The 72,089-nt window shown below is 42.1% G+C and overlaps 2 protein-coding genes across 4 annotated transcripts; one reads left to right on the forward strand and one right to left on the reverse strand.

Annotated features, from left to right (window-relative positions):
• Positions 1-10,216: 10,216 nt before the first annotated feature.
• Positions 10,217-21,051, reverse strand: atp5f1d (ATP synthase F1 subunit delta). The gene is made up of 5 exons (XM_028587566.1): positions 20,803-21,051; positions 19,772-19,925; positions 18,958-19,046; positions 12,227-12,356; positions 10,217-10,353 (listed from the first exon to the last, which is right to left on the reverse strand). The coding sequence occupies exons 1-4, from the start codon at positions 20,917-20,919 to the stop codon at positions 12,234-12,236; spliced, it is 483 nt and encodes a 160-aa protein (XP_028443367.1). The 5' UTR covers positions 20,920-21,051; the 3' UTR covers positions 10,217-10,353; positions 12,227-12,233.
• On the forward strand, positions 20,899-41,854 carry cbarpb (CACN subunit beta associated regulatory protein b). Of its 3 annotated transcripts, none has more exons than XM_028587565.1 (11): positions 20,899-21,107; positions 23,454-23,647; positions 24,581-24,653; positions 27,235-27,383; positions 29,715-29,776; positions 31,559-31,721; positions 32,194-32,365; positions 33,044-33,196; positions 34,192-34,432; positions 35,045-35,234; positions 36,368-41,854. In XM_028587565.1, the coding sequence occupies exons 3-11, from the start codon at positions 24,606-24,608 to the stop codon at positions 37,911-37,913; spliced, it is 2,724 nt and encodes a 907-aa protein (XP_028443366.1). In that variant the 5' UTR covers positions 20,899-21,107; positions 23,454-23,647; positions 24,581-24,605; the 3' UTR covers positions 37,914-41,854. The 3 variants fall into 3 exon arrangements, with proteins under 3 accessions (XP_028443366.1, XP_028443364.1, XP_028443365.1); XM_028587563.1 differs by lacking the exon at positions 20,899-21,107 and adding an exon at positions 21,615-22,018; XM_028587564.1 differs by lacking the exon at positions 20,899-21,107 and adding an exon at positions 21,615-22,014.
• The last annotated feature ends 30,235 nt before the right edge of the window (positions 41,855-72,089 follow it).

The raw sequence follows: 72,089 nt of genomic DNA on the forward strand, positions 1-72,089 counted from the left end.
AAAACTACATATAAGACAGTATACAGCGTGACATGACAACATGGTTTTCGAAGGTGTTGTACTGTATTTTGCTTCCCAAATGTCTTCTTATAAGTGACAGTAAGTATAATATATACGATAACAAAGCACTTTGGTCACATATGATTTGAAAAAAAAGTTGTGGGTTTAGCGTTTACTGTGATGGATTACCAAGAATGGATATTTCTGAGGAAATTGTTTTATATACTATATGGAAATGAGTGATGGTGAATTTCTCATTGAACAGCAGTAGCTCAGTCCGTAGGGAGAGAAAATTGTGAATTTCCTCTGCGGGATGAATAAAGGCATTCTTCTTCTTCGTAAATATTCAGCTATTCAGTTATTTGTGTATGACTCAACAGAGCTTTTTCTTTACATAATGCCAATAGATGGTTACCATCAGACAGTTTCATCACTGTGCTGTATATGAAGGAAGTTTGTTACCAAATTCCCTTTTGCTGTAGTGACATCCTAATGGACCCAATTATGTTTACGTTGCATCTGCTTTCTGGAAATGTGACATCATCACTTGGATTTTAAGAAATTCTGTCAGTTGGGAAGTTTCAATAACAGCCCAGGTAGCAGAACAGATACGATGACACAAATGTTGCAACAGCTCAGAGAACAAAAAGGCAACTCGTCTCAGTTCCTCTTTTGACATGTTTTGATAAAGCATGTACACACACACACACACACACACACACACACACAGTCACTCCCAACTACCTACCTCATGCCCCCTCTGGCATCACTCATGCTCTGTTGCTCTGTGAGCTGTCATCCACACACACTATAACAGGGCCCTCACCTGTGCTAACCATGCAATTAACAGGGCAACTAATAACTGACTGCACTTTCATGATGGGAGTGTTCATGTGGGAATGTGTCAGTACGTGCCCAGGCAGATTCAGGAGATGTTTTGGAAACGGGGCAGAGCAGCTTAACCCAGCTAAAGGCAGTCTACAGGAAAATGAGTGTGAAAGAGTCCCAGCTGGCAGAAAACCTGGGCCTGGTGAACATATCACAAAGGACTGAGTGATCTGAACAGAGGAGGAGACAGGAAAGAGTTAGCGATCTCTGGGACAGGAAAATTGCGATCATCCAAGAAATGACTAACCCCGCAAAAGGACATCAGAGCCAGAGATGGGGACTCTAGCTCAGAGACTTGACTTGGACTCTAACTCAGAGACTTGACTTGGACTTTAGCTTAGGGTGACCAGACGTCCCGGTTTGACCGGGACAGTCCCGATTTGACCGGGACAGTCCCGATTTTGAATTGCTTGTCCCGAGTCCCGACAAAAGCCTGTCGGGGCGCTAAAATGTCCGGGTTTACACCAGGAGCGACGTCAGCCGATTTTGCCGTGTCTTCAGCCCCGAATGTTTTGAGTGTAGCCCCGAATGTAACTTTGTCCAGTTTATTTTTCCGAAGCGAATAGAACGGGCAGATACGTGCGGGGTCCGACCATGCTGTATTTGTTGCTATCACCTAGCAACCGTCTCTCCGTGAGTAAAGCTGTGAAAGCCGGGTGAAGTTTTCGGAGGAATCATAGCCAAATCAGTCTAATACATTGATGCTATCAACACAAAGTTTAGGAGTGCAATATTAATGATTTAGTTCGAAGTTCCCGTGACGTGACGTTTCCAGTCTATGGTTCAGACTCAACCACACGGAGCTCTGAAGCAGACCTGTGGGTCTCTTAGTGTCCACTCTCTGTAAAATGCAGGGCAGCTTCAGGTTTATGGATGCGCTCAGCTGTGGACATGCTGCGGCAGATGTGTTGCGTTTGTGCTCCGTGTATTTCTGTAGTTTCGGGTTTCCACCTCCGACGTAGCGTGGCATATAGCCACTTCCCTAGTTAAACTAGCTATTTGTGTCATTCAGAGACCAGAGACCCAAACGGGGCTCTGTGTCTGTCTGAGACCTACCGTATCAGCAGAGCAATCACGTAATGCACAGCAGACTATGGTGCAGGTATAGATTATTTTCTGAAATATAGCTTGTGACTTTATTCTTGTACTTTATTCCTATTATCACTTTATTTTTCTCAAAATATCACGACTCCTCCAAATCACAGAGAACACAGATATACTGTATTTTGAATGTGCACAATGTTTTGGACAAGAGCAGAAATCTTGCTCAAACATCTGAAATATTATAGTCCAGGGGTTTATTAATAAATTAAAATGAATGAATGTATCATTGAGGTGAATAATTGTCATATGCACATTAAGGAGGTTACTTCCCCAACAAAAGAAGCAAAACAGGAGGTAAGAGTAAATTATGCCTATAGGCTACATGTGTGTTGACTCAGATATAATTAGAAAAGTCCATCTAAAGGAGAATAAATAGTTGAAAGCAATACAGAATGCCTGACAGCCTTACTGCAATATATTCCATTATGTTTTTTATATTTGGATTGTAATCTGTTTCTCTTTAAATAAAGATATTTGCAGCATACATTGATTCAGAAAAATGTAGAAATAGGTGCATAAAAATTCACCAGAATGCAGGAAATTAAGTGTTTAATGCTCAAAATTTTCAATAAATCATGTTATTGGAATAAATAACACTTCAAAAAATATTTTTGGGAAAAAACTCAACATAAATCTCACACTAAACTGAAAAAGGTTGTTACTGCAATTTTGTTAATTTCACAGGAAAAAACACTTATTATTAGACGAGGAGCCTAGGATCAAAATAATGAAGTTACTGTCTGTGTCTGTGTCTGACCTGGGCTGGCACATGTTAACGTTAAAAAGCGTGTGCATGCACAAACACACTACATTCACACGCAAAGTGTCCCGGTTTTAGTTCCAGGAAATCTGGTCACCCTACTCTAGCTCAGAGACTTGACTTGGACTTGTGAGCATCTCTGAGCAATCAGACGTCATCTGCCGTGAGGGATCAGCCTTTGGTCCCATGTTTGGGAAGAGTCAAATGTCTGCGCCAGGATTAGTGGCATTCAGCTGGTGCTACTGTTAGCTCCCTGCCTTGCAAGGGTTGTATCGCGACTCTAATTGACTCTAAATGAATTGTTACGCAGGTGGCAAGTGTACCACCTGTCTGTCATGGTGGTGATCAATCATCATTAGGTTGTCAGATTATGTACAGCAGCTTTTTCACAACCTTTTTTGTCACGTACCCTTGCAGCCCTGTCTACTTCTACCCGTTTATAGAGTGCTATAGGAATGACGCAAAATTAGTTAGCATTTTTTGACCTCCTGTTCCTTTAGTCTCAAAGTCAATGGGTTTTTTGTTAGATGCCTGAAATATCTGTGGCCCACAATTTCAACTGTTTCAGTTGCAAGTTGCAGTCACAAGACATAACAAGTCAGCCAATTACGTAATAGTCCAACAGCAAGATTAATCCTTTTACGTCCTTTGCCTCTGCCATGATGGCCGTAGCAGCTGCCTAACTCAGTTCCGTTGCCTGGCTCTGGTTCTGGCACCGGCCCTCCCAAAGAGTAATCCCATACGCCCCGGGCTTGAAAACCTTCTCCTCCCAGCAGCCCAAAGCTCCTGTGATAGCAGTGTAAGCATCAACACTTCCCAGGTGCTACCAGCTCCCAGTCCTGACAGCACGGCTAACTGAGCTAACTAGCTAACGGCTGCTACAGTTAGCGGTCAGCCTTACTTTAGCAACAAGTAAAGCTTAATGTCCATAAGCTGTAACTCGCAGAGTGAAAATGACAGAGGCATCATTCTCCCCATTACAAGTCAGCGTAGCATCACAATGATTTTGAAGCTGTTATTTTAAGGTAAATAATTATGCAATGTTGCTTTAAAGCATGCAGCTTAGCATCAAGTGCTATTTTCCGATATGTTTTTTGAGAAGGAGAAATGTAAAGCCAGACTGAAGTGAGCCTCTTCATCTGCCTCATGACTAAACATAGATCTATGCACACTGTCAGCAGGGGCATGAAAGGCCAAGCTGCTCTCATCACATTTCCTTGAAAAGCACCAGTATGCATGTGTGTGGCTAGACCATGACACTCCTTTTAATATCTCAAGTTTCTGTCTGCACCATCTTTGTCTCAAAAACATTGCTTTGCACCCTCACACAAACCAGCACCCTGCTGATGCACTCCTCCGAACCCTCTAGCATGTGACACCTCCAGTTGGAATGCCAAACAGTCCAAATGCCCATTGTCAGCAGCTTCGGGGAAAGATATATTTTACACATCTGTCCCGGCCAAAGTCAGCCCCACGTCATATTTTCTCATTTACACACAACAACAACAACAACCTTCACTCTTTATTCAGTCTTTCTTTAAGGGAAGATTTAATTCTGCTAGCAGTGCTATTGCTTCCTTTAGTTTTCATTGATCAAAAATTAGAGATTGAACTGACAATAAAAAGGAGGAGTGGATGTCTTTCTTTGGTAATGTGTAATTAAGTAAAGATCATCAAAGCATTGCTAAACTAGAAACAGACCGGGGATATAGAATAACTCAAAGCATGATTCAAGCAAATCAGCTGCTGTTTCTTTTTTATACTGCTTATGTAAATCTAGGACATGGAAGAAGAATGTGTCTTCAATATCTCTCAATTACACAAACAAGAACAGCTTCATGTTTTATGGCTTCATACATGTATATTTATATTATATAGTTGTTTTTTGAATGTTATTTTGGTGTAGAAACAATTTAGGTGGTACACATGGTAATTAAAGCCTATAGATGAGTATAGTGGTAGTTTATTTTATTTTTTTATACCAGCATGTTTTTAAATGAACTGCTCATTTCTGTGTGAATATGCATGGGCACACACACACACACACACACACACACACACACACACACACACACACACACACACACACACACACACACACACACACGAGGACGGAAAAGCACTCTTCTCTCCCACAAAAACACTCGCTGCAATGATTACCTGCCTTGCCACTCAGGGGCCATTTGCTGTTACCACAAAGCTGATTATCTCACCTCTACAGCAGGCTGTGTTTGCGGCTTTGCGATTTTCTCCCAAATGCCCACACTGCTATTTGTAGAAATGTTACCTAGCTGGCACAAGCTGAAATATGTTTGTGTTTGTGTGGATGTTTGCGTCTGGGCGAGTATTTGCGGCGGTGCCTGGCTCTGTGTGTGTGTGTGTGTGTGTGTGTGTGTGTGTGTGTGTGTGTGTGTGTGTGTTGTGGCGGGTGGGTGGGTGGGTGTTTGTGTGGAATGGAAGGCTGTAAGGATGGAGCGATGGATGACACAAACAGGGCAGAGTGGTGGGAGGCTGGTGTCAGGGCCCTACTCCTACTACCAGGCTGGATGCAGTATCTGACAGCTGACTGAGAGTCTGCAGGCCCCCTCTTTACACAAACCCACCGAAAGGTCAGCACTTCAATCAGCTCCTGTTCTCTGGATGCCTCTCTTTCTCCCTTACCGCTGCAGAGCCTCAATTCGGCCCCCTTGATGCACACTTAGCCGTGCTTGACCATAGCGCGCAGGTGGAAATGTAGTTTTCACACAGAGAGAAGCAGCCCCAAAATGATGTTGGTACTATGTGATGATCCACAGTACATTAAAGTTGCAAGGCAGATGATGATGATGATGCGCGCTGGATAATATATGTAATTTTGCTGCACTTTGGTGTGTGGAAAATTGCCATCCCCCAAAGTCATAGCTGGCTCATTGCTCTACGCATTTAAATGTTTCCAGATCTTTAATTTCCTCTTAGTTCCGTCTTAGGTCTCTAATTTGCCTTCACACTTCATCAGTCACTACAGCATCACCTGCCACACGGAAATATTATTGAACATGACAAGACTAGCCAGGCGTCAATACAGCAGCACAGACAATTAAAAAAAGCAGGACAAACAACATGCTCAGAGCATTGCAAGAGTTGTTTTTGTTGTTTTTATGATCGGCATATGATAACATGGCGTTACTTCCTGTAAATGAGTAATGCAACGTGTGATCTGATACCTTTTGTTTAAATCGAAAGTATTCTCGATGTTTTTTGACGAGTCAGGCGCCCGGTAAATGTGTGCGTCAACTGTCACGTCACCGTTTCATGCATAACTCCCTTATTATTCACCTATTACACAGTTTTCTTTTCTTTTCTTCTTTTTTGGGATAATCATGCCTGATTAATGATCAGGTCGCTCAATGCTGTCAGCTGCATGAATTATCATTAACATGAGGAGTGAAATGTCAACGGGGGTCCACGTGAAGTGTCCCAGGATTTCATGAGGCTAATAAGTGCGTTGGTATAAAAGAGGTGAAGAGGATTTTGGTTTTGAGTATCTACTGAGAGACTCTCACGGGTGTTTCAAGTCTGAGGAGGTTAAAGTCACTCCATATCCCGATCCATACGGCCGGTGACTAAGCCTGTATCGAGACGCTCTGAAGGCAGGACGTGCATACAGGAAAATATCACGCTGTCTCACAGCCAGTGTGTGTCATGTTTGAGCCTCTGCCAATACATAAAGAAAATGTTGTGCCTGGATTCTTTCCATTGGCTTTATGATTCATTTTATTGCCCACCGCTCGACTGTGAGCTCTTAACCGTTACAGCGACAGACGCCTGGGCACAAGCCTAGCTATCCCCTGCTGACTTTATGAAGGAAGAAGCTCAAATCTATTAGCAATACTTCATTTTTTTTAAAGATTATTTTTTTGGACATTTGTAGGCCTTTATTGACAGGACAGCTGAAGATATGAAAGGGGAGAGGGGGGCGGGGGGGGGGATGACATACAGCAAAGGGCCGCAGGTCGGAGTCGAAGCTGGGCCCGCTGCGTCAAAGAGTAAACCTCTATATATGGGCCCCTGCTCTACCAACTGAGTTATCAGTTGGGGTGCCCTTTTATTTTATTTTTTTTATAAATATTTAGTTGATAAAATAATGAGAGAAAATAGTGACAAAAAGCCTCCCAGATTTCCCAGAGCTCAATGTGCACCTCCAGATAGCTTATTTGACCGGTGCTGAAACGATAAGCCCATTAATCAATTAGTCAAATGTCGTGGATGAAGTCATTTAGTCATTTATCAAGAAACTTAAAGGTCTTTTATATAGACCTTAGTGGTCCCCTAATACTGTATCTGAAGTCTCTTTCCCGAAATTCAGCCTTGGTGCAGAATTACAGCCACTAGAGCCAGTCCCACAATGAGCTTTCCTTAGGATGTGCCATTTCTGTGTCTGTAGGTATTGAGGAGGAGAGGTGGAGGGTGGGGGTGTGGCCTTGACCAACTGCCACTTTGCTCGTTTGAAAGCCATGATGTCTCTCTCTCATGGGTGGGCCAAATTCTCTGGGTGGGCAAAGCAGAGAAAGGGGAGGTAACCTTTCCCCTTATGACCTCATAAGGAGCAAGATTCCAGATCGGCCCTTCTGAGCTTTCATTTTCTCAAAGGCAGAGCAGGATACCCAAGGCTCGGTCTACACCTATCACCATTTCTAGCTACTGGGGGACCAGAGGCAGGCTGGGGGAACTCATATTAATGTTAAAAAACCTCATAAAGTGACATTTTCATGCCATGGGACTACAGATAGAGTTTAAGAGTCTACAGATGCAACTATACCAGGCTGTACTTTGGCGCAGCGGTGCTAAATGCTAACATGCTCACAATGGCAGTGTTATGGTGCTGATGTACAGCAGGTATGGTTTACCACGTTAACCATCTGCAGCATGGGTGACTGCTAACATTTGCTAATGAGCACTAAACACAAAGTACAGCTGAGGCTGTTGGGAACGTCATTTTTTTGCATGCAATTGCTCATAAAACACAATCTTTAAAATAGTTGAGAGATGAATTGACATCGATCGTGTTGCAACACTAGTTTTGTGTGACCGGCCATCAAAAAGCCCCAGATATAGTTTACAGAGTCAGAGATGAAACAGCGAAAAGCAGCTCGATGAATGGCATGAATAGTAAATGAAATACTGTAATTGCTGAGGATTCTCTTTGATGTTGATCGATGAACCGTTTCCAACCGAAACCACTACATGTTTCAAACATTAAATAGTTCAGCTGCTGGTGACACCAAATGCATTTATTGTTGTGGCCTCTTTTAAAGACAGAAGAATAGACTGCGCCACTATCATTTCACAACTGACATCATCTTAAATGATGATGATTCACACACGGGCTGGTCTTTATTGCTGCTACGCTTGACTCCGTAAATATAGCCCAATGGAGCTCTCACAAAGCTGGGAGCTGCTTTGCGTTAAGAGTACCACTCAAAGATGACACCATGGATTGTCATAGCGCGCATCATGTTTTTCACTCCCGGGGTGCAATCTTTTAATTACAGTACATGGCCATCCATGGGAGATAGACAGGTGACTTATTATCGCGGGCCTCATCTGCCCTGATACACCCACGAGTGGCTCTTGAGTAAGGGCTCTCACTGAATACTCACGGTCCTTTAATGTACAGCACTCCATCGCTTCTATATCGCTGTACAGCACTCCAGCACTCGGGTCAGACAGTTCGTTGGAGACATTTACTTCATTAGGCAGCTTGATAGTTCCTGGTGGAAACAGCTGGGAGGAAATGCAAAACCCTGATGAATTCAGTGACTCATCTCTGACTCATTCCTTGTCACTAAAAATGCCTGCTATGACAGTTTTAAGTCCGCCAAAAAACTAAATGTGGATGCGCCACGGGCCTAACAGACTTGCTCCTTATTGACAGTATCTTCTTTTCCAGAAAGGTTGGAGCGTCCTGACCTTGCATTCTCTTGTTTTAGCTACACGACCGGGATACAGGCTGGGAGAACAGAGCGGAAGCGTGGAAAAGCAGGTTCATTTCTTTTCTTTTTTTTTGGCCTCGCGTTGAAAGTGCGGGAGCAGAAAAAGAGAATGGGATAGAGCTATGTTTCAACATCCCCTATCATAAATCTGGATTAAAGAAGTGGTGGTTTTGACAGGACCGTTTCATCTCGTCTGTCTGAAGCGTTACTCACAAGTCTTCAGGCCCCTCGAGGGCTGACTGATGAGTGCGTGTGTGTGTTGTGTGTTGTGTGTGTGTGTGCGCGCAGCTGGGACAAGAAGGGTTTGATGAAAGAGACCGTTTGAAAAGGAGAACAGAGAGCAGGATGTGTGAGAGGTGTTGAGTAGCTTTTTTTTATATATATTAATGGATGCTGGCCTCAGAAATCAAAGTCTGCAAGTCTACACAGCACGTGCCTTAATCAGCGGAAAGAGATTTCAACAGTTCTAAAACACACCGTTATTAGTCTTCACTGATTACATTTGCTTTTTGTACTGGGAACTGTACTCTAAGAATTGTCCTGTTTTGAAGCGAGAAGTCCCGAATACTGCTTTAAAACAAACAAACCAGTAGCAGTCATGACAGCATTTCCGTGTAAACCCCGATACCTCCGCTGTACTCACATTTGTTTAAAAGGCCCTCAAGAGTTTTGACATTCAAAATAAACCGGTTGCGGTTTCTGCTCTGAAAGCCTCGAGTCGGCACGTGAATGAGGTCACCGCCTCCTGGAGTGCGTCTCAGCTGAAAAACCTGTGGTTATGAAACAAGAGAACGGCCCCGCTTTCCACAGGATGGCCAGCGAAGGACTTTTCCTGGCTTTGTCGCCGCAGCCTGACATAACAAAGGAGCGCTGCCAACACATTTAAAATCAAGGCAGTGACTAAGGGTTCCAAATAACTCAAATTCACCAGTGGGCTTGCAACAGTAAAGGGTGACTAAGCTTCCACCAGATACAAAAGCTGATGCACAGCAATGTAATGGCAATATTAAAAATGTTTTTTTCGACAATTGCAATTCCCCTTTGAGGGAAATCGCATTCATCAGTGGTTATATGACGAATACCATGACAGTTCCTTCACTGAAACTGGGGTTTGACGAGAAGTATAGAAATCTGATATCTAAAATGCTCTTGTACAAGATAGGCGAGGATATCTGCTGCCACCATGTGGCAGAAACATCCACTACACAGCAAACAAACTGGCACATTTGGGCTGACTTTTCCACCCGACATGACAAGTCTGCTCAATGAGGAAAACAGCCTCCTGATGAAAGTGCGTGACTGCTGTAAGTCATGCTAGTTAGCTTTACTTTTGTGCAACACATTTTTTTTTTCCCCCTCCGTTTACAGTAGGTGAATTATAAAACTCTGGGAGTTTAGACTTTGTCGTCTTTGTGCATCAAAAAACGTATGATCGTCATTGAAGAGCAGAGAGATGGCAAGATTTAAAGAAAACACCACAACCTCCAGCAAGCAGGTATTTCCTAATAAATTTATTTTGTCATTTTATCCACTGTACAAAGCAAGCATGGAATCTTCTGGACACTGACGTGACGGAGCTGGAAACACAGATTGACCGTTCATTTCCATCAAAGAAACACAAGAGATTACCTAGAGGAGAGGAAAGAAACACAGCAACTCAAGTTTCAGGAATACAATACATAGCAATGAAAAGGACTTATCTTGTCAATACTTAAAAGGAACACGCCGACTTATTGGGAATTTAGCTTATTCACCGTAACCCCCAGAGTTAGACAAGTCAATACATACCCTTCTCATCTCCGTGCGTGCTGTAAGGCTGTCTGACTGCTCCAGCAGCATCAGCCCATCAAAGAACATGCAGGTGACTGGTTCCAGTAATCCTACTGCTCCCAATAAGTGACAAAATAACGGCAACATGTTCCTATTTACATGTTGTGATTTGTAGAGTCACAGCGTGTACTTGGGCGGAGTGATATGCTCGCAGCAAGCCTGTCTGAGAATATAGTTCCCGGTTTGTTTACTGTTAGAAGATGGCTGTGTCTCATGTTAAGTTGTTTTTTGGTACATGTTGGCGTTATTTTGTCACAATTGGGAGCAGTAGGCTAGTTGGAACCAGTTACCTGCAGGATCTGTGCTAGGCTAAGCTAATGCTGGAACCGTCAGACAGCGTTACAGCACGCACGGAGATGAGAAGGGTATGTATCGACTTGTCTTACTCTGGGGGTTATGGTGAATAAGCTAAATTCCCAATAAGTCGGCGTGTTCCTTTAACACTTTCTAATCCTATTAACAACTGTCAGACTGATCTCATGAATTGGCTTATGTAGGACACGCCAATTAACGTCTTGTTATCAAGACGCATACTCGCTTTAGCGTGTTTATCAACGCCGTTTAGCCTCCATTGACTTACATTACCTTGCGAATGCGTTATGAATTGACGCCGTAGTGAGTCGTATGAAAGGACGAAAATCCGCCTAGGGAGTTTGGTCGGGGTGGAGGATGGGTAAAAACACAGGGATCGTGTCCCGCACGCGACGGTTCCTTTCCACGTTCTTTTGTTTTCCTAAACCCAACTGGTTCTTCTTTTCCTAAACCCTGTCTATGCGTGTGACGTTTACCTAACCCCAACCGTATCCTCGCGATAACACGCCCCGTGGCTTTAGAAAGTGCCATGTGGGGTGTAGGTTTACGCGGTGACGTTGCAGACCGCCGTCTGCTGTATACAGCGGAGACATACACGCGGATGGCTCAAAATGCGTACAAATAACACGCCACTTGGCTTTAGGAAAGTGGCGTGTACGTTTACGCAAAGTCAACATATCACGTTGCAACTGTGAATACATGCATACATTATCCTGTTGGACTACTCTAAATGACATCTCTGTAAGGCCGGTTACACACTGCCTGCGTGGCGTCTGCTTGGCGTTTCTGTTGCGTGGCGGCTGCGTGGATTTTTTTCTGTCTTTACACAGCAGAAACATGTCTGACGCGGTGCTGCTGCTGCTGCTGCTGCTGCTGCTAGCCTTGTCTGGACACATGGAGGTTTCCCATTGATAAAATGAAATACCATGTTAAACATAAATATATACTGATTTGATTACAGCAAAGACAACGTTGGCAGTATTGACGGCAAAATAGGCTACAGAATATTACGTTCTGTATTGACAGGTACAGTATTAGAACATTTTATTACATATCTGCATTTATATCAAAACCTAGAGACTTTCAAACATGTCATTTATTAATATGTATTTGTGTCTAAATGACATCTTTTCCTATTCTATTTTGCCTGGAAACGTGTGAAAAATAGGCGTTGGTTCCATTTCTAGCAGGCACGCGTTTTTTTGAGACGCGCGTGTCACGCAGGCAGTGTGTAAGCTCTAACCTGTTAACATGGGGAGCCGAAATATAAAACGCCACGCAGCTGACACGCTCGCGTGACGCATCCAGTGCGTAACCGGCCTAACAATCGGATCATGGTGCGGCAGCTGAGAGGTCGTACCACAGGTCTACTCCAGAGCCTTGACGATGGCCTCGTTGGCCTCTATGCTGATCTGAACTTCTGCCCTCGCCGCCTCGTCAGACGTGGCGGCCAAGTCAGACTGGGCCTTCTCCAGGTTGGCCTTGGCGGCCTAAAAATAGACGGAAAAGTGCAACAATGAGAAGCAGAACAGGAAAGTAAATGATAAAGCCTACAATTCAGGTTAGTTTTGTTGCAACGTTACATCCATCCTCGTCATGTTACAGTACTAGAGAAGCCTCAACCAGGCCGGTGATCCGGTTACTCCGCAAAATCATAGGCAGGAAAACAGCCTGCAACGTAGGGCTGGGCAATATATCGATACTATATTGATATCGTGATACGAGACTAAATATCGTCTGAGATTTTGAATATCGTAATATCGTAAATGGCTTAAGTGTTGTCTTTTCTGGTTTTAAAGGCTGTATTACAGTAAAGTGATGTCATTTTCTGTGTTACTGTTCTAGCTCTTATTTTTTACCTTTACCCACTTAGTCATATCTACATTACTGAAGATTATTTATCTAAAATCTCATTGTGAAGATATTTTGTTAAGGCACCAATTGTCAACCCTATAATATCTGATATTCTCCATATCGCCAAGCCCTACTGCAAAGCTTATCCCACAATTCTTTTTGGGTAATAACTAACAGTAATGTAAGTGCATAAGTGTGCATTGGCAAGAATCTGGCAATACGATACATGGGTCACGATTCAATATATTGCAATATATTTTGATAGGCGATATATTGGGATTTTGTTTTTTAAGACATGTTCATAAAAGTCAAAAAGTTTGCTTTAGGTAAACAATTCAGTACACAGAAAATCAAACTGCCAGTTTGGGATTGTGGTTCACAGGTTCTTAGTGAGCTAATGTTTATATGCTAAAGTAGGCCAACGTCAGCCATTGCTACGTTGTTAGGCACTGGTAGGCACGGTCAGGCAAGGACACTAGTGGTGCGTCTCAGCATAGCCATCTAGCAGTAGGGGGTTTAAACCCAACATAAACCACTGTCTTACATTAATATTTTTGCATGTCAAAAAAATAATAATATTGCGATACTCCAGTGTATCAATTTTTTCTTACACCCCTAGGTAACACATAAGAGTGACATGACCCTGCCAAGAACACATGACACTGTCATGAATGTTTAGGACTTGTTTATGACACGTTCATGACAGTGTCATGTCACTCTTATGTAGATACCTTCAAGTAAAGTGTAACCTAAATGTAAAAAAGGTCAGAAAAGCAAGGCGGAGCAACAACGAGTCAAAAGTGGGGAGTAAGACAAGCAGAGAAAATCCCCACTGCCTCTTTGCTCTGAAAGCTCCATTTGTCACCGTAGTGATTAGAAACGAGAAAATGCCAAACATAGCTGGAAGTTAAAGGTCTCCCAGTAGGGATTTGACACATCTGCTATAACTCAACAGTGACTGACCTTTCCGTCCTTATTAACGCCGTGGGCGCATGTGCATTTCCACTGCAGAGTGGAAGAAGACGAGAAAAAAAAAGAAAAGAAAAAACTCATTTATTGCTATGAAGTCAACTTGTGACAGTGACACAGCCCCAAGGTCTGAGACGGACACCTCGGTGGAGAGTGCGTAATGACGCAGCCTAGCCTTAACAAGAAATTATACGTACAGACAAAACGATCTGAGAATGAGCAAGAAGTAGTAGAGGAGAAGAAACCGGAAGATAAGGAAAGCAGGCTGCCTGGCAACAGTAGTAAACACATCCATGTTAAAACGCTGACGTACCGCAAAACATAACATTTACCTACTCTAACCATTAACGCGACTGTTGTTTATCTCCGAATTTAAAAGGACTGTCTGCCTGGAACACTGTCATATATCTATGGAACACTGTTAGGAACACTCTTTACAGGAAGCAGTTTTTTTTTTTTTTTAGCTTTGATAAAACGATCTCTCATGTTTTTCCACACTCTCCAGCAATAGGTTTCTTCTTTTCCCAGTGTGGGGTCTCTTTCTAAAACACATACAGTGGGTGAAATAAGTATTTGACCCCTTGCTGATTTTGCAGGTTTGCCCACTTACAAAGAATGCAAAAATCTACAATTGTAATCATATGTACATTATAACAGTGAAAGACAGAATCCCAAAGAAAATTCCAGAAAATCACATCATATGAATTTATTAAAATTGATAACCATCTGATGAGGAAAAACAAGTATTTGACCCCCTGGACAAACAGCATGTTAATATTTTGTAGAAAAGCCATTATTGGCCAGCACAGATGTCAAACGGTTTTTATAGTTGGTGACAAGGTTTGTGCACATTTCGGCAGGGATGTTGGCCCACTCCTCCCTGCAGACAGCCTCCAAATCATTCAGGTTCCGAGGTTGTCGCCTGGCAACTCGAATTTTAAGCTCCCTCCAAAGATTTTCAATCGATTCAGGTCTGGAGACTGGCTAGGCCACTCCAGAACCTTGATGTGCTTCTTCTTCAGCCACTCTTTTGTTGCTTTGGCGGTGTGCTTAGGGTCGTTGTCGTGCTGAAACACCCATCCTCGACCCATCTTCAGCTCTCTCACTGAGGGAAGGAGATGTCGGTCCAGAATTCCACGATACATGGCCCCGTCCATCCTCCCCTCAATACGATGGAGTTGTCCCGTCCCCTTGGCTGAAAAGCACCCCCAAAGCATGATGTTGCCACCACCATGCTTGACGGTGGGGATGGTGTTCTTTGGGTTGTACTCGGTGTTCTTTGCCCTCCAAACACGACGAGTTCAGTTGAGGCCAAAAAGTTCTATTTTGGTCTCATCTGACCACATCACCTTCTTCCAGGCCTCTTCTGAGTCGTCCAGGTGGTGAATGGCGAACTTCATGCGGGCCTGTACATGTTTCTTCTTGAGCAGGGGGACCTTGCGTGCGCTGCAGGATTTCAATCCATGACAGCGTAGTGTGTTACCAACCGTTTCTTTTGTAACTGTGGTCCCAGCTGCCTTCAGTTGATTCATCAGTTCCCCCCTTGTGGTTTTGGGATGATTCCTCACCGTTCGCATGATCAGGGACACCCCACGAGGCAAGATCTTGTGTGGAGGCCCAGACCGAGGGAGGTTGGCGGTGGTGTGGTGCTTCTTCCATTTCCTGATGACTGCACCGACAGTTGATCTTCTCTCTCCAAGTTGCTTTCCGATTCTCTTGTAGCCCATCCCAGCCTTGTGCAGATCAACAATCTTGTCCCTGATGTCCGTAGAAAGCTCTTTGGTCTTGCCCATGGTGGTGATGTTGGATGCTGGTTGTTTGGGTGTTGACAGGTGTCTTTTATACAGGTAACGAGGTGAGGCAGGTGTATTTGATGTAGATAATTGGTTCGGATTGGGGCTGTGTCTTAAAGAAAGACTAACTGGCTTGTAGGAGCCAGAATACTTGCTGTTTGTCCAGGGAGTCAAATACTTGTTTTTCCTCATCAGATGGTTATCAATTTTAATAAATTCATATGATGTGATTTTCTGGAATTTTCTTTGGGATTCTGTCTTTCACTGTTAGAATGTACATATGATTACAATTGTAGATTTTTGCATTCTTTGTAAGTGGGCAAACCTGCAAAATCAGCAAGGGGTCAAATACTTATTTCCCCCACTGTATTTAAGGCTGTTTGACTCCCTGTGGTCTGTATATGGAGAATAACAGATGTTTGTACAGACGAAACCGGTTCTTCCCAGCCAAAACGTGTTGAACTGACAGCACAGTGGGAGCGTAGTTTCAAAAAGTCAAGAGGTGCACGAGGGGGGGGGCCTTCGCGCTGGAAACAAACAACCTTACACCTAGCTGAACCACGGTCACCGTCCAGCAATTACGCATGCCTCAACAAATCGGATATGGACACACGTCACACAAATCTCATTTCAACAACGGAAAGCGCCATAAAGAACATGACCCACACTAGACTGGCAACTGTGAAGACGCTATTTGTCAACACTTTGTGGTCCCTTCTAAATGTTGAGTGACAAGAACGAGAAGAACAAATATTTCACATCTTCCAAATGGGACAAAGCAGACAGAGGTCTCTTTTTTAGAAACAACCAATCTGGCTGTATGTGCGACAAAACGTGTCCTCTCTACACAGTTTTGGGACAAAAATGTACTTCACATGTACTGTGAAGGAAAGATACTATCATTTGGAAGTGATACAGACACACGAGCTAACTGCAGAACAACAGAGCTGCTCAGGATCACACACACACACACACACACACACACACACACACACACACACACACACACACACACACACACACACACACACACACACACACACACACACACACACACACACACACACACACACACACACACACACACACACACACACACACACACACACACACACACACACACACACACACCACAGGTACAAAGATTGCTGCTAGGTCTCTGCTGGTTTTGTGAAGCGAAGGTTGAGAGAGCAAGAGCAATTCAAAGCCTTTGAGGATTTTTTTTTCCTCTTTTTTTTTTTTTTTTTTAAAATGGAACAAATGCGGGGGGAAAACACCAGCCTCGAAACATAATGTATCAAAAGGTCTCATTTAAATGCAATGGACCAAGAGGAATTTAGTTTCCCAAAAAGGGATTAAAACAAACTACATGTTGTTTTGATAATCTATATAAAAAGAGTTTTCTTCAATACTAAAATCCAGAAGGCTATGTTGCTACACATTAAATGCCACGGCTATTGATCACGAGAATTTATGGTTACCTCATTAAAAAATATGTATTAGATCAGAGCTGCAAAGATTAATGGATTAGCTTTCAACTATTAAATTAATAGCCAATTATTTTGATAATCGATTAAAAATTGGTTTGAGTAATTTTTTTATGAAAACAAAATGTAAAAAGTCTGATTCCAGCGTCCTAAATGTGAATATTGTTCTAGTTTCTTCACTCCTCTGCGACAGCAAATGGAATATTTTTGAGTTGTGGACAAAACAAGACATTTGAGGACGTCATCTTGGGATTCGGAAAACACTGATCCAACGTTTTTCTCCATTTTCTGACATTTTATGGACCAAACAACTGAAATCGATTAAATTGAGAAAATAATCGACAGATTCATCGAAAATGAAAATATTCATTGGTTGTAGCCCTAGATTAGATCATCATAACCCAAATTACACAGTTTATAATAAGGAGATCAATACCGACAAGTTTAAAAGTAAATACAGGGTTGCAAATAGCAGGGCCCCTGTACAATTTCAATTCATTAAAATCAATAAGCAACGCAATAAATACCATTTTTGTGAAACTGGTGTTCACTGTGTGTTGAGACCGTGTCAAGAAGTGGTTATTCTATTTTTTATTAGATTCATTTTAACATTGTTCATGTTATAAAATACTACTAATGCTACTTTTGAACGGGTTACTTACAGAGTCATGGGGAGGGAAGATATTTTCAGAAGAGTGAGGGGCTCCTTTTTGGATGTAATAGAAGAAATGTCTGTCTGATTTTTATTACTGGCAACTGGTATAGTGGATTGGTAGGCTTGGTAACTGGTTATATTCTTCAAGGCATGTTTATGGTTTAATTTTAAATACATTTTGTATTGTTTTTGTTTACTTTCTTTTTATTGGTTTGTATTCCTCGTATTGTTAGGTTCTTTTTGTGTCGTCTACAGCTGGGTCTGATTTTTAAATTGTATCCAGTGGCTGACAGGTGCAGCCTGCGTTAATTTAATCAAAGAGGGGAAGTTTTTGGGTAGAAGTCAGATTTCTATGATTTAACCCTCTGTTATGGATGCTTCGGTTTTGTGTTGTATGGAGAAAAAAAAAAAAAAAAACAAGGAACATAATTGTGAATGGAATGTCGTAAAGTTCTGGAACATCTGTTGTCCTGTCAAAATATCAATAAAATAAATAAATACACGGTTCACGTTATTGTGCCCTCTCCTACATTTTCTATTGGTTTTTCATTGTGATGTTTTTGTAATTGATGCAGCAAGTCATTACATTTAGCCGTTCCATTTTGATGACTACACAGAAGTGTCTTATGTGTCCTATGTCTTAAGGCAGGTTAAAGAAGCGAGCTTGTGACTGGGAGGTCGCCGGTTCAATCCCCAGACCGACAGGATAAAAAGGTACTTTATTGTCACATACATGTAGTGAAATTCATTCTCTGCATTTAACCCATCCCTCAAAAGGAGCAGTGGGCAGCCAATCACAGCGCCTGGGGACCAACTCCAGATCCGAGCCAGTGCCTTGATCAAGGGCACTGACTGAGAGACATGTTTTTGATGGTGGGGGAAAGCGGAGCACATGGAGGAAACCCACGCAAACTCCACACAGAAAGGCCCGGAACGATCTGAATTCGAACCCAGAACCTTCTTGCTGTGAGGCCACAGTGCTAACCATTGGGTTAATAAAAAAATTAAAAAAATTAAAATAAATTCTGTAGCGCAGATAGGGCTGAACGATAGGGAAAATCTATTAAAATATGCAGAATTATACATTATGACTTTGATAAATTGATTTCTTCATGTAGTAAAAATCTAGAATCAAAATCGAGAAAGTGTTTGTAGATTAAATAAGATAAAATACCTGACAACAAACATTCATTCAACAATCGTGTGAATCAAATATTGGTAAAAATATATTCGTAATATGGTCATACTGCCCTAAAATATTTTCGTAATATATATGGTCATACTGCCCAGTCTAGTACTTATGTGAGCAGAGTGATGTTGACATTATACTCACAGCAATGTCCAGCTGGTCCAAAGCAACAGCCTCCTCACATAGCAGTTGCACTGAAGAATCAGCGTTGACTGTTATTGACCCACTGCTCACTACACACACACACACACACACACACACACACACACACACACACACACACACACACACACACACACACAGTGTAACTACAAATGCCAACATACAGTCACCTTCAATGGGTTTTTTTTATTTAACAAAGATTAATATTATTTTGCTAGCATTACAGCTACAGTAGCTTCCATGAGTCTAAAACACAGACACACTGTCAAATCCAGGTAGGCTCCAGAGCTAGTTACTAACAAAATCAGATGCAAATAATTAAAGCTTAGCATGTGGAAAGAACACCACACATATCATGTTTCAGCTTTTCAAAAAGATCAAGAATAAACACTTATTTCAAAATGTGGGGGCTAGCCTGAAAGTGGGGGAGAAATTTGGTGTACAAGATGTACACTAGCTTCTTTAGACTAAGATTGACATCACTAAAGACCTTTAAGGACTAGTCACAGCAGATACTGACATTTGAATACTGAAGAAAAAAAACCATTAAATTAAGATGGTTCAAAGTATACACCAACTACTGTAATAATATAATAGACAGATATAATATTTTGGTTTACTTTTTAACAGTGTGTAACAAAGCAGTTTTGGCTATTATTTGCCTACACAAACATGGCACTGTTAGGAGGCATCAAAACGTAGGAATTCATTATTCCTTTTACCAGCAGGACCATTTAGTCGAGAGTAGGCCTGACCTTAGTCATTTACGTTCGTTTTCATAATGCAAAAATCTTACCAAAGTATTTGGCAGAGGAGCCGTCATCACCGAAGACTGTGACAACACCGGGCCGGAGCACCTGCAGGGTAGGTACGTGGGCAGGAAGGATACCGAACGCACCAGTGAGCGTGGGCACGTCAACCTGTTTCACACTGGCCTCTTTGAAAAACACCTGGAGAGTAGAGACAGGGGATGGGGGGATACATTCACCGACAGTGAACTCCACAACAATAACAATTGATGCATGCTCAAAGATGCAGCTGCCAAACTGTAGAATTTGGAATAGAACAAAGCACTATCAATAGACATTAAAATATGGGTCGGAGAGAAACGGATATTCACTTGCTCTGTATGTCTGGCACATATTGCAGAATTGACAATAAAGTTGACTTGACAATGATACAACCACTGTGTCACCTTTCCATTGACCTTTTATGAAACATGCCATGGTACATATTTTTTTACTGGATTAAATGCATCGGGCCTGCAGCAGAATGTGAAGTAGACATGCAGCACTGTGTGAAACTGGACTTAAATCTGGAGGAACGGTTGACTGAATGAAGCTCAAGGTTAGAGAGCTCTGCATTCAGCTAACACACTCTTGCAGAGGGACAGTTTCACAATGGATCTCAAACTAACACACATTTGAAAACAAATGTGCAGAATGTCCCTATAGAGTTAGTGGTCTGGAATAGAGAGGTGCCGTTTCGCTAAGTATACTTTGCCACACTGCTGATTCAAAGACAGTGAATGACAGCTAGCTTGGCCATCGTTAGCAAACCAAGCTAACGGTAAATCCTTTACTGACAGTGCAAGCTTTGGCGTTGAGCCTGAACTGTCTGCACGCGTGCATTGAATACAATACTATTCGTAGCAATGAATACAAAACCATGCATTGGTACAAAACTGCTAAATGACACGGAGGCAGACATTTCTGTAGCGTTGCATTTTACAGAGAAACTAAATTAGCCTGTTTAGCTAGCTAGCTAGCTGGGCCCAGAGAAGCCTCGCCAATAACGTTAACGCTAAAGTTAGCTAGCTAACGTCACCTGTGTCGGGGAGGCAAAAGTGAAGGACATCTGCGGGGAACCGGAGACGGCCTCGGCGTAGGAGCGAGCTTGCCTCAGCACGGGGAGAGCACGGCGGAGAAATCTTGCTGCCATCATGTTTGAAAATCTGATTTTATTTAAGTTCAAGTGAATGACAGACACCCTCAAGCTCTTGCGTGAAGGCAGTCGGTGTGCGCTTGGTAGGACAAGGACGTTGGTAACCTACCCATAAGTCTTTACGGTGGCGCATAGGATGCAGGGTAGTGTAGTTTATTTAACAAAACAGGCGCGCAGTCATCGTTGAGGTTGGTGGATTAAGCGAAACATTATTTGTACTTGTGTGTGAGTTTTGTCGGTCATTTATTTATTATGTTGTCAAGTGTAAGTAACGTTACTATTATTTTCAGTTAAACAAACGTAGCTAGTTTCAGACACAGCCAAACTGCGTCTGTTTCTACTAAGTCGAAAATACCTTTCTGTTTTCATTCTCGCGTTACATAGGAAAACGTTAGGGAGCACCATTGGGGGAAGTATAGGCCATTTGGAAAACGTTATCTCCCACATTTACTGTTTTTCGTCTATGAAGGTACTGAGCACACGTCACCAGTAGATGGCGCCAAAATGATATGTGACACACATAGGCTACACAGGCAACAGATAGGGACCCAACAGTTTGGTCTGGGACCAAGTTTTTGTTGCTCTTTTGTATTGCCCCCCCCCAACACACACACACACACACACACACACACACACACACACACACACACACACACACACACACACACACACACACACACAGACTGCTCGGAACTGCTTCACCATTTTGCCCACACCTGCAAGCGAGTCACTCCATATACTGTAAAATAAATCAATGAACGAAGTAAAGAGCAAAAATGTATATTTAACGAGGGAAATGTAGTTTGCGTTCACTGAAACACTCAGGCTCCCCTGCCACTGTCTGTGAGGACATATGTCAATGGTGAGGACTGACTGAGCATTACCAGCTTAATTTGGAAAAACTCTTCTATCACTCAGCTTTACATCACTCCTTGCGTCACGTGGTGCGCCTCTGACTGGGTGGTGGGCGTGTCTTAAACAGTGGGGTTTCATTCATAAATACGTTTAGCTTTAAGATCCACATTGAAGTGTTCACAGAAGAGTTTCGTGTTATTGGCTCTGCCCTTCCACCCCTGCATGGACCCGGCCAGTTGAGTAGGTGAGTGCTATACCTTTGCTGCATGCCTGCTCGTCTGTTTGTGCAGCCAATTCCAGTCGGGAGCTACCTTCTCTGTCGGTGTCACCGGACTGATTAAAATCATGCGCCTGTGAAATATCAAGATGGCATATTTATTAACCTCGCTGCGCTGCTCGGAGTGTAGGCTACGTTAGCTGCTTTTCATCCATTTTTAAAGTTGACTATCGGCTTCATTTCATCACATTATGTGATGCGATTTTTTTTTTTTTTCTTTTCACAATTTGTGTGATTTTTGTCTCCTTGCAAACGATGTTATCACTGATAACTTATCAGCCATGCCTTAGGAAACAGCTGCCAAAGACGTGGGGGGAAGATGGGGGGGGGGGCTGCTTTGCTGTAACGTTACTGAGCATTAAGAAACTGGGTGCTTTGATCTGTGCAACAATTTCTCATTTTTCTCAGGTTATTACAAGGTCCCAAATCAACCATTAGCCTACACATTCTATGCTGTGCTATGGATGTATTGTAGCTAGTATTAATGGGACGAAATATAAGACTAGCTTACTCGAAGCGAAAACGATAACCAGTAATGCAGCTGGCATAGATAGACGGAAATTTGGTTAAGCCGTTGCTGGGACACCCGTGTCTTAGCATCTGCTCAGTAACCAATCAATAGAGCAATCTTCAGGGTTTTCAACACCATGGAAGTAAGCAATTCTCAACAAAGTACTAGCTACATTGTTTTTATAGCTTACTTTTTTTTTTTACAAAGATATGGTTATTTCTCATTTCATATATATATATATATATATATATATATATATATACATACATACATACATATATTTCTTAAAGCCTGACAGCAGAGGAAAGGTGTAGACTACCTGTCATTGTAATCGAACTGTAATGTTGCATTTAGGGAATATAGTGAAGCAGTTCCTTTCTTAATATTGTAAGATATCTTTTAAAGAACATGCTCTGATGTTTTGTTGTCAGTCCTTTTCTATGATCATCACTACTGAACTACTGACTGTATATGGAAGTCTGTCAGTGATCTTTGAAGTTAGAGCATTGTTGAATGCGGGCACTTATATATACTTACAGTATAGGCCTATATGCTTTATTGTCATTACATGTTAAACAAAACAGAATTTGGTCTGGCAGCAATCCCCTCATCTTAGCAGCATATGTATATGAATAAGTACAAACATATTACAAATAAATAGTAATGTATGTATACATAAACATATGCAAATTATATGAATGTGTATATAAATATAAGGAGTCATATACTGTACATAGGCCTACACAGAAATACACTGAGCATATTTTAAATTGCAGTGACCAAATCAATATCCGACAGAACAAAACCACATGACACATGTAAAAGTAATGTCAAACTAATCTACACAAACTGAATAATTAACCAATCATTGTGCCGTATGTTTGTTATCAGCCATGCAGCACTGCCGTCCTGTTGCTCCGAGGCCAGTGGGCCAGCCCTGAGGGGGAACAGTGCTGCTCGGGCTCAGTCAGCTGGTTGGGCTGAGGTGGCCGAGAGGATGCAGCAAGGGAGCTGAGGAGGAGACTCCTGAGCCACAGCCTGACACACACATCCAGAGCTGCTGCTGCGCACTGCCCTCCATCAGGGTAAGACGCTGGGCTGATAGAAAGCAGGATGTGGTACAGTACTGCAAAAGGAAAACATTCTGGTCACAGCCTGATGTGTTTCCCGTTAAGAGCTTTTCATGCTTGGACGGCAGTCTGCAGGGAAGTTAGACAGGCTGGCAGCAAACAGCTCGGGGTATAGCTTACAGGTTGTGGTGCTGAAGTTGAGTGCTGCAGTGACTGCTCCTACCCTGCTGGGTGAGTAGATCTATCCAGGGTATGCGTGTGTGGGCGTTTGGTGCAGCAGTAGCTGTATTAATGGCTGATCTGTAAGAGCAAACGCATAGCAGCAGTCGTAGTGGAACTCAGCTGTGTGTGTGTGTGTGTGTGTGTGTGTGTGTGTGTGTGTGTGTGTGTGTGTGTGTGTGTGTGTGTGTGTGTGTGTGTGTGTGTGTGTGTGTGTGTGTGTGTGTGTGTGTGTGTGTGTGTGTGTGTGTGTGTGTGTATAGATAGATAGATAGATAGATAGATAGATAGATAGATAGATAGATAGAGTCTTCAGGCTGATATGAAATTATGGGTGATGATTTACAGCCAAGATGCTAGCATTTGCATCTTCTGTGGGATACAACACACCGTACACACATACATTTGGTTTCTGCTGGGTCTTGCAGTCTTTAATGGCTGTTTAGATGCAACAAGATCTTTCTGCAGCAAGGGGCATCTTCTATCCATCCTACAGTGTGTCATTGGACTTCCGACATCAAAAATGGGCACTGGGCAGCAAAGCCGTTCTTTATTCCATGAATTCAGAGAAGTTTTGTTTTGTGTTTACACGTGCAGTATGTTTGCGGATTTATCAACACAGATATAATTCAGTATCTCTGGTGGCTGACTTTGTGTTTTGATGAACTGCTCCGGTAATTGTCACTTCCTCTTGTGTGTTTGTGTGTGTGTGCATGTGTTATCTCTCAGGGGGACTCTCTAGTTGGCCTGGACCATGAGCAATGAGTCTACCGTCTGGAACATCCTACCAGAAAACTCTACAGTAAGTCTGCCTTTCGCCACAAGCTTATTCTCAAACTTCGTGTGTGTGTGTGTGTGTGTGTGTGTGTGTGTGTGTGTGTGTGTGTGTGTGTGTGTGTGTGTGTGTGTGTGTGTGTGTGTGTGTGTGTGTGTGTGTGTGTGTGTGTGTGTGTGTGTGTGTGTGTGTGTGTGTGTGTGTGTGTGTGTGTGTGTGTGTGTGTTACGTCCAGCTCACCACCAGAACCCTACTTTCCCTCATATTCTCGTCTGGCCGATTGACTGGCTAATAAAGAACATCCTGACCTGGACCTTACATAATTAAATCTCAGATCTAATCTCAGCTTTAATTTCCCCTCGCAGAGAAATAGAAATGTGACATCTGAGTCTAGCGCTCATTAACACGTGCTGTGCGTTCTCCCCCTCGTAGATTTCAACATAACACTCCTAAGACTTATCGACACCATAAGGGCGTCGTTCTGATATCGAAAGCCTGTTTTTCCTTACATAACATTATTTGTCACATCACTCTGATACTCCATGAAAAGAACAAGGCCTGCTGTTGTTCTCTACTCTCCCACTCAAGTTGCTGTCTATCATTTTATTTAAACCATTTCATTCCCTCTCCTGTAGCCTACATGGGGACATAGGAACTAGAGAGACACTTTTTTTGCTATTAAAATTGGATAAATAAGCCAAATTCAACTTAAAAGAAATTCGGAAATAAATCTAGAAAATGCTACGTACGGAATAATATTGACAAGAAATATGTATTTGGTGAGGTAGTAGATCATACTTATGCAGCAAAAGACATTTTGTCAGTTATTGTCACTAATAGCTTTCCATCTGCTCTTTGTGTGAGCTTGAGTCGTGGATTGAATCAAGTTTTCCCAATGAATAAAGAGGGAGGGATTTCAAGATGTCCTCCTCTGTTGAAACATGTTCATCCTTACAAAACAATATTTGTGACTATACTATAGCGTCTACCGGTGCTCCTTGTGTGGTTAATTCTCTCAGCTGCAGTCCTTCCTGTGAGAGATTTACCATAGCTAAGGTACGCTGCAGACAGGTTAATAGCCCTGGCATTTATTGATTAATTTCACTGTTGCATTTATAGATTCACTTTATGCAGGCCAGCTAGCCGGTGGTGATAAATCAATCTTTTAGGCTGCATGGTGTTACTGGGAAGGTAAAACAGCTGCACTGTAAGGTTGTCAAATCTAGGCTGAAGTTGACGCGTGAGGACGGCATTAGGGCTGTGCAATTAATCAAAATGTAATCGTGATTATGTTTTCGGCTCTCAATGAGCACAAAAACAGAATAATCGAGAAAAACAAGTATTTAGCTCATTACGTTTTGCAAGTAAACTCTTATTTTTTCTTGTGTTCTGAATGAAAAAAGTTTAAATAGGAAAAGTATTAAGGCAAATTTCACAGTTGGGTTTTTTTTTTTTACGGTTGATTTATTTAACTTTTTCCACTGTTTTTTTAAGTTCAATAATTTTAACATTTTTCCAGAAGTCAACGAGTTATCGTGTTAAATTATGGTGATTTCAATATTGACCAAAATAATCGTGATTATATTTCTTTCCATAATCGAGCAGCCCTAGACGGCATTTCTCTGATTACATGAGTGGCACACCGATGGAATGTCCCTCTGTCTTATTACAAAAATGTGACCTGGATCTGACCTGAAATGCAGCTGCACATATTTCATAAATGGGCTAAGTAGCACAACAAAATTACTGTATTAGAATTTCAAATCTTAAAGCCCGAGTGGAGGGTAGATATGTTTCTACCTCTCTCCCTCAGCTCAGAGAGCTGCCGCATCAACCATCAGTCAAGAGTTTCAGTGCGCTGATACTTGTGATGAAAGTCATTGTCATTCATGTTCGGGGTGGCGGGGCTCAACACAGACAATCATCTGCCTGCTGTTATTAATAAATCTACTGAAGAGTAGCATCCAAGCATTCCTGCATTCTTACCGATGCACCACAGTGGTCACATGTTCCCATCCGACTACAGCTACTGTACAGTCTGAGTTATCAAGTCTTCACTACAATGCTTATGTGGGAAGCTTTTTGCTTTACTTGTGCTCTGCCTTTTGATCTAGCACACACAATGTCCAAATTCTGCACACTTGTATCTACTTTACTTCCCTCACTGCCTACTCATGAATATAAGTGGTATTGAGGTCAAATTACCAGTTAATAGATCTGTCGGTAGAGTACAATAAAGTTACAGTGTAGACCTTTTTCACTGCAGACATTATAGTCATAGCAGGAAAAAAAACTAATCTAATTCATATTTTGCCTTCCTCCACTATCATGAGGTTTGTACTATGTGTGTACCATTTGTCTGGGAACCTTATTTATTTATTTTAAGATATTTATTATTATCTATCATTGTTCTTAACTTCTTAACTTGAATTGAACTGTGTGTGTACTCATTGCTGGGCCCCTCGTGTGTTGTCTCTGACATTCTCCTGTCTGCTGTTTATGTGTAAAGGGTTTTGGTCTGTAGACAGTTAAAAAACTGAATTGCCATTTTTGGGATGAATAAAGTTGTTTGAACTTGAAGTTGAACTCAAACTCTGTGTATCTTCAGGAGATCCCATTTGAGGCCGCGAAGCAGCAAGATGGCTATGTGCTCCTCCTGGTGATCTTCTCCATCTTCCTGGTAGGAACGGTGACCTTCGTCTCTGTCTTCCTCATCGCCTGCCGCCGCTGCTGTCGAGGAGAGCAATGCTGTGCCAGGTACGACGCAAAAAACGATGCTTTAGATTAAGCATTTCACTCTCATCCAGAGCAATTTAATGAAGAGTTTTGCAGCATAAGCTCAAACTCCAGAACACTGTAGGCAACCAAAAATAAGGACCTGTATGAGGCGTGGGCTTAATAAAAGTTTAATAACAAGCGCCCTGTAATGATAAGACCATGAAAAGGAGCCGGTGATGTTCCGTTTTTGTTGACACTGTGCCACAGAAGTGTTCATTCAACTCTAAGGTGAGTTTGAGGCTATAGAATCTGGCGTTGCTGCATTGCTTTTCATTCTAATATATATTTGTGTTGTTGGCTGGTGCCCCTGTTATTTAATTTCTCAAGACAGCTTATGATGCAATCCAGCACAATAACACCTAACTTTACATCCATGAAAATTCCCTCAAACTCAAATCAGCACCACTCCTGCGCAGGTTCAACAAAGACTAAATATATTAGGGCTGCTCGATTATGGAAAGAAATATAATCACGATTATTTTGGTCAGTATTGAAATCACGATAATTTAACACGATTACTCGTTGACTTCTGGAAAGATGTTGCAATTATTGAACTTAAAAAAAAAACCAGTGGAAAAAGTTAAATGAATCAACAGTAAAATTTGAAATTTGCCTTAATACTTTTCCTATTTAAACTTAAACTAAATTTTTTCATTCAGAACACAAGAGAAAATAAGACTTTACTCGCAAAACGTAATGAGCTAAATAATGTTTTTTTCTTGATTTATTCAGTTTTTGTGATCATTGGGAGCCAAAATCATAATCACGATCATATTTCGATTAATTGCACAGCCCTAAAATATATTTTATGCTTCACAGAGGTAGTTTGGAGTCTGCACGGGTGGTACTACATTGCATGAAACGCACACGAGTACACACAGTCGACTGACGGAGACTACTCTTCCATGAGCTCACGCATACAACTACTATTTAGAGATAGGCTAGTACTTACATCGAATGTGTACACATGCATAATAGATGATGCTCATTAGGTTGCAAATGAAGCTTACTACTGAACTTCCCGTGGAATCGTCCAGTTCGCTCCACCCAGTGAATCCCAAACCCATCTTCAGTATGATTCCATTAACACACAATGCAGTGATCCATTAAACAAGTTAAAGCATCTAAAGCTGTATTTCAGTAGGTGGTCAGAAGGAATGATGTAACCCTACAGAGACCGGTGTAAGCATGTTGAAGCCAGGACAACCCGGTGCATTCACTCATGAAATCTGTCAGCTGTGTGAGTGTCACAAGCCCCTGTGGGGCTGTTATGAAAACACCTAGCTGGAAACGCATTCAATATTCATGCTCGTCTTATTTGCCATTCATCTGTGTTTTCTACAGCAGCGCACATCATCAAGTACACTTGAATATATGAGAGCGCACAAGCTAGATGCAGATAAACAGAGAGCACAGAAGCTGAGCCGCGAAAAGGCAAAGCTTGCAGGGGTAGAGCAAGGGAGAATCGGGCAGACTGGTACAAATGATGAGTGTAATGAGATTTCATAGCAGCCATCGGCAGTGATTAATCTCGCATCTCAACCCCAGCCGCGCACACACACGGAGAATACACACACACACACACACACACACACACACACACACACACACACACACACACAGTATGAGGAAGCGTGAGCCACAGAGGAAATGAAAGACAAGAATAAGCACAGATCTGGGTGGACAGAGAAATCCCTCAAGTCAACACACACACACACACACACGCACCACATACTGTAGCTCTGCACAAAGAAATCAGATGGAGAGAAGTGTCTGAGAAGACCTTTCTGTTTCTTTTTTTTTCTGCCTCATAATGTAAATTCTGGGAATGAGATTAAGGAAGCATGTTTTGAGATCAGCCGCAGTTAAAGAACTTTAAAAAGGACATGTTTAAAGACAGAATATACTAAAAGAATGATACATGCTTCATCCCCTAAACAATGTGTCTTTTCTCTGTCCTTAAAGATGAGTGGACACATGCAATCCAATAAAGCACCACGCTTTATCAGTTCTAGAGGTCCCCTGGCCCTGAGGGTTATCAAGTTACTGGCAATGATTTAGGCCCTCATTGATTAGCCAGGCAGGCAGCCATTTAGACAAACAGCGTGGTGAACATTCGGTCCTATGGCAGTGTCCTTATACATTTTTAAACACTGAACAGAAGGATCAAACCGTAATGCCGCTGATCACAAAGCCTTGTACTGTGGTCACCCCGGTGGCCGCCCGCATCAGTGGGGTTCGACAGATGAAAGACAGACTTCAATGGTAATCAAGTCACAGCATTGATCTGAATGTTTCTGTGCGCCCCAGGGCCAGCGATGACCCTGAGAAAACCAACACCACCTACGTGGAGGACTCTCAGCCCACCCATGGTAAGAGAAGAATGGACAAAGAGGAAGAAATGTGGGGAGGGAGGGATAGGGGAACAGATAACTGAGAGAGGGAGGAGTAATGGAGATTGACGGAAGCAGGGATATTTTTATTGCCATCAGCACAAATGTGTAATGTCTATTCCATTAAAATACTGTGATCTCGGCCAAATTAGATTAAGTAGCCGTGCCATTCCTGGAACGCATTTAGAAATTTTTTGGATCAGTGAATGCACTCCGTCTAAGATGAACATGATCTAACAAGAGGCAGCACCAGTTTGGAACCAAACTGCTTTTTGTTTAGTTTTTCTGTCAGCTTGCCATATTACCATACTTATCCACCACAGAGGTGTCTGAACATCAGTTGCTTCACTTCAGTTATAGTCAGTGTAAATATACAGTGTAGCAGACATGGGCTGACTTGGGACAGACTTTTAAAATCAATTTTTGGGGTGCGTTTTGCCCTTACCCAGTTGAAAGAGAAGGGGAATGACCTGCAACAAGGCTCCCCGCTAGACTGGAACTGGGGTTGTTGTGGATCATGGTCGGTGAACTGGACATTGATATCTAATAATATGCAGGATTGCTATAGGTCAAGTAAAAGTCGACATATTATCTAATATATGCAATCCTGCATATATAGATAAAACATCACCTATTACTAGGTCCAAAGTGCACATGTGTGAATGTAATAATTTTTCTATGACCTACTGCACCCACATTCTGCACTGGTTTGTGCTTGGCAAAGATATACAGAGTCCCATTGTTTATTTTTACAGCAATAACATACATGAAGTAAACCTCTGCATTCTCATCTGACGCATCTCACTCCTCTGTTATGGTGTGGTGGCCATTTCAGTAGATTTACTCACTAACGTTGTTGTGGAAGCACAATAAGCATGGAAACTAAATGCAGACTTCCTGCATTACTTCAAATACTAAGTTACTCCTCTAGTAAACTAGTATTCACATGAAATAAAACAATAAAACATTGAGACCAGTCAGCAAAGCACTCTGGGTAACACACAAACTGGTTGCTATGGACTCGTCACTAGGCTTCCTCTACTTCACCGTTCAAACAAAGTGGAATAAAAGTCCAAATCTACGCAAAACCCGCAATCAATTAGTAAGCTGACATCAAATGTGGCATTTAGGAAACCTTTATTACAACCTTGGCACGGTAAGATGTCCAGACTAGCAACATTCATTTTAGTTTTTTTACGTCCTGCTGCTCGCATTGTCAGCCAGGAAATATTTTTTTTACTAAAGCAGTAGCCTATATGAAATCAGATGTATCACCTTCCACCATTTAGTTGTTTTGTGTTATTTAGCTAAGATATTTATAAAATATCTGGTCATGCCAGATGTAATTATTCCACTCATTTTTTAAACAATGCAATTATCCGTTTCAGCCACCAGGGGGACAAACATTTTTTGGATGACCCTCCCCTCAACAAAGAATAAAAAGACATGACCCTCCCCTATTTTCCTCCGGTGGTCCATTCCATAAATACCGAATGGTCCCTTACATAGACACAGAGCTGCTTTAAGCTAAATGTTAATGTCAGCAGTCTAACATGCACACAGTGACAATGCTAAAATGCTTATGTTTAGCAGGTATAATGGTGACCAAGTTCACATTTTAGTCGTTTGCTAATTGGCACTAAATACAAAGTACAATTTTAGATGTTGATATATTTCACTGAATGACAATAACCTCTCGCTGTTCCTTCGCCCGTCTATCTGTCTGCCTCCTCTGTCTCTTTCCTCTTGTATCTCTGCTAGAAATCACCATCAGGGTGGATGAGTCAGAGTGCCTGTCAATGGCCAGCTCTCACGACCAGGAGACTGAGCGCTTCCTCTCTACGGGCACCACAGGCCGCCGCGTCTCCTTCAACGAGGCTGCGCTCTTCGATCATGGCAAGAAGGCCCAGGAGAAGGGCCGCAGGTTAGAAAGCGAACATACACCGGGCCCACATTTGCAAAATGCCTTTTAGTCAGTGTTTAACTCGCATTAATGTCCATGCACTCCAGCTTTAGTGCTTTCTGAGATCAAAGGATTTACACATTAAACTTTGTCCATCTCTCTTCTATGTTAGTTCAGAGTTAAGAATTAATTCAGAATGTGTTATGGACACAAAGAGCTCTCACCCTTTCTCATTATTTCACTGCCCTACTTTTCTCTGAAAGCCCTGAGCCTAATGTGCAAATTCTTCAAAAGGAATTATTCTGTGGGGCTAAAAGCAGAATTGAAGTGTTCGCTCTGATCGGTCTGAAGTCAGATATTCCCCCTTGGCAGTTTGACTCGTGCAAGAATGAGCTCCATGATATACATATTACTCATCGAGAGCGTAGGCGACTCATGTCCCATCTTTTAGGATTTTATATCTTTCTATTTAACTCTACGTTGTTCGCCGCAGGTACACTCTGACAGAGGGCGACTTCCACCACCTGAAGAACGCCCGGCTCACACACCTCCACATGCCTCCCCCGGGCCTCAAGATAGTCACTATCCATGAGTGCGACTCGGCCGAGAACAGCATCACCATGACGGCGCGCCCTGTCGCTAAGTCAGCACTTTCCATCTTCCAGGTGACCGCTTTCAACCTGCTATTAGTCCTGATGCATCGTTAGTCTTCCAGACATCAGTCACCTGGGTCAGGGCGAGATCAGGGATCTCTCTGCTTGCTCATTTCAACAGGCTGTGCACATTAATTTCCCAGATGTTCAATCACTGACGTCTGGTAGAGCCCTGCACGGGCCAAAAACTCCAGCCCTAACCCGGCCCTGGCCCGTGGTGTTCAAGCCCTACCCGACCCCAGCCCAGCAACGCCTGCAATTTTTTCAGCCCGAACCCGACCCTAGACCAACATCAATCACTTTTAAGCTCTCTCTGACGCGCGCTCTCTGATGCGCGCTGGCTCAGCTACACACGCAAACACACACACGTCACACGCTACTAAGATGGGCACAATGAGGAGAGAAGCTAAAATAAGCCCGAGTTCGACCCGAGCCCGATATGTAAAAAGACAAAAAACGGCCCGAGCCCGCCCCGAATGGGCTTATCCTGTCGGGCCCCGTCGGGCTTGCAGGGCTCTAACGTCTGGGCATGATATTCCTTCATAAATGCAAACTAAACTTCATAACAAACTTTGGAAGTGGAGCAACATTACTTCCAATAACTGGATTAATCAATGGAGCTTTGCAGAAAACACGCATGTTCAACAATAGATTCTAAAGTGTCATGTTTTTTATGTGCTTCCCTTTCAGCCCATGCTGTGCCCCCTACCACAAACGGCGCTGACCAGCCTGAGTGTCAATCCCAGCTGTGCCCTCCCCGGAGATGCTTTTAACTCTGTGGTGGACACCAGCTTCAGCAAGAACACTATCGCTCTCAGCGTTAAAGAGCCAAGCTCCAGCTCTGTAAGTGACCGCCAACTACTGTCAAAATGTATTACATCAGAATCAGTTTTATAATTAAGTAAGTCATTTCTTACAAGGAATTTGCCTTGGTGTTTGGTGCATACATAAACCAACACACATGTTGAACATTAATATGAATCTCAGGTGATAAGTAACTGTCAGTGTTGTAGTACTTGAGATTGGTCAATTTTTGTCTCGGAATCGATCACATTTTTACTCGGTCTTGGATAAAGAGGACTCTGGATTTTATTGCTAGATCACAACTGCAGGGATTTTGCTAAATTTCCTGTGCGTTGTCTAAATTCAGCCTATGTGTTAAAACTTGCAAATGCAACCAATAACTTATATCTTATATCTAATTTGAAATGTGTAACCCCCCGCCTCTCCCTGCCCCTTTTACACACACGCCCACGAAAGTGAATGTGGGAGACAGGAGAAGAAGGTGTCTAACCCAAATCTGGTCTTGGTCTTGACTCGGTCTCAAACCCTCAAAGTCTCGGTCTCGATACTCTCTGGTGTTGGTGATGACTTGGTCTAGGTTTAGGTGGTCTCGACTACTACAGCTAACTGTCACAATTATGGTCATTAATTATGATCCATTCCTAGGTTTGGTATGCTAGTGATTCTCTTGCAGAGAAGCATAAAAAAAGGTGTGTGCATACAAATGACCTGCAAGAGCTCATGTTGGGCCATGTGGAAAATGCAGCATTTAGGTCAAAATGAAGTGTGTTGAGTTAATCATTTGGAGAGTGATGAATTTTCTTAAGATAGTCACTCAGTACACGAAATGGCTATTCAAGCAGCCAGTCAACCAGTGAGTCATCCATACGGACATTAGAGGGTCAGAGAGCCTGAGGGGAGGACTAACAAGAGTGATGGTTGATGGGTAAACAAGGAAGCCTGTGTGGAACTGCCCCGTCAGAAGGGATTATGTACACGGCACTAGTCTCGGCGGGGTTGCTTTCTGACCGCGTTTCTTTCTTTCTCTCTCTTAGATCGAGAGGATGGGAGCGGAGCCCCGGGGCAGATGCAGCAGCGTCAGTGTTGGAGAAGGGGCCGCGGCGAGGAGCGGTGGTGCCCCTCACGCTGGCGGCGGTGCAGGAAGCCAGGGGCCCGTGCTGCAGTTCTTCACTAAACTGCGGCGCCATGCTAGTCTGGAGGGGGCCAGTCCCTACTTCAAGATCAAGAAATGGAAGCTGGACAGCAGCCAGAGAGCCTCGAGTCTGGACACCAGAGGTAATGGATCCTTGATGGTGTAAAGGGTATCTTCAGAAACAATCTGTGCCAATGCAGCAGGGATAAGTTCAACAACTCTTTGCGGTTCTTTTGTAAAAAAAAAAAAAATAAAATAAAATCCCAATCTGAGAAAGTAAAGTTGTACTGTTGGCAGTTTCTTTCTTAGATGTATTTTCTCTATTTTATTTGTGTGTTTAGTATTTTTGGCGATACTCTCTTGGGTAAACAGACAACCGTTAAGCAGGGGGCTCCAGCAACCAACTGTGAGATGCCTTTTGGCTGCTAAGACTCGGAAATACACACAGACACACACACGGACAAGACAGATGGCTCGGTGACGTAAAGTTTGGTCGTTCCAAGTCAATTTGAGCCCCTGAGTAAATCCCCCCTGCCTTCATCCTATATACCCACTGCTCCCCACGCCTCCCCAGGCTTAGTCCTTTCGATCATACCGATCACCAAGGGACCAAAAAAAAAGATCACAAAATCCTCTCAGAAACCTTAACAGTTGATGGAAGCTTTCTCCGGAATTAAGTGTCACTTTACTCCTGCCTGCTGTTACACAACTTGTACCACTCACTGCTCTTTCCCCCCACCATTGTTGGGAGCCAGGCTCTCCAAAAAGGAGACAGTTCCAGCGCCAGCGAGCCGCCAGCGAGAGCATGGACCAGGACGACAACGACGCGCACCACATAGACCTCATCCAGTACATCGCCCGCACCCAGGACATCACCTACTGTCCCAGTCACCCCACTACACGCCTCCTCTCGCCTCCATCCACACCACCCCCCTCCCTCGGCAGGTATTTTTAATTTCCTTGCCATTCATCCTGTTCACTGCTTTGCTGCCTTGCACTCATTTCTTTACCGTAGCTAGAAAACATGTAGTAATGATACGCGGTAAAATATGTCTCGAAGTCCCAATTCTTCGCCACTTTGCCTCAACATAAAAGTGTGCTTTTTTTTTTAACACCATTGCAAAAAAAAAAAACAGACTCAAAGTGGTTGTTGACGTGAAATGTCAGAGTTAACAAAATTGAACTGTAAGACGTTGATGTTGGAAAAAGTGCCCTCTTGCCTCCAGACAAGTTGTTTTGCTGTCACATCTAATTAGATTAAAACACAACATGCTGTGCAACAGTAAATAAAAGCGCAGTCTGAGTTGTATCTAATCCCTGTAAACAAGAACATTATTCATTATTTGGAGCCAGATGTAGGGGATTCCCAGAGTGCACTTTTTTTTGGAGGAAAGAGAAGAATCGGGACGCATGGTTTATTCTGGCATAGTAAACCATTCCATCGCTGACATGGTCCGATAAAGTCATTATGTCCCCAAAAGTGCAACGCTCACTACTTCTTCATTTTGTTATTATAAGTTTGCAATTATAGCAATGCAGGTTTTTCCCAATACTAGGTTATACAACAAAAATAACCAATCTCCCTTAGTATTTTCTTATCTAACCATTTATTTTCCTGCACTGAATATTAGATTAAACAAAATCCGTGTTTCCTGTCTATGTTTGCAGATGTTTGTTGTTTGAAAATAAAAGCAATTTCCTGGGTGCCGCCGTGAGCTCAGAAATGTGATGATCCTCATGCTCATTTACAGTTTATTGCTACTGCTATCACTCAAGTTGCGTATCATACAGTACGCATTCTTTAAACATGACAGCAGGGGGATTTCTGGGAATTTTCAGAGCATGCATGGCATCAGTATTCAGCCAAGTTAAGTTTAAGGACATGCGACAGCAGCCATTGCAAGTCATGACAATCATTCTGTGCACTGTGAACATAGCCATGGTTCAGATGACTGTGTTATTTAGTTAAATGCTCTGACACTGACACTTGTTTTGCATGTCTGTGTGTTTCTCCTCCTCCTTCTCTCCTTACTATTTTCATTTTATCTCATCTCTCCACACCTGTGTGCACACTACAGGGTAGAGGTAGAGGTGATGGTGGAGCCCAGCTGCAGCCATGGAGGACCAGGGGTGATTGGCCTATCCCCTGATCCCCAAGACGAAGCACTGTCCCTGGCAAGAAGGGAAGGTGCAGACCCTTCGGAACCCCTAGAACCCCAGGACCCCCAGTCCCATTACAATGACATCTGGACCCTACGTGCGACACTGGAACAATACGCCGCCTCTGATCAGAGCAGCAACAATGACAGGAACTCTGTCTGCAGTGATGCTGAAAGTGTGTGTTCGCTGGGCGTGCGCATAGAGACAGAAAGAGGAAGGCTGCTCAGCTACCCGTCCCAGGATTTAGGGGATGAGGCAGAGGGCGGAGAGGATGACAAGGACATTTCGATGTATATGGACGAGAGGTTGGGGGTGAAGGAGGGAAGAAAGAGGAAACAGGAAAGCACAGAGTCCGAGCGAGGGAGCAGCGACGGAGAAACAGGGACTCGTAAATTGCTGCAGATGGACAGCGGCTACGCGTCGATAGAGGCTCCTTCTCGTGGTCCTGAAGACCTGCGGCTGTGTGGGAGCTTCAGCAGCAGCCCAAAGGACACAACCGCCCACGAGAAAAGGCACCACTTTACCAACGCGGGGCGGACGGGCACTGTCGGCGAGAGCTTTGAGTCCCATCTCTTCGAGGAGGAGCCCGAGGAAGAGTTGCTGTTGGGTGCCAGCGGAGGACTTTCCGTAGAAACAGGTGCTGGTTCACTGAGCTGGTACCCGTATGGTCAGATGCTCACACCGCGAGAGGCTGCGCAGCCTTCACCTCAACCGCCGGCGTTGCACCGGCGAGACTACAGCATAGATGAGAAGACGGACGCCCTCTTCCACGAGTTCCTCCGCCACGACCCTCAGTTCGACCAGCAGGAGTCACCGCTGAGGAAGCACCGGTCCCGGATCCACCTCCGCAAGCAGTGGCAGCGCCACAAGCAGTGGAGCGACCCTGGTGTCAGACACTTCCAGTCCTCTTTCGAGAGACAGCGGACCCCGCTACGGAGGGGTGAGAGCGTGAACTACCCGCTGGACACGAGCTACCACAGCACGCTGCCCCGCATCGTCAGCGGTCCAGACGAGGAGACCAGCGACGGGACCGGCAGCACTCCTGACACTCCGAAGGAGCCCATGAATGCTGAGAGTGGGGGCAAGGACAGGGAGCAGAGTGTCACTGTCAGAGACACTGGGGACCATGCCTCCTCCTCCTCCTCCTCCTGCTCCTCTCCTCCTCCACCACCTTATCATCCCTTCATCTCAGAGAAAGACGAAAGGCCGGGGGCGCACCACGAGCCTCAGGAGGACAGCAAACTGTCTGGGCTCCCTCCCGAGCCCCCGGACGAGCGCTTGGCCCCTCAGCTGCCCAACTCCTCAGGCTACGGCCCGCAGACCATCACAGCAGGGCTCACAGACAAACTGGCTGCTAACCTCGACGAGAGGCTGTACTCGGGCCTTCGCAGGCCCAAGGACACAGCCACCGAGTGTGTGACGGTGGCGGCCGCACACGCTTCTCCGGACCACAGCCCAGTGTAGCAGGGCTTCAGTCGTCCTCCTCGTCAACCTCGGAACACACGTTTCTTCCCGTCATTGATGTGTCTCGCCACCGTTTTAAACTTCGCTGTGTGCAGCTTGAACGGTGTGACCCAGGCCCATTAACACACTACGAAAAGTATGCTTTAAATCATCATCTTACATACAGCCGATGCACTAGAAATGCAGCCAGTCTGTCTTCATGCCTGTTGACATTACAAAGCTTTTTACATTTTTCATTGATGTAGAAAGATTCATTTCAAAAATAACAGACATAGCTAACGTATCAAAAACCATATGGTTTCAGTAATAATTGTTTCTGGGTCTATTTCCATCTCTACTGCTGCCTTCCTGTCTCTGCTCTCCAGTATGAATAAGCGAAGTTGAGGGCTAATATGGCCTCTGTAATTGTTGATCCACTGTGAAACCAGGTGCTATTAGAGGAAAGCTACAGATCTGGACGCAACAGCTAGTCGCATGATCATGCATTAGTGGAAAAATAAGTCGCTTTTATCACTATTCATGGGCTATAAAATGATTTAAAATACCAACATGAATCAGTTAAAGCTATATGAGGCATACTTAGGTTGTTGACACTGGAGGTTTAGATCCGTAGTTCCCAACCTGGGGGTCCCAAGAGAAGTCTGATTATATGTTTCTATTACTATTTGGTTTGGTTTCGTCTTAAGCAGTCAGTACTTAAGGACCACTCTGTCCCACTTACGCCTTTTTCAGTCAACGTGGAAGCTATGATAGCGATTGCTAGGAGCAGTTATAATTGAAATATGTCTATATAAAGTACAATGGTTATTATATAAGTCAACTTACAACCCTGTAGAGCTACGTCATCTCATCCATGCTTGTTGCCATGTTTCATGGATGTAGCTAGGTAACTAGCTATGTAGGAAGATAATGGCCCCATTCTTAATCCCGCCCACAAAGCTCTGATTGGTGCATTGTTTCTCCAATCGTGGTAAACATCCCTCAAGTCATTTGGTCATTGGCTCACAAGTAGACATTATTTGATTATAAGGGCCCACAAGCCAAAAAGGTTGGGAACCACTGGTTTAAACAGATATAACATACGGTTAGCAAAGGCCAGAACAGTTCTCATAAAATGTTCTTTTGAAAAGGAAGATGTCCTTTGATCCTAACTGCGGGTCATGATGACTGGTCGTGACGTTTGTTGTTTTTGACTGAAAACGCTTCTCAGCTATGTGTCAACTTTGTGTCGTTTAATTTTTTTTATTTTATTTTATGAATTGTAATATATTTTTGAACGTCTGCATTGCTTAAATGACAATGAAAACTGAGAGTGTGGCAGGTTTGAAGAGGACAGGTTCAGAACTAACAAACCAGACAGCCAATAGCACTCCGGTCACAGATATCACCGTAATCTCCATAAACGATGACTCTCAGTGCTCTCTTAGTACTAGTGACATGAGCTCTGTCCTAACAGGGAGAACAAACTCCTGTGTCTTGTCTTGTCTCTCCTGTCTTGTGCACAGGTTTTACAGCCATGAGGTGGGCACTTACATTTAAGCTATTAGACAAGATGGCTGCCCTCAAAGACGGTGTTTGGTGTTTATTTAATTTATAAGAAAGGCATGCTTTCTTGTGCATGGGGCTCACAGAACAGGCTTTATTTGTCCACTTCTGACATTCTTGTTTTCCCCTCTTCCCCTCTTCCTCTTCTTCTCCTGAGAAAGTTGACAGTGCAGTAGATGGCTCCCGCGGGGGGGCGAGGACTTCACATCCTGCCGGCTTATGAAACCAGCCACTGCCATTCAAATGAAACCCTGGCAGCAGATTATGGCCTGAAAATCCATTTTTGCTCACAGATCTCTGCTTTTACAGGACATCCTCAGCGGTAGCAGCAGGTTGATTGTGACCCAGTTACGCTCATAAAATCTCCTTCTCAGAGGGGGCTTTTGGGCTTTCCGTCTCTCCCACGTGCAGTGAGGGGAACCACTGCAGAAGATGGTGTTGAATATAAATCCTAACGAGAGAAGGATTTCCGCCTTTCATCCCCTGTCTCCCTTTCTTTGTTCTTTCGAGGGTGTTACCGTGCAGTAAATTGAAATCACTGAATAGAAAATGGGGGAGACAACCAATCATTATCTTTCTCTTTTTGTTTGGGTGTGATGGCGATGCTCCTCTCCAGCCTTCCCCAGATTAGATCTCTCTCTCTCTCTCTCTCTCTCTCTCTCTCTCTCTCTCTCTCTCTCTCTCTCTGCTGCGTAACAGGAGTCTCCTCTTGTGGCTAAGTGCAGAAGCTGTGTTCCTCATTATGACTAACAACTGAGATAAAAGGAGGTGAATTTAAATAAGGAGCAGATGTGATGTAGATGTTTTTTTTTGCTCTCCTTTTTTTCACGATACCTTCCCCACATACTGTGTGTGTGTGAGGACACACGCACAGTATGTCACCGTGAAGAAACCCAATGTGCTCTGGCTCTGTGCAATCAAAGTGCGTTTTTTTCCTGACGGCGCTAATCAGCAGAAAGGAAATGAAATCCCCCCCTCCCCCCTTCTCAGTTATAATGGAACTGATGCACCCCTGATGATAATAGTTAACTCATCAAATTCTGACTGGGCTTTTGAAAAGGGGAAGACAGCTGCTTCTTTTTTCCAAAGAACGAAAGCTAGAACGTCTTCGAGCTGGGTCAGTGTAAGAGATGACGCCATTACAGCAACTGTGTTGCAGTCGAGTCCGAGTCAAGTCTCGGCTCCCCAGTGTTCGAGTCCAAGTCCGAGTCGAGTCACCATTACCTGAGTTTGAGTCTGAGTCGAGTCCAGAGAATAGCGACTCGAGTACTCCATCACTGCCTATTACACATACAAGAAGTCAGAAACTTCATCCAACTTCAGAGTCCAATTTCATAAATCCTCAAGCCCGAGTCATCAGTGCGCAAGTCCGAGTCGAGTCCTGAGTCTTGAGAATTACGACTTGAGTCAGACTCAAGTCCGAGTCCAGGACTCGAGCACCCCATTACTGCAACAATTGAAAGAAAATGGCCATAGGGGTAGATTTTTTCCGTGTGTACAAGGATTAAACATTGCTGTGTATACAAGTACAAATGTCACAGGAGCTAGACTAAATGGGTGTCCTTTATTAGGTTTAGACAGACGCTGTATAACTGGGGACACTGTGGTCAGTTGTGTTTGTCTACTAACCAGTAGCCTGTCAAATGCATTGATGCATAGCTGTGTGTAGGTCTGCATGAGAGTTAACATTTTAGTACATATCTTTGTTTTCTCAGACTTACGGTACAAAATGGTCCATAGTTATGGCTCATTTGTTAAAAGGTTGGTATGACTATAGATTTTGTACTTTAAAGAGTCATGCTAGGATGCTGTATGCTGATGAGATTTTGTGAGATTTTTCTCTTTGAAAGTAGAAGTATTTCTGTATTCCTTGCTTGTTAGTAAACCGCTTTATTTCTCAAAGAGGAGAAAAAAAAAAAGACAAGCTTTCTTAACAACTTTGCTTTTGTTGATCCAATCTATTGAGCCTTGAGGGACCAAATTATAAATACAAAAATAAGTGTTATTTTAGGGTTGTTTTCCAATCTGTGAATAAATGAATGAAGCAAAAGTGTTTCTAACTCGCTTTATTTCAAGGGAATGGTTGTTAATCAAGGCGTGGGAACGGATCACAGATAAGGTTCCCCCTCATGAATCTCATTTCATTTTTCTCCGTTGCTTAGGCTCATATTGATTTCTTGCCTCTCCTTATCGCCTCCTTCAAATTAATTGGAGAGAAAAGCCAAATCCAGCCTGTGATCTACAAAGCAAACATCTCAAATGTCTGCCTTTTTCTTCTTATTATTCTCCTTCTTCTTAACGTAAGGTCTATCCTACTGGCCTATAGACCTTGAACTGCGGGGCCAAAGTTTAGAAGAGAGCTAACAAGAATAACCGCCGTACGCTGACGATATCCTCCTGAGACCCAGCCCATTGACTTATGTCCACTGCAGTGGACATTTGAGTTTCATTCTTCTCCTTGGAATCTTTTGTGCAAGTCTCTTAATTCCTGCTGTACTGTACAGAGGACATCCTGGGCATTTCAGTGATGTGTTATTTGATTGGCTGGGAGGCCGGGAACCGCCTCTATCTTTCAATCCAAAATGGACAGCATAGGAACAAGCACATTTTATGGAAAGATAAGAGATGAGTCAAATATTGTTTGTCTATGGTTTTGTTACTATGATAATCATATATTTTCTTGTTCATTAAGGTGTTAGGAATCATATATTGAGTTCTGATAGAAACTGCATTATGTATCTTTTGAAAAATTTGCCATTTTATGAATGTCAATTATAGTGGACATCAGGACTATCTTCATGTAAATAATGACTCCACATCTACCAAATTTGTCTGTTTTCGTACTCAAATGATCCTGTTGTCCACTACAGTTGACATTATTTAAATAAATAAAAATAAAAAAATTAAAATTGTAAGATGTTTTTTTTTAACCTTAAACAGGTATGGAATCACAAAAAAAATATGATTAGGAAAAACAAATTTTTCCTTGGTTCTCAGATATATCAAAGTCAAGGTAAAGCGAACCGCAGCGTGTTGGGGGATGAGATGGAGACTGCTGCTCCTGATGCTGAGAGGAAAGTCACGACTTACACAGTATGCATGCATGTCAGATATGTCCTGTCACTGTCCTGGCATCCAAAACATTGTAGTGTCATTAATGACAATTGTCTTTTGTTCATACAAACACAAGCACGCCTCCAACAGACTGAGTTGGAGTCTGTTTTTCTCTCTGCCTCAAGCTACCTATCATTTGATGTCATTGATTCACATGGAAAAATCTAATTTTCATAACAGCGAATGTATTGTCCTCTATGAAATCGCTGTCAGTCTACTGATTTAATACACATCGCTTTGCAGTCTAAACGAGCTACATTCATTCAGCGAAGGGTGGGGGACAGCTACGGCCTCAGGCTGCCGCTCCTCTGTGTAAGTTTCATTCTTTTGCATCATCCTCTGCCTTTCCTCCACCACTCTTTAATGTCTGTCAGCCAATCGCTGAGCTAGACACCTTGACAATCAGCCAATGCTGAGTTTGCAGGGGGGGGTGCAGTGTGGAAAATCCAGTGTAACATCCTTTAAGGCTATTCACATATCCAATGTAGAGGTGAATGAAAGCCTCTGTGCTATTGTAGCCTACTCGATGGGAACTCGGAAGCAACAGGGGCCCAAAAGCCAAATTTGGCTCGAAAACAGCTACATACAAAGATTCAGCTACATTCAAAATCCCACTGTTCAGGGTTCTTTATTTATTTAAAACAATAACAGAAGTTGTTGCTGTTGACAATGAAAATCTTAGGGCTCAGGCACGTCCAACAATGTTCATTAAATAATGAATTAAAAAAACACAAGTAAAAGAATAACATTGACATTTGTAATAACTAAAAATCTAACCTCAGAACATTGCTTTATTCAACAATATGTCACGGTACAAATAAGGATGGCAATTTAAAAAAAACGATCTAATATAATTATTATTTTCTATTGCTAGCGACCTTTAATGAATACCATTTCCAGCAGCATGTGAAGGCCCCCGTCCCCACAATTCAGAGACAAAAACCTATGGTTGTGCGTGATAAAACAACTGTCAAGCCTCATCATCTGCATTTGCCCTAAATGTGTGTGAAGTGACAATAAATTGTCCCTCCTTACACTCTCTTACCAATGTACCGTGATGATGCTCAAACTCCTGTGAACCAATCCTAGAGATAGATTCTCCACGTCCCCTCCACTTCCTATTCTGCATTCCCACTTTGTAACTGCATCGCTGTTTTTTTTCCCATGTTATAATGAAATCTGCTGCTGATCTTTAGCCACTGGAATGAATACAGACGTTTCGAGTTGTTCCAGTTGTCATGGTTTGTTCCAGGTTTCAGCTTGGTGCAGTGACATTGCTCCACTTAAGTAAACACAGTAACTTATTCAGCTCATTCACAACTTACTAAAAAAATAAAAAAAAAGCTCACACCATCTCGAACCACAAATGGCGTTCCCTGTTTTGGGCCCTTGCTTCACACACCTGCCCACACATTGCACATTTAAGGTGAATCAACACATATTTGCAATCCCCTCCACCTCCCTGCCTAACATAAGACGTCTGTATTCTGAAAAGGAAAACCCTCTCCCTCCCTCTCCTTCACCACCACCACCACCACCACCTCCCCACCACCACCTGCTCCTCTCTGTTCCCCCTCCACCCACGCATTCCCCACCTCCCCCCCACCCCCGCCTCTCCCTCAACACATTTCCTTTTAAGCTGCTCCAGGCAACGTTCGAATGTGCAAGAGACGTCGATGACTCACCGGGTTCCTCTTTGCTCACGACCAGGCGACCATGCAATTTCTCACTTATTATGTGCGGCTAAATAAATGTGGTGCCAAAAGCTGATAAGTGTGAAATAATGTTGACTGAGCAGACCTCAGCTGTGTGTTAGGCAGCCATGAAGCTTAAAAAAAAAAGAAAAAAAGAAGGGGTTTTCTACTACAGCACAGGGAAATAGTGCACGGCTAAATCACTGTATTTTGTTCTACTCATGATGCGCATAATAGGAGCAAAAGGCAATTCAAGTTAATTTGAAGAAGACTGGCAATAATGTCAATAGATCTGTTAGTGTCTGTGCCTGCAGATACACACATGGCTGTTGAGAGAAGGGATGTTTCCCTTATTTTTACAAACAAATTGAAAACTAAGAGACTAAATGAGTCGTAGAGACATGCAGACACAGCTCGGGCTGGCAAAAGTGAGTGGGCCGGTACCACTCAGAAGAAAAAAACAAACAGCGAAGAAAGTAAAAGAGAAAAAGAGAGCAGGAGAAAAACCCTAGAAAGCTGATTATGCTGCATCTCCTTCCCACGCAGTCGGCCCACGCTCCCTCTCTCCACCACCTCCTCATCCTCTTCCTCCTCTCCTTGTTCAGGATTCTGCTCCATCCATTCCTCCCTCCCTTTCCCTTCTCAGCTGCGTCATCCAGCTCTTGATTGTGTGCGCGCCCCCACCCTTCTCCTCCCACCTCTCAGGGGACGGAGCAGAACTCTCCACTACTTAGCTTTGTTATTACACGCAGGCTGAAGCATTTCGGGCTATTTGTTACAGCAGCTACGCTTCGTGATGGGGTTGAAGGACAAAAACTCACCCACCCACACACATGCAGACTTTTTTTCCACTCGCTAGAGAGTTATTATTTATCAAGCAGCCTGTAAAATGCCTTTAACTGTAGTCATGTGCTTCACTAAAGCTTGGGGAGAGATCCTGCCCAGGCTTTTCACTTTTGTGCTACATGTCTTTTTGATGACAGAAATAATGAAATAGTATAAATGTGTTGGGGATTTCCTCACTGATCTTGTGCTGTCATTACTGGAATTAGAGCTGAAGGAAGGAACTTTTTCCGGACCTTTTTATATGATCCTGCAGATAGTGAGATTCTCTTGTTAACCTGTCACACACAGACTTCCAAGTGCCCGGCCTGCATTTAGACAAACCGGATCTCGCAGGTCCTCCTCAAGACAACCCGGGGATAGACGTGGGTCGGTGTTGAGGTAAAAATAAAGACGAGAGTGACTCACTACATCTTGGGATATGCGATCCAAAACATCAACACCGATGTCATCACTACCAAGGGGATGTGACTGGAGGATTATGACTCAAATTATCCCCCTCATCAAAATATCAATGTTTGTCCAGTTCACACAGGGCCTGAGGAACTGAGTGGGATTAATACTGTTGCTGAAGAGGCTGACCAATAAGTAATGACCATAGGGGGGATATGTGGGGTGAGGGAACATAGGACCTAATTTTGATGCGGAGGAAAATTAATAGAAATGAGGAAACGTAGGACAGAGGGAACATAGGGATGACCCCTTGGTGAACATAGTGGAGCATTTCGCAACTAAAGAGCCAGATATTTCCCTCAGGAGTTGGTAGAGACCAAAAACAGAGCTAAAAGAGAGTGAATATTGGACTTGGACTGATTCTTGGGAACTTGGATAAAACAGGTTTTAATTTTGAAAATAAAAAAAGTTAGTTAAATTACAAAATCTGAAGGTATATCATTATACACCAAAGTCTTGGCTGTTCAGCAATGTACTGGTGCAACATCCTCATTTTATATTTTTCTTTCATAAAATAGACGTTTTTCCAGTTATTACTTTGTATTTGTCAACACCGTCAGACACAATAAAAAGCACATTAATATTTATTTATTTGGTCGAATATGTATTTAGAGTTTTTATGTGGCATTCGTAGCACACATATATGCTGGTAAATGTTGAATATTCACTTTTGTTCATTTTTTATACTGTTTCACATGTACTCCTTTAAAAGATCGTTTACTTTAAAACGTTTAATTTAAGCCTAAATTAAAAAAAAAAACATTTATTTGTATTAAAAGAGACTATTACTTTAATAACTCAACAGCACTGAAGAAGCATATTGTAAGCATTTCATTTAAAACAAATAAAACTCCCTCTGATGGTGGTGACTTTAGAACTGAGGGTAGTGACTAGTCTGGTGACAGTGGCCTCATAACATCATACAATTCCAAAATGTATACCACACAAGATGGCTTCTTGCTTAACAACTTCATTTAACTATTGGGTCCAAAAAATAACAATCCTGAGCATGCATATCATGTGAAAGAGTAGGTTTTTGTCACCACCGTCAGGTCTTCTGTGACGTACAGTCTGACGGTGGTGACAAAAACCTCCAAATGGTCCTTAACGGAGGCTAGAATATAATTGTTGATCACAATAAATATGGTGGTTTGGCCGCAGCCTCAAGGCCGAACCACAGCCGTGAGGATATCCACGAAAACCGGACGGTGGTGACGTTTGACGGTGGTGACGTCTGACGGTGGTGACAAAAACCTACTCTTTCACATGATATGCATGAGTTTTTCCTATTAGCCATCTTGTTTCCCCTCTATTGCTTGGTCTTCAGACCTCTTCTTAAAACGTATACATTTATGTCATAATCTAATCTAATATTTTTTATACAATAGAGACAGTGTTGACATGTTATGGTTGTGACAGTAGCAGTGTCCAAAAATATGAAATATGAAGTTTAAGAGAAAATAGCTAACTTAAGGGAACTTGAGTGATCTTGAAGCATGCAGTAGAGCTGAAGGTTTGAAAATGCGGTCCTCAGGAATGTAGTTGACCTTGTAGTTGCCAGATTTTATTGCTTTTTATAAATATCTGATTGTGGTGACGAATATGTGGGACACATTTTGAGCAACCACAAAATAATAGTAAATATTGTTAAAAACTCACTGTTTGTAGTTTTTAAAACATATTACAATGTACTATTGTGTGCAATTGTATTGTACATGTATTGTATGTACATGTGGTAAAGATATTATTTAATCCAATTATGACTTTTTGTTTTTTTTAATCAAGTTGAAATGATTATCTCCTGTCCGAGGACAACAGATTTTGGAGGCAATGGGCCAGCAAATAATTATTAAAAATAAACCTATAAAAGAACCTTACATGTGTGCAAAGCACCCCCTGATTATAACCTTGATTCTTTTTATTCATGAAAATGAATTTCCAACAGAATTGGCACTTTTCTTAGTGGGACATGTTTTTGCATGATCTTTGTCTGCCTTCCCCCTTTGTGTGATCACCTTCCCAGCCCTAATGTCTAGCACCTGTGTCTAATTTTTCCTCGCTACTGTCGCAACAGCCACTGCTAATGCTTGGTCTTGGGGGAATTACTGGAATTGTTGGGGCTTTGTAAATTATACAAAGTGAGTGTGGTCTAGACCTACTCTATCTGTAAGGTATCTTGAGATAACTCTTGTTATGATTTGATACTAAAAATAAAATTAAATTGAATACCTGCCTGACTACATGTTCTCAATGACAATGCTAACATGCTGATGTTAATTCTGACCATGGGCACCATGTTAACCCCTTGTGTTGTCTTCCCGTCAACCTTGAAAAAACGATGCCTTTTATTTTGACAAAAAACAATTGCTTTTTCCAACTTTTTAAATTGTAAAATTTTTCTTCTACACATTTTCAGCGCTTATTTCTACATCCCATATTTTCTGATTATAATACAAAAATTGAAAACGGGTCAATGTGACCCGAAGTCAACACAATTAAACATGTTAAATAGCATGCCAACAGTTATTTAGCACCAAATACAAAGTACAGCTGAGGATGATAATGTCATGTGTTTTCAATACTTTAGTTTCTGACCTAAAGACGCTTGGTGAAAAAATATGGGATCACCAAAGTTAATCCTGCAATGTGATCTCAAAAAAGTGTATATATAGCACACTTTTCACATGGCATCTCTAAGCTTTTGCCCGTCCAACTCCCCCTTCTTAATCCCAACTCTTCACATACGGAAGCCTGGTCTGGACCCCCGTTTACCCCGTCAAACTATGACCTTTTACTACAGTCTCAATTCTAAACACTAGAAATTTTGGGTATCTATACTTTACTGGAGTAATTATTTTACAGCAGACTTTTTACTTCTACTCCTTGTATTTTTACATATTGTATGTATTCATACGACATTTTGTGAGACCAAGGCAAGGCAAGGCAGCTTTATTTATATAGCACATTTCAGCAACAGGGCAATTCAAAGTGCTTTACATAAAACATTAAAGAGCAATTAGAAAACAATTAAAAAACAATAATAAACAAATTAAAAACATTAAAAGACAAGAATAAAATTGATAGTGCAGTATAAGAATAAAAGTTACAGTGCAGTATAAGAAATTAAAGTTAATAAAATAGATTATTTAAAGAAAAGCAACATCAAAAAGATAGGTCTTTAGCTTATCAATGTCTTTACCAAAGTTTGTTAAAACAAATTGCTATTGTTCCAATATTTGAAAGCTCTTTTTCACTTTTCCAACATAACACATCTTCATTTGAGCTGTGTGACTGACACAATGAGGTGTTTGATGATTCATTTCTCAAGGAGAGGCGTATCGCTAAAGTTGGGAGATGCATCTGTAACGTCTTATTATAGAAAAGGAAAGGAAACAACTTCCCATAATAGCAGTTTTTGTTCTTCTAATTTAATCAGAGTTAACAAGTGTTCTCAGAAGAAAAAAGACTGTTAAGTGCCCCCTTCCTCTTTTTCCTCCCCCATCTCTTCTGACACCTCTTGCCTCCTTCACAGTGTGCTCCTCCGCTGTGAGTTTACTGATTAGCCTGATCCATAAATAAGTAATCAAAGTGAGAGCTTGCCCTTATTATCAGACTGCTCTATCGGTCACACACACACACACACACACACACACACACACACACACACACACACACACTCTCACACTCACATACACACACAGGTTTGTGGCACTATCTTTGTGGGGACCCGTCATTGAAATAATGCATTCCCTAGTCCCTTACCCTAACCTTAACCATCACAACTAAATGCCTAACCTTAACCCTTACCCTAACCCTAACCATAACCTAATTCTATCCCTAATCCTACAACCAGGTCTTAACCCTCAAACAGCCCTTTAAACTTGTGGGGTCCAGCATTTTGGTCCCACAAAGCTGTCAGGACCCCACAAGTATACTGGACTCCCGGTTTTTGGATCCCACGAATATAGTTAAACAAGCACACACACACACACACACACACACACACACACACACACACACACACACACACACACACACACACACACACACACACACACCTTTTGTGTGTGTGAGTGTGTGGCAGGGAGACAGTGAAATGGAAAAAGAGAAGAGAGGGAAACAGGCAGTGCGAGTGTGACTAAACTGACTGCAGCAGAATGACTCACCATGTTGCTATGGCAACCTAAAGACACACTCCCCTCTATATAATGTGTGATTTCAGCTGCTGGTGGCAGCACGGCCAAAGGGGGAGAAAATGTACGTTTCCGGAAATCATTGAGGGAAGACGGGGTTGCACAGGGCAGTGTATGGGCGCACACGGAATGCACAAAAGCCTCTATATAAAAAAAGGTATTAACAAAAACAAAGACAAAATGCTCTCCTACAACCACCTCTCTCTCTCTCTCTCTCTCTCTCTCTCTCTCTCTCTCTCTCTCTCTCTCTCTCTCTTTCTCAGTGTGTCTCTCAGCACTGCAGTATGAAACCTTGCGGCTCCTTCTTCTCCACTGTAGTGGACTGATGTGTGTGGGTGTTGAGCTCGAATGCCCTTGGTAAGTTAAAGCCATGTAGGATAAAGTCTTCCCTCCCACCATAAAACTAAAACCCCTTTAGAATGAATAATGAGCCAACGTTTTAGATGGTCACAGTTACTCATACTGTGTCTTCATCTCTATATGTAACATCTGGAGTTGGCAGTAAAACGGCAAATAGGCCTACCACAGAATATTGACAAAAATGAAGATGAAAAATCTTTGGTTTCCAGTGGTACTGCACTTAAGTACAGTTTTGAAGTACTTGTCTTTTACTTGAGTGTTTCCATTTTGGGCTGCTTAAAACCTAGCTTCCGCGATGACGACGTCATTGCCATCGTGGTTAGGGACAGAGTTATCAGCGGTGCTAATGGTGCGTTCTTTTTGTCTTGTAATCGCGACTAGTAGCTTGAGTGTGACGTCACATCCGTGTCGAAAAATCAATAACTGTTGTTGCGTTCTTTTTGTCATACAATACTACGAGTCGGAGAAAAGATGGATTTTTGTAACATTTTTAGTAACATTTACCCAGTTATTGACATATTACACAAATATATTTCACAGTTTGATACATGAAAATTACGTTTTGATTAACGTTAACGTTAGGCTACTGCTCTGCTTTCTGCTCAAGACTCGGCTTAAAGCCATTGTTGTCATATAGCAACCGAGCGTCTCTAGCCAATTTCAGCTGCACAAGCTACAAAATAACTAATCAGGTGGTATTTAACTCCTAATAAGACTGTAGCAACATGCCTATAGGTAGCAGTATACAGTGCTATGTGTACCACTTCTTCCTTTGTTTACAACAAAGACAAAAGTGCTTACAATTGTAGAAAACCACAATGTTTACTACGTGTGATGCACGACGTAGCCATCTTTGAAAGTGAACTCGGGGTCCTCTGAGTTCAGACGACTTGACAAGTCGTATATACGACCTCGGTGGCGTTCTTTTTGCAACTTCCGGTTCGTAACTCCGGAAAACGATTCGTAAATCGACTTCGGTGGACAAAAAGAACGCACCATAACAGTGCTGACTACAGCAACAAGGCTGATAGAGCTAACAGTGTCAATGAGGTTTAGCTCACACACACCAGGGCGACCTGGCTTCTGCGACGACGATGTGTTGACGCTTTGGGTCCAGACGGCACTTTCAGCGGTAACCGCCGCGTGACCGCCGCTCGCCCCTGCGCATGTCGGCCCAGGTGGTGCAGAGCGATCAGGCAGCCAGGGTCAGCCTCTGCTCGGTACGCCATTACTCCACTTTATTGTTACATAGCAAATAGTTGTTTTGACGCTATATTAATGTTCTGAATGTCAAATATTCAACCTTTATTTTGACGCAAATACGTGTAAGTAAGATTTTGAATGCATGACTTTTACTTGTAACAGAGTATTTTTACACTGTGGTACTGTATTGCTACTTTTACTAAAAGATCTTAGTACTTTTTCCATCACTCTTGATTTCCCACTTGACTGTCAGTGAACAGAATTGGAGGATGCCCTGTTTGTGTTTTTCAGTGGTGGAAAAAGTACTAAGTTTACTCTAGTTAAATATTGCCAGTGTTCAGCTGAGGCACAGTACAGCACAGCATCCTGGTCGAAGCACCAGTCTGCAGGAGAAAAGGGAGAGAAAAGTTGGGGTGTGGAGCAGCAGCTACCGATCAGAGAAAGTTTGGCCAGAAGAGTGCGTGCCCAGATAATACCTTTTTCAAATAGGTCAAGTTTAAAAGAAAATGCTTCACTTGATAACTTTCTTCTCAATGTTTTATTGCAAAATGAAGCAGTTCAAAAATGTAAAAAAAAGTGAATAAAAGAATAGAAGACAACACATCAAATTGTCACAAAGAGTGGAGCAGGTGGACCCAAACACAGGAGAGTGCAGGCAACAGGAACTCTTTATTCAAGGTCCGCGCAGGCAGGGCTAAAAACTGGGGCACGTTCAATCTACGGTTTCCATGTTTTGTTATGTTTTCTCTCGTTTGTCGGGCGCGTGTCTCTCGTTTATTTGCTGTGTCACAGCACAGGTGATAGCCAATCAGCAGAGCCGTGTATGTAAACTCGTGGTAATGAAAAGGCTGAGCGCTTGCGCACACAACAGGGTGTTCGACGCACCCCCGTTTCAATTTAAAAAAAAAACTTGTTGCTACGTTTTGTCAGGGCTGAACGTGGCCCTGGTAATGAAGGGGGATAAAGTGCAGGTGGAGAGAAGGGCGGAGAAGCTCAGGTGAGGGTAACTAGGTGATTAGGAAGGAGAACAGGCAGGGAGCTGATTGGCTGGGAAAGGCAAGGCAAGGCAAGGCAATTTCCTTTATATAGCCCATTTCAGCAGCAGTGCAATTCAAAGTGCTTTACATAAAACATTAAAACACAGTTAGAAATTAATACAGAATTAAAAACAATTAATCCAAAATTAAAAACAGATGGAATACAGGAATAAAATTCACAAGGCAGTACAATGAATTAAAGAAAGGCAATATCAAAAAGAAAAGTCTTCAGCCTCGATTTAAAAGAGCTGAGAGTAGGTGCCGACCTACAGTTTTCCGGAAGTTTGTTCCAGATATGTGTGGAGCATAGAAACTGAACGCTGCTTCCCCCTTTTTGGTTCGGATTCTGGGGATGGCAAGCAAACCTGTCCCAGATGATCTGAGATTCCTGGGTGGTTCATAGTTCACAAAGCATATCCGAAAGGTATTTTAACCCTATACCGTTTAGTGATTTATAAACCAGCAGCAGTATTTTGGAATCTATTCTTTGAGGCACAGGAAGCCAGTGTGTGAACAGGTGTGCACAAAAAATGACTGATCACTGACTCACTGATCACTGATCATAGACTTTTGACAGCGTCTGGACACGAGCCAGACTGTGGCATAAATGAAGATGAGAGGTTAATTTGGTCACATCAGTTTATCCGTATCTAACTGAAGAAATGAGTCAACATTGTTTCAGAAGAAGAAGACATACTTTTATTAATTCCTAAGGGGAAATTAAATTGTTTCCACTCTGTTATTATACACATTACACACACACACACACACAGGCCCACAAACAGGAAATTAAATACAGTACTTGAGTAAATGTACTTTCCACCACGGTGTTTTGCATGTTAACAGAAACTCCCACTCTTAGTAAACGGGAGTGAATAGTGAGTAGGGATATAGTGACAATAATGAACATTGAACAGAAGATCGATGTCTGTCATCCCAGATAGCAGTATTTCTGAGTTAAGGGACTGTGCAAAAATTACGATTAAATTATATTATTGTTTTTAAAATTGCAAGACCCTCCCCAGCATTATTGATGTTTTATATGGACCCTTGACTCAGAAGAAATGTGCAAACGTCCAACATTAATAATGTTTAAGATGGTGTTATTTAGTTTAACCCTTAATATATGTACGGCTAATCATTTTTTTTACAATAGTCATCAACGCACAAATAAAAAAATGAAATTAGCAATCTCTAAGTTTAAACATAACACAAGGCTGAATGTGAATTATGATATATGACAACTTCATAGTCAAAGTTCAAGGTTCATTTATTGTCATTGTACAACACAGGGTTGCGCAATGAAATACAGTTGTAGTTCCTTCATGCTACACAAGAATAACAAAAAACTAAACAAAAACAGTGGTGCATTGGTGCATTTTGTAAATTTGCATCAGGAGTAATGTTAACAGTAGCAACAAAAACACTGATGAACACTGCACAGATGATATATGGCCGCCATCTTTAAAACGACACAATGTAACTTTTCCCGCATCGGTCCCCCTACAGGTTGTCTCATTGGAACTACAGCTGCAGCTAAAACTTACATAGTGTTGTTTTTTTTAACATTAAAAATTCAACATCAGGGAAGCATTGTTCATCAACTTTGACCTAATAATTTGTGTACAATCCCTAAATTGTGTTAAAATAATATGTGTCCTCACTTTAAATTGGAAGAGGAAGTAATCTAATTTCCCACCGCAAATGCACCAGACTCCAGTCTGACATTTTTAACCTGCCATTTATTGGTAATAGGAAATGTATAAGACCATTCCCCTCATGTCCTCCCGCTGTGGAGGTGGGAGAAACACAAAACACAGACGTAAGGGCTGAGAAAAGAATGATGGTCCTCGTGTTAGATTTAATTGGGTTCTGTGTGGACACAGTCACAGTTCCAGGCAGCTCATTAAGCTCCACTATGGAAAAATAAATGTTCCAATTCAAAGACACAATAAAACAAGATGGGCTTATAAATAAATGGACATAATTTCCCCTGTGACCCCAAAGACAGGTCTGACTTCTAGAGAAGTATAGTTTTTTTTAGTGCAGTCAGACAAACATGTAAGAACAAGGAATTAAAAAAAAAAAGATTATTGCCTTCAGCTTCCGACTGCCTGCCACAGCTACATGCTGACGGAGTCTAATTAAGGAGCGTCGATTATAAACGGCTGTTACACCGTGGCCTTTGTCACCTTGTTTGACTCACCAAGAAGTCACTGCAATAAGAGTGGGAAGATGAGAACGATGTTTCAGAAGAATGTCAAAGCTATCACAGAAAAAGTAAGTCTTATTGAAGATTCTGCCGAACTCAGTGAGACAATTTGTATTTGAATAAATCCAAACCTCAAACAAAATGACGACGTTGTGGTCAAATCTCATGCAAACTATGTAAGAGATAGTCAGAGGTGCCAAAAATATTCACATTCATTACTCAAGTAGAAGTATAGATACTAGGGTTTAAAAAGACTACTTAAAGTATACAAGTAAAAGTAATGTAAGGGGGAAAAAAATGCCATTAAGGACAAAAGCTTAGGCCGCGCCACAGGGGCCTAATAGTGCACTACCCCACCTCCACAAAAAAAAAACATTTTTCTAAAGGCCTTAATGACTATAATATTATATTAAAATGTTAATGTTGAAACATTTGGGATGCACCTGTTTCAGACCCATTCATGCCCACTGAAAATGAACGCATTTTAGTAAAATGCAAATACATTAAAGAACCATATGTGTACTACTGAGCATTACCATGTTTTTCATGGAGCGGAAGATATGATGACTAGTTGCCTATAAGTATTGTAATTAGCTCGTGGTACTTGGGTGTGCAGAGCTTGCAGCGCATTCGAAAGGAGTTGTTTTTGCATCCAACCATTTCGGAAACTTCTTCCAGGTTTGGCCAGGGAGGTAGAAGGGTTGGCAGGTCATCCTGGCTACCCACCTACTCGCTGGTGCTTGGTTGGGACATTTTGCTCGAGTTCTCTTGAGTCTCTGCCACGGACATCTTCGTACTAGTACTAAGCTACATATGTCTGCTATTTCCTTGCTGGAGTGTGACGTAATTTGTGTCATGTCCAGGTGCGATGGATTGTGTACAAACCAATAGGGTGTCGGAATGGTATATGTTTATACTTCTCATCCAACCACAATCAAATTCACTCTCCCCGGATGGAGCGATTCATCTGGATAGATTTTTGTCGATGACAAGTCGGAATGAAAACAAGCCGAATTGAAATAGGAGTAACGAGGCTATTTTTAAAATGTAAGGAGTAGAAAGTACAGATAATTGTGTGAAAATGTAAGGAGTAGAAGTAAACAGTCTGTTGTAAAATAATTACTCCAGTAAAGTATAGATACCCAAAATTTATACTTAAGTAAGGTAACAAAGTATTTTACTTAGTTACTTGACACCTCTGGAGATAGTATGAACTTTCATCATGCATTTTGATTCTGTATTCAGCCATTAATGATCAGCCATCATATGTGTGTGTAAATCCGGATGTCTGCGTGTGAATGTGTGCTTGAACGTACGTGTGTGTGTGTGTGTGTGTGTGTGTGTGTGTGTGTGTGTGCATGTGTGGTGGCTTGCTAGAGGGCTGACACCGGCACGGTACCATGCTGCAATTAGCCAAACAAGAGACAATGACATATTGAGTGCTGCTAGCACCTTCTGTTAGTCAGCTGGCAAATCCCTCTTCAGGCCATAACTGCTCACACAACTACAGTATCATCCTGAACAGCATCACACTCTCCTTAATGTTGAAGCAGGGCCATGCTGTAAGAAAACAAAGTTCTACATTACTGATTACATTTACCAACTTCAATATAATATATGCTGGGAATATACTACATACCAACCAGTGGTGTAGTCTAATGTATTTTAGCGGGTATACCGTACTATATAAATATATGGACCAGAATGGACATTCTGAGCGTCAAAGACTTCATTTCCTTCATTCTGATACACTTTAATGCACCAATTTACAGTGGAAATACCTTTATTTAGACTATGCGAAGGAAAACACAGATGGCAATTCAAAATAAATTAAACATATAGTGGTAAGTATGTTGTTACATGTCATTGCGCATTTTTAAGTGGGTATATGGAAATCCTGGAGCTTTCATTGTGGGTATACTGCGTATACCTGCCTATCACGTAGACTGCACCACTGATACCAACTTATTTTGTGGGTCCGTAATTTCCAAATAATTTCCAAGGAACTTTCCTGGGAGGAAGTATGTCATTTGTTACTAATTATATGGACATGGATATGGTGTTCAATTGGTACACTTCTTATTAGTTTATTTCAAATGCATTGCTAGTGTGAACGGAGTCTTTTAGTTAGTGCTAAGCCGGTCTGCTTAACCAAAATGTGAAATTTGTCAAACAAATTGACAAACAAATTAACAATCAAGATAAATGTCACAATTCTTTCAATGAAATTCCCATTTCCCCTATTATTAGTACCATATTGCATAGTTATTTCCAGAAAACATCTTTGGAAATTATTACGGGCCCATAAAATGAAACTATGAAATATGCTGGCAATGACATCTGAATTCCCATAACAAAAACTTTCAACAGTATTGCTACACTTGTCACCACACAGAAGTAGCAGGACTTTTAATACAACAGCTTGTCATTGGTGCAGTACAGGAACAATTCAGTGTTTGGCAAGTCTATTTCTGTACATTTGAAAATGTAATTTTGCACTGCCAAAACAGACCTTTAGTCACAGTGAGATTCAAGCTAGATTTGAGCATAGGCTGTATAAAGGGGGCTACTCTGCATGCTACAAACACATGATGTACCCTTGTTATTTCTAAATAGTAGTGTCTGATGTAGCCATTAAATTTAACAGGAAAATACTGCAGGAAGAGGCAGGCAAACATAAAAAGCGGAAGTTGCAGTTATAAATGGAACAAATCATCATTACTAGGCTATCGTCAAGCCTGCTGTGATGGAGGGCCTCATAACATGGGGAGAAAAGGAGCACCCCTCTGAGACCCAAGGTTGCTCGATCAGAGGAGAAGAAGACAGAGGTGTGGAATGAAAACGAACAGAGGAGTCAAGGAAAGACTGTAAAGGGACTTGGGATGTGTGTGTTTGCTGTGTATGTGACAGCTGAGTGAAAGATGAATGACGGAGCTGAATAAGGGTGGGGGAGACACACACACACTTGGAACTAGACTTCATTTGCTATATTTGTCCCTGAAAAATGTTTGGTCCAAAGGCAGGACTAGACAGCATTCAGCAAGAATTCATGTAATAAAACCCCTTACATATGATCATTTATACATCCAATTTCCCTGTGATTTTCTCCCAAATATATTCTTGGCACTTGTTATATATGTTTCACATATTCAAATTTATGATGTACAGAGTAGCACTTTGATAACCGCTCAAAAGGAAAGCTAAAAAAAAGAGAAACAGTTTTGTTAATCATACTTCCAGGCTACAATAACTACAGTTAAACGGGTGTAAATCATTTCATACTAAATGATAAATGGTTATTTTGCATACATGTGATTACAACAAAGCAAGAGTTATGCACAAACTTGATTTTGAAAACCATTTTTTCCCCTTCTAAATTCATCAAATGGTTTTGTTCATAATTTACCAGTTTATTTTGAGTCACATACAAGCCCCTCCTCCACCCTTATCCTCTCATTACTCTCCAGGGCTCGGCCTTATATAGCACCACACTTACCTCGGGGGTGTATGACATTCTCCACCAGAGACGGGCTCATCCTCGTCCTCCTCCTCTTCCTCGCAACACAGAAAAACATCCAGAGGAAAGGACAAAACAAGAAAAAGAAAATCCGTCAATTTATTAGGTTTTTAACACACGTTCCTGTTTGATTTTCACTCCTCCTGCGACTCAAATGTCTCCACGCAGTGACAAGTGTCATCCTGACATATTTATTTTTAATCAAGAACTCAGCAGCAGGGACAAAGACAACACGTCAACCCTCTGGCAGCTTGTTAGCAGATAAGAGACAAGCCCACGCAATCACAAAGGACAGAGTGACAAACTTGGGACATAGATGTGTATGAGTGTGTGTGTTGTGCAGGCGGTCGCGATTAGTGTCATTTCATTATGGAGTGTGCCCTTTGTCTCTTACAATTTTCAATCAGTCCACTCATGACACTCACACACACACACACACGCACACACACACACACACACACACACACACACGCACACATAATGTAATGGAGCTCTAATTTGGGGCTTGGTGGAAACAGCTGACGCCCATTCAGATTCACCCTTCCGACTAGTATGAATATTAAGTTTGACATTCATGAACGTAAAAGTATATTTGCCTGTATTTAAGTAAAAAAAATGTTATGGAATATTTAGATACAGTATAAAAATACCGTGAAATAAAATGTATAATGGCGCCTGTTACCTCATGCGTAATTTTTCCTCCTCTGTTTTTGTTTATATCTATGGTTTATGTACAGCATATGCAAGGGGGTTGCACTGCTGAAAGTCAGTTTTCCCCCCAGACTTAGCAACCTTAGCTACCTGTGACACAACACAGACAAACACTATGTAATAAATGAAAGTTATATAAAGAACCAGCTTGGCTTTCGACACGCATGGCTTTCAGTGAAAAAAGGAACAAGGACAGTTCATAATAGACTGTTTTATAATGGTTGTATTCACCGTCACTATAATACTCCACGTGTCCTCAGTAGGTGGCTTTCACCTGTTCACATTACGTACCCGGTAGCAAAGATGGCTCACATGTCCTTCATATGGCCAGAAATATTGAATAGAGAAGCCCACTACATGTACACACACTGTACACACAGCATCCTCTCTGTGAGAGCAGTGAGTAATGTTTGGAGATGGAAGGATGAAGACCTTTTGTTTTGTAACAGCTCACGGAGCATGAGTGATGACAGAGAGGGCATGAGGTAGGTAGCTGGGAGTGACTATGTGTGTGTGTGTGTGTGTGTGTGTGTGGAGCCTTTGTTTTTCTTGTAAACTAACTGCATGAACTGAAGTAGTATGTGTGTATGCGTGGGCATGTGTGGAAGGTGTGAGCGTAGTGAAGAGTGTGTGGGAGGTGCATTTGTTCGCTTTCATGTACCGTAGGTGGAGTCAGACACATACTGGGAAAGATGGGGGTCTTTTGTGCTTGTTGTCACATGTTCAGTCCATGTTAGTTTGACTTTGTTGTTGTCCACGCTTTATTCCTTCCTGTAATCTTCACCACTATCCTATTATTTCCAGAAATGAGTTTTTCTTCCTTTTCCCTGCAACTAAGAGCTCCTCTACCCACACAAATTCTCCAATGTTAAACGGCTCATCTTACGCCACCACCTCCTCCACTGCAGTTATATAAAAATAAAAAAAACATTAAAGGGGGCAATTATCTGTGACTTCCAACCAGTTCAACAATGAATAGCAAAATGCTTTTAGCGGAGTGATTTTTGGACTTTTGTGGTACAGTACATGCTGTCTGCAAGGACGTCAAGGTTTAGAGATGATCTATTTTTGAAAATATTGTTAAATGACCACTTCAGAAACTGGGTTTGGATTGTATTTTCAAGAGCACCGAGGCAGCTCCAAATCAATTTAATGATAAGGTATTTAAAGGCATATTGATTTTGGAGGGGAAAAAAAAGAAGCTACAACAGCATGTGAGGAGAAATATAGGCCACTGTACATCTTCTATTTACTAATTAAAATATTACGTGTCATCATTGCCAAAATGTCATGTTAAATTAATAGAGCTGTATACTGTAGCTATAGGCTTTTTCTAAAGCGCTATAAAGTGTTTCTTGTTTTTCCTCCTAATAGTGACATTTGTTAGTTAGCACTTAAACAAAGTACAGATGTGCTTAATTGAAATGTCGTTAGTCTTGCAGTGAATGCAAACATTTGGGCAAATTGAAAGATTTACCTCATAGAGGCACTAAAGGAAGCATCAGAGGAATAGATTAGAGGAACACGCTGACTTATTGGGACTTTAGCTTATTCACCGTAACCCCCAGAGTTAGACATGTCGATACATATCCTATGTAGCCTAGCTTAGCACAGATCCTGGAGGTAACTGGCTCCAACTAGCCTACTGCTCCCAATAAGTGACAAAATAACGCCAACATGTTCCTGTTTACATGTTGTGATTTGTATAGTCACAGGGTGTACCAATAACAAGGTCACTATGCTTTTACTATCTAGTAATTGCTGACTCTATTACTCAGACTCTGAGCGAACTCCAGGCGAACTCTATGCTCCTCAGAGAGTGGGTTTCGGGGGCTACGGGTGCTGCTAGAAAATCACTCCGCCCAAGTAGCGGAAGTAGCAGGGCTTCGCCTTTCTGAGAATATAGTTCCCAGTTTGTATACGGTTAGAGGACGGCTGTGTCTCATATGACCTTGTTATGTGTACACCCTGTGACTATACAAATCACAACATGTAAATAGGAACATGTTGGCGTTATTTTGTCACTTATTGGGAGCAGTAGGCTAGTTGGAGCCGGTTACCTCCAGGATCTGTGCTAGGCTTAGCTAGCGCTGGGGGCATCAGACGGAGTTACAACACGCACGGAGATGAGAAGGGTATTTATCGACATGTCTAACTCTGGGGGATACGACAAGCTAAGCTAAAGTTCCAATAAGTCGGCATGTTCCTTTAAAGGGTTTCATCCTGTGGCAACTACGAATGTCTGTACTAAACGTCATGGCAATCCATGTTGAATTAGGTATTTTTCAGTCTGGACCAAAGTGATGGATCAACTAACCAACACCCCTAGTAATAAGCATCCATCTGCTGGGTGGGTTCTAGTTTTAGGAAGGTTCTTTAACACAAGTACCTCCACGTGATCACAAACGTGAGAACCGTTGCCCAATGTGAATGCTCTTACTGTATTCAGAGTGCTGTTAGTGTCAATTGCATTTTTTTCTTATAGCAGCCGTAACACTGTAGGCTTGTATCTGCAGCCCAGTGAACATGTTCCACTTTAAGAGGTGAGGTGCCTTTGCTGCCGATCATTAATACTGCATAGACTCCAGCATGGAGCCTTGACTCACTGTAAGGCGCCCCTAATGTTCATATTTACAATGAGTGGGGTAATTAATTTTAAAGACCCATCTGCCCTTTCGCTTGTTTAAATATTTATACAGCAGTCAGTCTTTTTCAGTTACCATTTGTTCCCATCCAATGTTGCCTGTTTTGCCCGGCACTGTCAGGCAGGCAGCTACCATATAAGGCAGAGAGATTGATTTAATTCTCTGGAATAATTCATTGCTGTTAATGACCAGAGAGAGGCAGCCCATTACTCAGCTTGTCGAACATGAATCTGCAGCCAAAACACAAAAGCAAATATCACGAGTTGTGATGTAAAATCGTGTTGGAAGTGACAGTAACCAATAGTAGTATCAGTTTGTGTATACTTGACACATGAAATGTGCACAACGTGGCGCTCAATTGTGAAAGACAGAATGAAAACTTTCTCTCCTCTGTTTTAATTATCTGTTTCTGACAGTTTGTGTTGCAACAGCAGCAACACATACATTTCAGTCATTTGTTGCCATGGTAACTGCTGCCAGCATGAGCATCAGCTCTTCTCCATTCAAGAGTCTTTAAAGGGCTAGCTCGCACAGGGAGAGAGATGAGATAGAGATGTTTTTTTTTAACTAACATGAATATCTCCTTCCTGTGTGTACACGCTGAAGATTTAAAGTGCTCATATTATGCTTTTTGGCCTATCCCCTTTCCTTTATGTGTTATATATCTTTTTTGTGCACGTTATAGGTTTACAAAGTGAAAAAGCCCAAAGTCCACCCCAACGGGACTTACCATCTCCAACAGAAAACACTGTTCACAAACTGCTCCAAACAGCTCTACTGTAGTCCAGCCTTTACTTCCGTGACAAACGTGCATCACTTTGTAACACACGTTATAATGCTCACCTAGCTGCTAGCATGGCACGCCCTCATACTCTGCTTCTGACTGGCTAGTAGTGCTTAACTAGCTACTGCACATGTGCGACTGCCAACAAAGATGGTACAGAAGTGAGTTTCTCACTCTTTATCTAAAACAGAGAGCTCAACACACAGGGAGAAAAGAGGAGCTGCATCAATATGCAGTACAACAAAAATATGGTGTTTTCTGAAAATTAAACCACATAAAAATATTCAGGTACAACCTCTAATTCAATTATGAACCTAAAATGAGTATAATATGAGCACTTTAAGTCACCAGCTCATGCTCCACTGTAGCTCTGAAACAAACTTTAATTATACAGTATATATATGTATATATTTTTGATTCTTACTAGCTGTCGTCAGTGTTTTACAAGCACATACATAAAGCTCATTGAAAGTCTCATGAAATAATGTGCATTCCTTGACAATCGATAACATAGACTAGTTCACTAATATATTATTATTATTATTATGTTGGAGCCAAGGGATTCTGCACCGAAATTTGACGGGGACAGGCCTGACAGCAATTTGCTCTGCGCTGCCAATGAATCCAGTTCAATAAGTCAGGCAAGGCATACACGTAAGATGATGATGAAAGGCTGGAAACAAATACGCTTCACTTCAACATAAAACAGGCTTCAAAAAACAGAAAAAGAAAAAAAAAAAGACAAAACAAAAGCTTGTATTCACTCACACACACACACACACACAGACACACACACAGACTAATTGTGTTCCTCATGAAAAAAGACGCAATCCACACTTTTTTGGCGGCCCTTTCTCTTGGGTCGGTATGAAGGTGAGTTGAATTGCTGCTTCAGAGGCAAAGAATGATTACTTACGTATGTTGTGTGATGTCTTGTATCAAGAACCTCTCTGCATGGTCATGTTCAAACATCCTGGAACAATGGAAAACGGAAAGCTGTTTTCGGTTTCATTTAAGTACAAACAACAACAAACATGTTCTGTGCTCTTCTCAGAATTTGGTCAAATAGCATGTAATAATGCAGCATTTTCCATCCGTGACGGTGGTTTTCAGTAGTGTATATTTTTGTAAAGGCTCACATTATCTTTGTTATTTGTTTCTGTAAACTAACCAGCTATTATGTTTTCTAGTATACTGGCAGCGTACTCGAGGGGAAATGTATTTCATAATGTACTGACATATAACCCTTAGGTGTTAAAATCATGCAACATAGGAGGCAGACTGGCAGACATTTGTCTGGGACTCATATCAGGGTTGCACCGTGTGATGACATTGCTAGATTATATATCATCAACTGGATTTAAAATTCATTACTGATATGCACTGTAATTGGATTTTCTTCTTTCACCTAAATGCAGATTCCCAAGCATTTGATGGATGGATTGACCCCTCTGGGATGCTGTACTCAGAGATGTGCACAAATACATCCATAAGGGATGGTGTAATAACATGAATACTTGCTCATCAAATATCTCAAAATAAAATACAGCTACAATATAAAAGATATTGGTATGAGAAAATGTATTTCATGAAAAGCAAGTAATTAAAAATTTCAAAATACAAACATACATTCTATACAAACTGAAAATACATTTTAGAAGTCTGGCGGGTCTGTTGTGGGAAGTAAGTCCCTCCCAGACCGGTGTTTGAGAGAAGTACATGCACCCCACAGAATAGTGCATTAGGGGTAGTTAAGTTACTTCATTCAGCCATAAAGTGTCTGGATAAACTCAGGTTGCAGCATAACAGTCACTGAAAGACCTTGTGTTGTGTTCACTGCCACAGAAGAGAAATAAAAAGTCCCTGTTCATGCACACTGCAACTACGGTCTATACATGCATTCTTCACAGCAGAGTTGGTCCCTACTGTGAAAAGCTAGTTACTTGAGCTAACTTTCGACCCAGTGCGTAAGCTATTCCCCTGACAACTATTAAGAATGACCACTATGAAACGACTAAATGTAGCTATGCAAGCATTTCATTTTGTCCTGAGCTACAGAAGTTGCTAACAATCTTGCTAAGCTTCCCATATTATAACTTACCACAAGATGTCACTGTTCCAGGCTACCTGAGTGTTTCTGTGACGCGTAGGCCTAATTATGGATCCCACGTAACTTCTAGGCAAATCCCGCCCTACGAAGCCGGCCGGTTGGTTGGGGTTAGGCATTGACCTTGAGTGGTTAAGGTAAGGATAGCCGATTGGTCAGGGGATAGGACCTGAACAAATCAGGTTACCTTACCTAGCGTAAGCATGGACGCCTGGTGAATAGTAGCGGGTGAATGCTATTGAAGGGCGAGGTCTTGCCTAGAAGTTGCGTGGGTTCCATAATAACGCGTCTGTGACATTAGCTGGTATGCTAACGCTAAGCATATTTGCCAGGTCTAGACGGTATAGTGCTAATAACTCTTCTCTTCTGTTATATTGTAGTGTCATTCTGTAGCCTAAGCTTGCCTGAGCATGCAATATCTGATCATATATAGATGGCAAACCTTTCTCTTAGGGGAACTTTGCACATACCACCAAAGCAGCTTCTTTCCTCAAGCTACTGGTCACGAGGAACATTTTGGTAGTTCACAATAGTCGCGTTGCTGGAACTGACAGGTCCTGTTTCACTTGCATTTAGCCAAAGACTGATTACGCTACTTGTGGTTTAAACCTGGGGCTAAAAAAGGTTTTATTTGAGAATAAAATGACATATTAAATCATTTAAATTAATTTAAAGTACACAAATACAAGCTCTTAATAAAGGATTTTGAATGAATCTTGAATCTTAACGTATTCTGTCTCAAATTACATCTTTTTTTTTCTGTCAAGCAAAACACAAATTACAAAATACTTGAAAGTAATTAAATACTTAATTAAAATACATTTAATTTAAATACTTCCCTTCCCAGGCTCTACTCTCCTTTCCCAATTTTCTCAAAGACCTTGTGAATGTTATAGCTTCAAAAGGGCCCGGTTTGGTTGGGATCAAGGTTCAAAATTAGCACCATCCACCAGCCAAATGCTGGTAAAATATGCAATTTCCTGGTAGATTAGCTTCACCCATCAGCCAAAAAAACAATGGTAGTCTATTGAGTGGATATTAAAACTGGAACATTCACTAGCCATTTGGCTGGTGATTGAAAAAGTTAATTTTGAACCCTGGTTGTGATGTATCTTAAACAAGAAACATAGCCCCACGTGGATGGATTATTTCATTATCCATTCACCCTCGTATATGATTTAACTTTTAAACAATAACTGAGAAGCACCTCATACAATGGCAGAATATCTTTATATGTCATTAAAATAATATCTCACTTTAGCAAGTAGTTAAAACAAATAACAAAAACACCTCTGATTAAGGTCACAAAAGAAATTTTTCTCCAGACTGTCAGCAGTGTTGATTCACATCAAAAGTTTGTATTGTTAATGAGCATAAATCTGATGATCACTTTGTTTGTGTTTGACTTTGGAGACTTTTACTCTCGCCGTATTACATAATATTGCAGTGTCTGCAACTGATGCACCAGCAATCTGGGAAATGACTACAGTAAGTTGTGGCTGCCTGCCTACAGTAAGTGAGTCACATCCAGCTGAATAATAATCAGCAGTACAAAATGTGGCAGCTTTAAATGAGGTATGACAAACACTGTTTGTATGAGTGAGCTCTCAAGGCAACATAAGGCAACGTGAAGTGCAAAGACAGCAGATGGTTCCTGGCACATCAGTCTTGATCCGACAGACAGAGGGTATGTAGACCAATATGGCGCTGGCATAGCGGTGATCAGGATACAGCTGGTATTCACCACCGGTAATGCAAAACTAACTTTACAAAGGATTTAATTAGTTGCTTTTGAATCTTTGATTTGCCCTATTTCAGATAAATTAAGACAATAAGGTTGACAAAACTGATGTAAAACGAATTATATTGTTAGTTTTTAATTTGTCTCGTGAGCATCAATTTAGACAGGAGAACTGGTATTGGTCCATCCCCCCCATCCGGGGTCGGGTCGCAGGGGCAGCAGCTCCAGCAGGGGACCCCCAACTTCCCTTTCCCGAGCCACATTAACCACCTCTGACTGGGGGATCCCGAGGCGTTCCCAGGCCAGGGGGGAGATATAATCCCTCCACCTAGTCCTGGATCTTCTCCCACCTGGAAGTGCCTGGAACACCTCCCTGGGGATGCATCCAGGGGGCATCCTTACCAGATGCCCAAACCACCTCACCTACCAGTTAACATACTGCAATGACCATACCGACTGGTATTGTATCACGCAGAATAGCGATTAGAATTAAGTTCAATTCATTAAACTATGTAGTGGCTCTCCAAAGCAGAATACCATAAAGGAGAGATCAATTCCAATCAAGCTCAATACCTACTCCTCACGTAACCTGATCTTTCTCTCTGTCCGTGATCAGCAGCAGATCAATGCAAGTTGATAAATTGTTTGGTGACGGCACTGTGCAAGTACTCCGAACCATTTCAGTAATTCAAAAAAGAGACACAGCATTGGATTTTGAATTGTTTGCAGTGCTATTAAATTAAAATACAGTGGCAAACAGTATTTAAAAAAAAAAGTAGCGACACGCCAAGGATCACACAGGATAACTTTTTCTCTGGAAAAATATCTGGCATTTCCTGCATCCCCCACACACTCAGCAGTCCATCGCCACATTAACACAGTTATGGAAATTACCAGTTAACATATTGCAATGAGCATATCAAAACTATTGACTGAGGCAGTTCCACTCATCAGCCATAAAAAGGCAAATTAGATACTTTTATCACCCCATATTGACAATAATTTGACACAGATTATATTTGTTGTCCAATATGTTTGATATATGGATGTTAATATACTGACTAAATAGTGGCATCGCCAGCAATATACAGCAATATACAATTAAAATTAGTTAAACATGGTGGAAATATACTTGCAACTTTGGATAAACTCTATATCTTACCTTAACTTTCAACTGAGGAACCCTTCCAAAAAAAGTGTGTATTTTATTATAAAGCTAGTGTTAAATCTGGACACATTAGGGTCATGAAAGTCTGTTAAGTCAAGTTGAATAAAAACACTTGAGAGCTCTCTGGCTCTCTGGAGAAGTCTTCATGAATGGAGCATGAGGCGTCTATTAGAGCAGATGAGCACCAGGGGTTATACCAGCCCACTGGGGAAGAGCAGGAGATCCGGAGCAGCACACAGATGGAGCTAAATGACTGTCACTCTGACACACAAGGAGACCCTTTAGTCACCACCACGTCAGTGCCCTGCTCTGGTTACAAAAGTGAGAGAGGGCTCAAGAGAGCGGAAAAGGGGCATGGGGGCAGAGAGCGGGAGGGCTGGGAGAGAGACGAGGGAGAAAGCTGAAGGGGGAGGGAGTGCTGTTTGTATAAGCAGCGCGTGCACCCACATTAACCTTCCCCATTAATGAACCGCTGGAGGGACTTCACCTCATGGGCAACGCTAAAGCACAGGAAGGAAGCAGGGAAGAAGAGGGTGAGGGTGAGGTGGAGGAGGAAAGTTGTGTGCAGAGGGGACAGAGGGGGTGACTCTTTCCGGCCTTGTCACTTTTCCGACCCTCATTGCCGGTTCAATCAGTAATACGCATTAGGAGTAAATTGAGTGGATATATATTGCAGCTGCTTTCAGACAGTCCGGGGCAGACGTAGCAATTACCACCTCTGAGGCCTGTTTAGCCATGTGACGTAGGCTACACAGCAGTACTATGACTTAAGATAGACCAGTGGGTGGATTGTAATGGGGTTTCTTTCTTATATGGCAATAAAACAAGTGCTTTCTTTCATGCTCTGTTCAAAGATACACACTTCGTATCCTCTATTAGTCACTAATGCAACTTCTTTTACCAGTGAAATGAAGGATGTACTTCACAGAATAGCTATAGAATATTGCCATTCAAGGGCAAATTGCTAAGTAGGCTATATATCTTTCAAGAAATTGAGAAGAAAAAAAAAAATAGCAATACATGACCAAACAGGAGTTCAACTATGCTGAATATGTCGGTCACCATGAAGTGAACTAGCTTGTTGGTGTGACAAGGCAACCAAAAGAAGAAAATATTTGACTTATCCTCATGTTGTAACTGCTCCTCGTAATCACTGACACCGACATGTCAGCTATGTTATGTATCTAGCAACTTATGTATCTAGAAGATGATATCATATATGTCTGGGAGGAGACAAGTATAGATTACATTTAGGACTGCTTTATGTCCAAAATTAAAGGCTAAACACCTTTTTATTAGATGAGGACACACAAAGATTTAAGGATGCTGCTGAGATTAACAAAGGAATATTGAGAGACAGGCGAGGGGCGCCCTCATCTGGTCATTTTGGTTAATTGCAATTGCAACACTAGGACTAATAGCCTATTTACAGTCTGCAACAATTTAGTAGGCCTATATGCTTTATGTAGCAGTGTTGTTTTCAGATATCCTTAATTGGTATAAAAAAACATCCCACTCATGAAGATATTACGCTTTGGGCTAACGGTAGTTACCAACAAAGGTATTTTAAGGGTATGGTCAGCAGAGGTGTCAAAAGTATTCACGTTCATTACTCAAGTAGATGTATAGATACTAGGGCTTGAAAAGACTTCTGTAGAAGTTGAAGTATCAACTCAAGCTTTTTACTTAAGTAAAAGTGTAAAAGTACTGGTTTCAAAACTACTTAAAATATAAAAGTAAAAGTAATGTAAGGGAAAAAAATGTCTTTAAGGACAAAAAGCTTAGCCCGCCCCACAGGGGCTTATAGTGCACTACCCCACCTCCACAAAAAACATTTTTCTAAAGGCCATAATGACTATAATAATGTTATATTAAAATCATACCTGCAAACTCAGAAGGGCTGAAAAAGGTGACACATCTCTTCTGTGTTTTTCAGACAACGGCAGCTACAGTCTGGTGTTACAATCCTCTCCAGTGAAATACAGACACTTTTACACCGTTTAGCTGTCAGCATTTTAACCGCGTTAATTCCAACTGCTAGCTAACGGTAGGCTAACGTTACCTGCTGCCAAGTGTAGCGTTAACTAGCGTCCCGTGCTACGATGTTTTAGTTCCCTCTAACGTCCGTTTTCGGAGCATCAGAGAGAAGCGCAGGCATTTGAGTAGTACCTAAATAAGGCACCGAAATCCGCGTACCTATTCGATCCGGTAGATAACGGTCGTTAAGGCACCGGTGGCGTATTAGCACCGTGTCTGTGCAGGAGCAATGGATTGCGTACAAACCAATAGGGTGTCGGAATGTTTATACTTCTCATCCAACCACAATCAAATTCACTCACTATCTGGATAGTTTTTTTGGGGGGGGGGGGGTTTGCACAATGACAAGCTGGAATGAAAACAAGCCAAACTGAAAGGAGTAACGAGGCTATTTTTAAAATGTAAAAAGTAAAAAGTACAGATAATTGCGTGAAAATGTAAGGAGTAGAAGTAAAAAGTCTGCTGTAAAATAATGACTCCAGTAAAGAATAGATACCCAAACTTTCTACTTAAGTAAGGTAACGAAGTATATGTACTTCGTTACTTGACCTCTGATGGTCAGCTGTTGGACATTCACATAAATTGTAGCAAGTGGCTTCTCCTTAACACCCACCCACCCCCCAAAATATTAATGCTATAGGTATTTCTTATCTAATGCTTTATTTAACTAACACTAGCCTACGTAATGCCCAGGCGTGGATTAATGCACAGGCTACGTAGGCTGCAGCCTAGGGGCCTCACGTGTGCAGGGGCCCCGGATTGGCCAGACAATTTATTATTATTATTATACTTTTTTTATTTTTTCGGCCCATAAAAGTGTTAGGCCTAGATCGGCGGCCCATTGTTTTTTTTCAATTGACTCTGGGCTGGCCAAAAAACACTTTAGTCAAAAATATCACATAGACTATTTTTTTCCATACACCTCCTACTTTCACATTGAAATGGACTAGTCCATAACGGTGCGCGGCGCGAAAGATAAACACACAGTGACAGGAGAACTCAAACAGAGACGAAGCAAGACGAGTCTAAACGCAAAAGTTAAACGAAGTTACTCGAGTGGCTCAAATAAAAGAAAAAAGATGCCGATAAGTATTTGGCAACGCTGGCAAGAATGACAAACTTTCTTTACGACTACTGTTGGGGATACAGACATGATGAACAACAGTCCAAAGCGATGAACATGCCGCTACAGCAGCAGCTAGCTGTGAAGTGGCGCTAGGTGAGGATAACGTTAACCAAGACAATGAAGAGGACAGCATATCTTTAAACTGCACCCTCTTTGGGATTTCTGCCTGCATGCAGTTTCGGGTGTGCATCTGCCAGGCTAGAACAGTGATAGAGATCATGGAGAAGAAACGCAAAGGAGGTGCAGAGAAGCTGCGTGAGAAAAAGAAACGCTGCCAAATGTGTCAAATGGACAGACATGTTTTCGACAATAGCAGGACCTCCATCAGCTCCCGTGGCGGACGATAGCGGTGCTGGTGTCGGCTACAGTGACATGCACAGTGAGGAGGAGACTCAGGAGGAGAGGGACAGAGATGAGGGAGTGAGGCTACAACCTGCGGTAAACACAACTCCCCTTAAAACACTTAACCCCTTGATAAAACTGAGCCAAAAAAAGTGGTGGACAAACTGTTGATGATAACACTACAACAATAAAAGAAATAGGCATGCTATACTGTATTACATTATATTACATGTCATTTAGCTGACGCTTTTATCCAAAGCGACTTACAATTAAGTGCATTCAACTGAGAAGGTCCAAACTCTAGACAACAAGTAGTAAGTGCAAGTACATTAGCTTTAAATAAGCAAAGCTACAAAGAAACGTATAAAAGTGCAGGTTCAAGAGTTTTTTGTTTTTTTTTCTTTTATATTATCCAAGGTGTAGTCGAAAGAGATGTGTTTTTAACCTTCGGCGGAAGATGGGTAGGCTTTCAGCCATCCTGATGTTGGTGGGGAGCTCGTTCCACCATTTGGGAGCCAGGAGAGTGAACAGTCGGGATTTGGTTGAGTGATTAGTTCTCCCTCGCTGTGAGGGGGCAGCAAGCAGTTTGGCTAATGCAGAGAGAAGTGAGCGGGTTGGGGTATATGGTTTGACCATGTCCTGGATGTAAGCTGGGGCTGATCCGTTCATGGCCCTGTATGTAAGTACTAGTGTCTTGAAGCGGATGTGAGCAGCAACTGGTAACCAGTGAAGAGAGCGGAGGAGTGGTGTAGTGTGAGAGAACTTGGGGAGGTTGAAGACAAGTCGAGCTGCTGCGTTCTGAATGAGCTGCAGGGGTCGGATGGCACATGCAGGGAGGCCAATCAGGAGGGAGTTGCAGTAGTCTAGACGTGAGATGACTAGAGCCTGAACCAGAACCTGAGCCGCCTTCTGCGTTAGAAGGGGACGTATCCTTCTGATGTTATGCAGCATGTATCTGCACGATCGGGTGGTTGCAGCAATGTTAGCAGTGAAGGAGAGTTGGTCGTCAAGTGTCACACCCAGGTTTCTAGCAGTCTGGGTGGGGACTACCACAGAGTTGTCAATTGTTATAGTCAGGTCCTGGGTAGGAGAGCCCTTCCCTGGAAGGAAAAGGAGCTCAGTCTTGTCAAGGTTGAGTTTCAGATGGTGTGTGGACATCCAAGAAGAGATGTCAGTTAGACAGGCCGAGATACGTGCTGCTACTTGAGTGTCAGACTCAGGAAAGGAGAGAATTAGTTGGGTGTCATCTGCGTAGCTGCGATAAGAAAAGCCGTGTGACTGAATGACAGACCCGAGGGAGTTAGTATACAGAGAGAAAAGGAGGGGACCCAGGACTGATCCCTT

Source organism: Perca flavescens, chromosome 9 (genome assembly GCF_004354835.1).
Source record: "Perca flavescens isolate YP-PL-M2 chromosome 9, PFLA_1.0, whole genome shotgun sequence".
In the NCBI taxonomy this organism is placed as follows: Eukaryota; Metazoa; Chordata; class Actinopteri; order Perciformes; family Percidae; genus Perca; species Perca flavescens.

What these genes read in the sequence shown, in the direction of transcription:
- atp5f1d (XM_028587566.1), bottom strand. Translation starts at nt 20,919, where the DNA reads ATGATGGCAGCAAGATTTCTCCGCCGTGCTCTCCCCGTGCTGAGGCAA. An exon ending in CTCCTCTGCCAAATACTTTG is followed by an intron (nt 19,047 to 19,771) that starts GTAAGATTTTTG and finishes GTGTGTGTGTAG; the next exon opens with TGAGCAGTGGGTCAATAACA. An exon ending in TGGACCAGCTGGACATTGCT is followed by an intron (nt 12,357 to 18,957) that starts GTGAGTATAATG and finishes GTCTATTTTTAG; the next exon opens with GCCGCCAAGGCCAACCTGGA.
- cbarpb (XM_028587565.1), top strand. Translation starts at nt 24,606, where the DNA reads ATGAGCAATGAGTCTACCGTCTGGAACATCCTACCAGAAAACTCTACA. An exon ending in TCCTACCAGAAAACTCTACA is followed by an intron (nt 24,654 to 27,234) that starts GTAAGTCTGCCT and finishes GTGTATCTTCAG; the next exon opens with GAGATCCCATTTGAGGCCGC. An exon ending in CAGCACTTTCCATCTTCCAG is followed by an intron (nt 32,366 to 33,043) that starts GTGACCGCTTTC and finishes CTTCCCTTTCAG; the next exon opens with CCCATGCTGTGCCCCCTACC.